The 71,581-nt window shown below is 37.6% G+C and overlaps 5 protein-coding genes across 13 annotated transcripts in view; 4 read left to right on the top strand and 1 right to left on the bottom strand.

Annotated features, from left to right (window-relative positions):
* Window positions 1–13,647, top strand: part of tmem19 (transmembrane protein 19) — an 18,307-nt gene extending 4,660 nt beyond the window's left edge. Inside the window, exons 5-7 of one of the 2 annotated variants that reach the window (XM_079398742.1) lie at window positions 4,571–4,825; window positions 11,596–11,805; window positions 12,259–13,647. In XM_079398742.1, coding sequence (XP_079254868.1) covers window positions 4,571–4,825; window positions 11,596–11,805; window positions 12,259–12,422 — 629 coding nt within the window. In that variant the 3' untranslated portion in view covers window positions 12,423–13,647. The remainder of the gene's footprint in view (window positions 1–4,570; window positions 4,826–11,595; window positions 11,806–12,258) is intronic. The other variant, XM_079398743.1, reaches the window with a different exon arrangement.
* Window positions 13,648–18,676: 5,029 nt separating this feature from the next.
* Window positions 18,677–32,459, top strand: LOC306858864 (uncharacterized protein). The gene is made up of 9 exons (XM_079399635.1): window positions 18,677–18,958; window positions 19,420–19,622; window positions 21,061–21,153; window positions 24,627–24,722; window positions 25,728–25,838; window positions 28,334–28,454; window positions 28,797–29,073; window positions 30,186–30,238; window positions 30,331–32,459. The coding sequence occupies exons 1-9, from the start codon at window positions 18,955–18,957 to the stop codon at window positions 31,551–31,553; spliced, it is 2,181 nt and encodes a 726-aa protein (XP_079255761.1). The 5' UTR covers window positions 18,677–18,954; the 3' UTR covers window positions 31,554–32,459.
* Window positions 32,460–32,985: 526 nt separating this feature from the next.
* On the top strand, window positions 32,986–50,515 carry LOC306858891 (sugar phosphate exchanger 3-like). 3 transcript variants are annotated; one of them, XM_079399672.1, is made up of 15 exons: window positions 32,986–33,103; window positions 33,213–33,338; window positions 34,079–34,199; window positions 35,226–35,318; window positions 38,870–38,953; window positions 40,453–40,598; window positions 40,819–40,915; window positions 44,421–44,505; window positions 45,068–45,258; window positions 45,355–45,496; window positions 47,189–47,290; window positions 47,450–47,497; window positions 47,605–47,756; window positions 48,101–48,166; window positions 48,677–50,515. In XM_079399672.1, exons 2-15 carry the CDS (start codon window positions 33,283–33,285, stop codon window positions 48,767–48,769), a joined length of 1,476 nt encoding a protein of 491 aa, XP_079255798.1. In that variant the 5' UTR covers window positions 32,986–33,103; window positions 33,213–33,282; the 3' UTR covers window positions 48,770–50,515. The 3 variants fall into 3 exon arrangements, with proteins under 3 accessions (XP_079255798.1, XP_079255799.1, XP_079255797.1); XM_079399673.1 differs by having other exon boundaries at window positions 32,990–33,103; window positions 33,274–33,338; XM_079399671.1 differs by having other exon boundaries at window positions 32,994–33,103; window positions 33,198–33,338.
* Window positions 50,516–54,165: 3,650 nt separating this feature from the next.
* On the bottom strand, window positions 54,166–59,369 carry LOC306858953 (cyclin-dependent kinase inhibitor 1-like). 5 transcript variants are annotated; one of them, XR_013783254.1, is made up of 4 exons: window positions 59,238–59,354; window positions 57,402–57,844; window positions 56,733–57,257; window positions 54,179–55,177 (listed from the first exon to the last, which is right to left on the bottom strand). XR_013783254.1 is itself a non-coding variant. In XM_079399769.1 (3 exons), exons 2-3 carry the CDS (start codon window positions 57,838–57,840, stop codon window positions 57,199–57,201), a joined length of 498 nt encoding a protein of 165 aa, XP_079255895.1. In that variant the 5' UTR covers window positions 57,841–57,844; window positions 59,238–59,360; the 3' UTR covers window positions 54,166–57,198. The 5 variants fall into 5 exon arrangements, 2 of the variants coding, with proteins under 2 accessions (XP_079255895.1, XP_079255896.1); XR_013783255.1 differs by having other exon boundaries at window positions 54,372–55,177; window positions 58,947–59,354; XR_013783256.1 differs by having other exon boundaries at window positions 54,372–55,250; window positions 56,646–57,257.
* Window positions 59,370–62,458: 3,089 nt separating this feature from the next.
* Window positions 62,459–69,080, top strand: LOC306858954 (suppressor APC domain-containing protein 1-like). Of its 2 annotated transcripts, XR_013783257.1 has the most exons (5): window positions 62,459–62,764; window positions 64,781–64,930; window positions 66,801–66,956; window positions 67,059–67,362; window positions 68,969–69,080. XR_013783257.1 is itself a non-coding variant. In XM_079399771.1 (4 exons), exons 1-4 carry the CDS (start codon window positions 62,660–62,662, stop codon window positions 67,149–67,151), a joined length of 504 nt encoding a protein of 167 aa, XP_079255897.1. In that variant the 5' UTR covers window positions 62,459–62,659; the 3' UTR covers window positions 67,152–69,080. The 2 variants fall into 2 exon arrangements, 1 of the variants encoding a protein (XP_079255897.1); XM_079399771.1 differs by having other exon boundaries at window positions 67,059–69,080.
* Window positions 69,081–71,581: the final 2,501 nt, after the last annotated feature.

Genomic DNA, 71,581 nt, shown 5'->3' with positions numbered 1-71,581 from the left:
GGTGGCTTGTATGACTGACTTCGAAGTCCTTAAGTCAAGTCAAGTCACCTTTATTTATATAGGGCTTTTAACAATACAGATTGTGTCAAAGCACTTAACAGTATCAAATTGGAGGATAGAGTGTCTTATAATGATATTATAATGATAAGATTAAACACTCAATTTTCAGTTAAAGGCATTTCATTATTGAAAATAGTATTTTAAATAGTATATGTGAAATCAAATTGACGATAATCACTAGAAATTAAGTGTCCCCAACTGAGCAAGCCAGAGGCGACAGCGGCAAGGAACCAAAACTCCCTCTGTGACAGAATGGAGAAAAAAAACCTTGGGAGAAACCAGGCTCAGTTGGGAGGCCAGTTCTCCTGTGGCCAGACGAAACCAGCAGTTCAATTCCAACTACAGCAATGTCAGACTGTGTAGAGGACTCATCTGGTTCCCGTGGTCTTGTCCCGATGGTCGTCTAGGTGAGGTCTTCACAGCGGATTTGACTTTGGCCGCTGACATTCAGGGCTGTAGAGGTCATCTCTAGGTGCTGATCCATCATCTTATCTGGATACGGACTGGATCAGGTGGCTACGGTGATCTTAAGTGTCTCAAGGACATACTCATAGGTGCATATGCATCAATTGTTTATGTATCGAAAATATTGTTTAAACCCTTTCCAATAAAGATCTGTATAGCTTATTTGGGTTTTACAAAGTTATCTTTAAATTATAGTGTCCTGAAAAAGGGACGTTTTTTTTTTTTTTTTTTGCTGATTTTAGAGATATATAATATCAAAATAAAACTGCCTGAGTCCATAGAGCAGCCACATTTAGCACTGTGATTTTCATTGCTTTCCACTTAGGTCTAAAGACAAATCGCATAAAAGTTTGATGCCATTCAAGGAGTTGTTCTGCTCTGTTTGGTTATTGTAATTCACTTCACCCTTTCTGAATTCTAAAAAAGATCTAAAATGGCGCCGCTGATGGCAGCTATTGTGCGTTACTCATCAGTGTTCGTATTGTTTTTGTTTGTTTTTCCTGTTTTTTGTTTTTCAAATAAGATCAGTTTTACCAGGGATGATCTGCTGAACATTCGGCAGATCACACCACAAAATCTTCTACCGGTTTTTGATTTTTCTGACGTTTTGCTGGACATTGTAGTTGGTGGAGCTGTAGCTCTGGTCAAACGCTACAGGAGGAGGCGCAGACGGGGAAAGCAAGCCGGCATGCTCGTGAAGCTTCGTCAGCGCGGATTTAGAATCGTTACCTAGCATCCATTTGGCGAATCTCCGCTCTCTACCCAACAAAACAGACAAACTCCTTCTGCTCTCCCGGACAAACAAGGACTTTTCTAACTCTGCTGCTCTGTGTTTCACGGAAACCTGGCTGAATGGCGACATACCAGCTGATCAGAGCAGATCGGGACACGGAATCAACGGGGAAATCGCGCGGCGGCGGGACGTGCTTTTACATCAATGAGAGGTGGTGTATAGATGTAACTGTGTTAAAGAAGATGTGCTGCTCAGATCTAGAAACGCTCTTCATTAACTGCAAGCCGTTCTATTCGCCGCGGGAGTTCTGCTCGTTCATTCTCGTGAGTGTTTACATTCCACCGCAAGCGCACGTGAGCACAGCTTTACAGAAACTCGCTGATCTGATCACAGAGAGTGAGCAACAACACCCGGACTCTGTTTTAATCATTCTCGGGGACTTTAATAAAGCAAATCTCTCCCGTGAACTGCCAAAATACAGACAGCACATCACATGTCCCACCAGAGACCGTAATATATTGGATCACTGTTATACAACAATAAAGGACACATATCACTCGGTTCCAAGAGCAGCTTTAGGACTCTCTGATCACTGTTTGGTTCATCTTATTCCATCCTACAGGCAGAAACTTAAGTCTGCAAAGCCTGTATTAAGATCTGTTAAAAGATGGACTAACGAAACCGAGCGGGATTTACAAGCCTGTTTCGACCTGACTGATTGGACTGTTTTTGAAGCTGCGGCAAATGATCTGGACGAGCTCACAGAGACTGTAACATCTTATATCAGTTTCTGTGAGGACATGTGCATTCCTACCAGGACTCATCTATTCTACAACAATGACAAACCATGGTTCACTGCCAAACTCAGACAGCTCCGTCGGGCCAAAGAAGATGCTCACAGAAAGGGGGATAAAGTCTTGTACAAACAGGCCAAATACACACTGGAAAAGGAGATCAGAGTGGCAAAGAGGAATTATTCTGACAAGCTCAGGAACAAATTCTCTTCCAGTGATCCTGCTTTAGTGCGGTTAGGATTGAAGGACATCACCAGCTACAAAACACCACCCCCCAGCACTCTGGAGAATCAACACCTGGCAGACAACTTAAACGAGTTCTTTTGTCGTTTTGAACGGTCACCCCACACCCGCCCAGAACACCCCTCCACACAACCATTCACACCTCCAGCAACCCCTCTCTCCCCCACACCTACAATTCAAATCAGTGAAGAAGATGTGTGGGGGAAGAACTTAAGGTCTTCAGGAAGAACAAAAGAAGGAAAGCACCTGGTCCAGATGGTGTGTCACCAGCCTGCCTAAAAATCTGTGCTGATCAGCTGGCCCCCATCTTTACACAGATCTTCAATAGATCACTGGAGCTGTGTGAAGTCCCCTCATGCTTCAAACGCTCCACCATCATCCCCGTCCCAAAGAAACCCCAAATTACTGGACTTAATTACTACAGACCTGTGGCCCTAACGTCTGTAGCCATGAAATCATTTGAAAGACTGGTTTTGGCTTATCTGAAGGACATCACTGGACCCTTACTGGACCCCCTGCAGTTTGCCTACAGAGCAAACAGGTCTGTGGATGATGCAGTCAACATGGGACTGCACTTCATCCTGCAGCATCTGGACAGACCAGGGACTTATGTGAGGATCCTGTTTGTGGACTTCAGCTCTGCTTTTAACACCATTATCACGGAAACCCTTCAAAATAAACTAACTCAGCTCTCCGTCCCCACCTCCGTCTGCCAGTGGATCAACAGCTTCCTGACAGACAGACAGCAGTTAGTAAAGCTTGGCAAATTCACATCCAGCACTCGAACCATCAGCACTGGAGCTCCTCAGGGCTGCGTTCTCTCCCCACTGCTCTTCTCCCTCTACACCAACGACTGCACCTCTAAAGACCCCTCTGTCAAGCTCCTGAAGTTTGCAGACGACACCACACCGATCGGCCTCATCCAGGACGGTGACGAGTCTGCTTACAGACAGGAGGTTAAGGAGCTGGCTGTCTCGTGCAGTCTCAACAACCTGGAGCTTAATACGCTCAAAACTGTGGAGATGATCGTGGACTTCAGGAGAAACCCCCCTGCTCTCCCCCCACTCACCATCATGAACAGCACTGTGACTGCAGTGGAGTCATTCAGATTCCTGGGCACCACCATCTCTCAGGACCTGAAGTGGGATATTCACATTGACTCCATTGTCAGGAAGGCCCAGCAGAGGTTGTACTTTCTTCGCCAGCTGAGGAAGTTCAACCTGCCACAGGACTTACTGAAACAGTTCTACTCCGCCATCATTGAATCCATCCTCTGCACCTCAATAACTGTCTGGTTCAGCTCAGCTATCAAATCTGACCTCAGAAGACTATGGAGGGTAGTCCGGACTGCTGAGCGAATCATTGGTACAACCCTCCCCACTCTCCAAGAACTGTACTCATCCAGAGTGAGCAAAAGGGCTGGCAAAATCACTCTGGACCCCTCACATCCAGCACACAACCTCTTTGAACTGTTACCGTCTGGTCGACGCTGAGCACCAGAACGACCAGACACAGGAACAGTTTCTTCTCTCAGTCAATACATCTCATGAACACTCAATAATAAACGTGGAACACACAACTAATTCATTATCCATTCACCACACTCACTTATTTTATTTTTATTTTTCTCATTTCTAATTTGCTCATACTTGACCTGTACATACATAGTCGCCTATATTATATATTGTGTATATGTTTTTTTTGCTGCTTTGTACATTGGTTATTGGCTATTTCTTGTTATTTTGTTTTTATTACCTGTGTCCTGTCCTGTTACTGTCTTTCTGTTGCACTGTGGAGCTTCTGTCACTACAACAAATTCCTTGTATGTGTAAACATACTTGGCTAATAAAGCTCATTCTGATTCTGATTCTGCAGAGGCTTAGATATTTGCTTGACATCAATGTTTTCTTGTGTGGAAATGGCAGAAAGCAGATGAGGCACTTGTTTCTTCAGCTCTGGTGGTATCCTAAGAAGCAGTTCATCAGATAGTTTGTTGTGTTCCCCAAATCAAATTTTTCTTTAATTTCCCCCTTTGATTTTTTGGGCGCATTTTGGATTTTTTTAATTCACTTTTTTTTCACAACTAAGTACAAATAACAGTATGTTAGTCTTGAATGAGTAAGCTTTGAGCTTAAGCTTTTTTTAATGCTCATTTGTTTGTTTATGCATCTGTCCAATGCATCCTCCAACCCAATCTTTCTCAAAGTGTTCTTTTTTATGTTGCTGTATAGAATTCTTGTTGATAACATTACTTATGTGTCTTTAATGTCTGCAGGAGGCCAGAGGAACTGGTTGCAAGTTTTCTGTAATGGTGGAGTTCCTACTGAATTGGCCCTGCTCTATATGATTGAAGTTGGTCCTGGAGAAATACCTGTGGATTTTGGGAAGCAATATTCTGCTTCATGGATGTGCTTATCACTCTTAGGAGCACTGGCTTGCAGCACAGGGGACACCTGGGCTTCTGAAGTTGGTCCTGTGCTTAGTAAGAGAATGCCCAGGCTCATCACCACCTGGAAAGAAGTCCCAGCAGGTACAGAGTCCAAAAATTAAATGGTTGAAATGAACAGAATATTCTTAGTTAAATACATTATGGACTGATTCCTGCCAGTCCTCTGTCGTGTGTGTCATGTGTTCCCGCCTCTTGTGTCCATATTTGGTTTGTTTCCTGTCCTAGTTTAGTGTGATCAGTAGTAGTGATCAGTAGTTAATTCTTGTCCAGCTGTGTTTGTCTCATTATCCTCTGTATTTATAGTCCTGTCTGTTCAGTTTGATTTCGTCTGGTCTACTTGTTATTCCCTGGTGTTCCTGTCTGTGTCAGCCTTGCCTTATCTTGCCTTGTTTGGAGTCATTAAAGACTGTTAATTTGAGTTTACCTCCTCGTCTGCATGTTCCTGTATCCAAAGCCGGCCCAAGGCATAAGCGAAGTAAGCGGCTGCTTAGGGCCCCGCGGCCACCAGAGGGCCCCCAAGAGTAGTCTAGATGAAATGACCATTTATTTTATCTTATATTCGTGATATGTCAATGGACAGTGGTAATTATACAAAAGTGAAATATTAAATAATTAAATATTCTATACATATAATTTTTATTATTTCCATAGCGACGTGTCATGCAGGCACAATAATGAGCATGTTGATGATAACCTATCACGCTGCCGTGTGGATCCGTCGGATTAACATCACGTAAATTCACTTATTTCTCCCGAAATACATGAAAGTAAGTGGTCAGTTAGCTGGGAGAAAAACAGAGTAAACTTTATGGTAACCTACACAATATGTAGACTATTTGATAGGAATAAAACATGTCGTAATAATTGAAAGGATTATTATTGCTTTCCACAGAAATCAGCGCGTAGCCTATTTAACAAATTAAATGTATTTTTATTTTCACTTAACTGAAGTGTATTTAAATGTCTTAAACCTAAAATAAACTGTATTTGGTTGAAAACACTGAACAGTTATGAAATATGAAAAGCACAGAGCGCGTCTTTCTTTTAATTTTTTTCTGAGCTCATCTTTCCGCGTTTTGGGGGGGGTAATTCAACATGGCACAAATTTGTGGCACAAATCAGAGGTACGTTTCTCAAAACCATTGTTAGCTAACTGTGGTCGTTATTTCCACTGAACTCTATTTGTAACGACAGAACTTGCGACCATAGTTGCTTTTGGAAAATGCACACCTGGTCAGATCAGTAAAAATTGCCGTAACTTTCCTGGGTATATATTTTTGTAATAACAATAAGCTTCTGTTTCATAAACTGATAACAGCTTAACATTATTTACCTCAGCCTACATTTTGCATCTTTGCTATTATATTCCAATATCATTATGCCTGAATTAGCTAGATATAAATTAAGAGTTGTTGTTTTATATAGATGCTCTCTGTTGTGTTTAATATTTATTATAAAAAGTATGACTTGTAATAAAAGTATAACTTCGATTAATATTTATGTTGTTAAAATAACATTCTGTTCTGTAAATGCATTGTCTGCTGGTTTATTTAGCTACTTTTCAGCACATTAAGTATGCCACTTAATACTTTACCCCCGGTTTCTTGTTTCACAGACAAGGCTTAAGCCTATTCCTAGACTAAAATGTAAATATGAACTATTTCAGCTGAAAGAAACTTGCACTGACTGATCTTAAAACATGTCAGTGCTTTTGTTTTGTCTTATGATGAACACCTGTAATGTTTTTTTTCTAATGCATGTTTATAAACATCACTTAAATGTCCTAATTGAACTATGGTTTAATCCTGGTTTAGTCTGTCTGTGAAACTTTGACCTAAGACTTTGAATGTTAAAGTGAAAATTAACACTTGACCACTGTTGTAAGTTTGCAACTATTACAATTATAAATCACAGAAGGGTAAAAACATGCAGTATGATGTAAAAGGAAAGGGAAGTGGTCTGTGGCCAAGTATGGGGACCCATACTCTGAATTTGTGCTCTGCATTTAACCCATTCAAGTGTACACACAGTAGTGAACATACACCCGGAGCAGTGGGCAGCCAATGCTGCAGCGCCCGTGGAGCAGTTGGGGGTCCGGTGCCTTGCTCAAGGGTCTCACCTCAGTCGTGGTATTGAAGGTGGAGAGAGTGTTGAGTATTCACTCTCACCCCCTACAATCCCTGCTGGACCCGAGACTCAAACCCACGACCTTCAGGTTATAAGGCCAACTCTCTATCCATTAGGCCACAACTGCCCCCTAAGCAACACAGCTACAACAAACACTGATAATGGGTGTGTTAGATTTATAGTGTTTGAATAATCAAGCTTTGACAATAACCAGTCATATTGGCGGCTCCAAGGGGCCCCCCAAATAAAATTCTGCTTAGGGCCCCATAAAGGCTTGGGCCGGCCCTGCCTGTATCCTCCTCGTGTGTACACCGTGACAATTCCACAGATGTTGTGAATAACCACAGACAATAATTGTGTCCAGGATTTGAATTTTTTTTTTTCTTCAGCGGTCAAGCTACTCAGTTGTTATAGCCAACACAAAAATATCAGCAATAATCCAGCAATCAGCAATTATCAAAATGACAGTTAAATCTATTTACAATAAAATCTAATTTTGAATTATTAAATCACTTTCGACTATTTTATGTCATTGTTTGTGGATGGTGTAAATATGAAAGAATAGTGCCACCAGTGAATCCTATCTGTTGCAAAATACTTGAGACTGGGACTTTTCTTATAAAACAGCATTTATTTCCCAAAATATAGCTGACCCCAATTATAAAACAATGTGGTAAGATTAGTGGGCAAGCTTTCAGCTGTTTCTTTTCATCAGCTGTTTCAAGTCAGCGTACTGAACTCAACGCATTAAAGTCTCTTTTCCACTTACATTCATAAAAAAAACATCCCATTATTCTCACTCTGACAGTGATGAAAATCATGCCCCATAATATGATGACATATGATGACAACATTATTCCCCAGCAATAGAATTTCACAAAATTCACATGCCATTCGCTACTTTGTGTCAGAATACACTGATCAGCCACAGCATTAAAACCGCGATGCCTTCGACCCCCTCAACATTGCATCACTAGCCGCATTTCCACTGTCAGGCCAAAGTGGCATGCTAGGGCATTTGTTGTAACAGTAGGCATACTTTAAAAATTGTTTTCGTTCTTCATATGGCTTCAAAAACGCGCAGGGTATTTACGTCCAAATCAGGTGAACAGTGTAGGAATTACAACAGTTTGCATATGTGCCTCCCACTTGTTAAGGGACGAAAAGTAATGGGACAGAATAATAATCATAAATCAAACTTTCACTTTTTGATACTTGGTTGCAAATCCTTTGCAGTCAATTACAGCCTGAAGTCTGAAACGCATAGACATCACCAGACGCTGGGTTTCATCCCTGGTGATGCTCTGCCAGGCCTCTACTGCAACCGTCTTCAGTTCCTGCTTGTTCTTGGGGCATTTTCCCTTCAGTTTTGTCTTCAGCAAGTGAAATGCATGCTCAATCGGATTCAGGTCAGGTGATTGACTTGACCATTGCATAACAGTCCACTTCTTTCCCTTCAAAAACTCTTTGGTTGCTTTTGCAGTATGCTTTGGGTCATTGTCCATCTGCACTGTGAAGCGCTATGTAGTGAGTTCTGAAGCATTTGGCTGAATATGAGCAGATAATATTGCCCGAAACACTTCAGAATTCATCCTGCTGCTTTTGTCAGCAGTCACATCATCAGTAAATACAAGAGAACCAGTTCCACTGGCAGCCATACATGCCCACGCCATGACACCATGCTTCACTGATGAGGTGGTATGCTTAGGATCATGAGCAGTTCCTTTTCTTCTCCATACTCTTCCCATCACTCTGGTACAAGTTGATCTTGGTCTCATCTGTCCATAGGATGTTGTTCCAGAACTGTGAAGGCTTTTGTAGATGTCGTTTGGCAAACTCTAATCTGGCCTTCCTGTTTTTGAGGCTCACCAATGGTTTACATCTTGTGGTGAACCCTCTGTCTTCTCTTGATTGTTGACTTTGACACACATACACCTACCTCCTGGAGAGTGTTCTTGATCTGGCCAACTGTTGTGAAGGGTGTTTTCTTCACCAGGGAAAGAATTCTTCGGTCATCCACCACAGTTGTTTTCCGTGGTCTTCCGGGTCTTTTGGTGTTGCTGAGCTCACCGGTGCGTTCCTTCTTTTTAAAAATGTTCCAAACAGTTGTTTTGGCCACGCCTAATGTTTTTGCTATCTCTCGGATGGGTTTGTTTTGTTTTTTCAGCCTAATGATGGCTTGATTCACTGAAAGTGACAGCTCTTTGGATCTCATCTTGACAGTTGACAGCAACAGATTCCAAATGCAAATAGCACACTTGAAATGAACTCTGGACCTTTTATCTGCTCATTGTAATTGGGATAATGAGGGAATAACACACAACTGGCCATGGAACAGCTGAGAAGCCAATTGTCCAATTACTTTTGGTCCCTTAACAAGTGGGAGGCACATATGCAAACTGTTGTAATTCCTACACTGTTCACCTGATTTAAACACCACACCTCAAATTAAAGCTGACAGTCTGCAGTTAAAGCACATCTTGTTCGTTTCATTTGAAATCCATTGTGGTGGTATATAGAGCCAAAAATGTTAGAATTGTGTCGATGTCCCAATATTTATGGACCTCACTGTATATATAAATAAATATAGAAATATATATTGAGTGGGGGAACTATGACATCACTTTGTAGGTGAATCGGCTGTTAGCATGAAACTGGTTCTCTCGACAAAAAGCCAATAGGAATTTTCCATAGGCTTTTGGATTATTGCAAAAAATAAGCTCTGTGTTCAATCATAGTTCATGAAACTTACACGTTTTGTCCATCAAAATAATCTTCACAAAATAATATAACTTTGACGAATTTTGAATCCTAAATAAAAGCGCCAGAACTAAAAAGCTAAATTTAAGCTATAAACAAATGTAATGAGCAGTCCACTGAAGGCGAGCGTTGATTGATTATTCAAATCCAAGTGCAGATTTATTTAAACAAAGTGCAATCCAAAATGCAAACAAACGAAGACTTGACTTGATTATGACTAAACACTCACCGACAGCAAGATAAATACATATAATACATGACAAGGAACAAGACAACGACATGGCTACTTATAACAAACAAGGACATGACATGAACAAACCAATGGGAAACAAGACGCATGACAAATACAACCAATCAGAACATGACACATTGAACAGAGGAACCAATAGCAAGGAGACAAGAGGGAAAGGGAAGCATGACACAAACAGGAACCATAACTAAACTTCAAAAATAAGACATGAAAACATGAAACAGAACCAAAAACAGACCTTAACGAACTACTGCACCACGGTCGCTCGCCTTCAGCGTCACGACCGCCACGCTTCCGATAACTTTTCCGATAACTTGTTGTTCATGTTCAGTGAAAAGTGTTTACTCTATATATTAATTTTAATCCACGCTACATTAACCTTTTCATATAAACTGGAATAAATACAAAACTAGAGCCAAACTAAAACTGAAATGAGACATTAGTAATAAATAGTATAGTGAATAAATGAAATGGTCATAACTGAAGGACATATGAAAGAACGTATTAATGTACATTTCGAAATAAGGTGCATTAAAAGTTCATAAATCCATGATTAACACGAATATTTTAATTAAAAACGTGTCTCCACATACTATTCAATACAATCGTAGTGCATTTTATCTATTAAATAACAGCAGAGTGAGCGAGTTTTGGATATGTTAAGATTAAACTTATTTTAGTGAACAAAGCACCACATTTCAGTTCTCATTTTGTTAGGGTGGCACAAAATGTTATTTTATCCTTGCTTCTACAATCTATATGCTTTCTAACAGCTTCATTTGGCCGTACACATTCAATTTTAGCATGACTTTAAACACCGACAGTGCCTGCAGTCCCATTTAGCAACTTGTTAGCAACCGTCATTTTAAGAAACATAACAGTTTAAAACAAAAATCACGAGTGGGGTGTAACTGGTGTGTTTTTTGTTGTAGAATAAAACGTGAAAGTATCTTGAGCCTGTGTGAACCACGCACCTCATTTAAGGGATATAACCAAAATCCCATTCAAAAAACCCATTGACTCTGGGACGATGGAACTGAAAGTGCTAAAATGCTTACTTGCTTCTGGGTTTTCACCTACAAAGTGACATCACAGTTCCACCACTCTATTAAATATAGCACAAATCTGCCATAAACAGCATTATAATGAGAACTTTATAGAAATCTATAGTAAATTCTTTTTTCTTTACTTGACCGTGTTTCAGCACGCTGTTTTGAAAGCGCATCATGGGAGCTCTCTCTCACTGGCATTTGCATATTTTTGTGCAGATAGAAGTTGTAATGTTATGTCTATGTTATGTATCTAAGTTATCTGATTAATTTTTAATAGGATGTGTCGTAGAACGGGATTCAGTTTTACTTTTCAGCTTCACCTCAGACAGCTTTTCCTTCTTAGATGCCCCTTTTTTAATAACACTGCATCATAATCACAATCTAACAGTGTTCTAATCACATTTTCATAGACAGGTTTTCATGTCATATTTTTACTTTTAACATTTATTTTCATAACAACCCCCCGCACCCCGAAAATATGACAGAACATGATCATAACCTCCATATTGGCTAGTGAGTTCATAGAGTAACGCGTCTCATTTAATTTTCATTCACATTTGAAGGGTTGGTGAGTGTTAATTTTAAACCCTGATTATAGTCAGTATGAAGTGATTTATTTAAGCAAAAGGTCTTTGTCTTAACTGCTATAAAATGGTTTATAGGTACCAATGGCGGAGTCACTCCTGTTGGATTAGTGGCCAGTGTTTTGGGTGGAGGCACAGTGGGAACAGCGTACTACTTCATGCAGCTCCTGTTGGTAAAAGATCTGCATTTAGCAGTTCCTCAATGGCCTATCATCTTGTATGGAGCAATAGCTGGTCTGTTTGGATCTCTGCTAGATTCATTCCTCGGTGCAACGATGCAGTATTCAGGTAATCTGACTGATTATTATTAAAGGTAAATAAAATCAAATAGATTAATTCATATATTTTCCCCCTGTGGTCCCACCACAATATTATTGCAAGTTTCTTGCAACAGTCATACTAATAGTGCTGATTTACTTTTATGCAATATAAATAATTTATCATCTTCTGTCAGTGTTCCTTTTTATTCTAATTGGACATGAAAAGTTAGCACTGAATGATAATTGATTCTTAAAATCCCAAGATCAAACTTTTAATCAGTGCCAATGAATGTTACGTTAATAGTGCAAAATAAAATGTAACTTAATGTTACTTTATTTATTTAACAATAATGATGAAGGATTCAAAACATGGTAATTTATCATACTTGACTAACTTATTTGTCTTTTTTCTTTGGTTTTCTTTCAACATTTGTTTAAAATATTCTAGGTGTTTGACAATTTTTTTTCCCTTTCCATCAAGGATACGATGAATCCATTGGGAAGGTTGTGAGTTATGAGTCACCGAGCGTTAAGCGAATATGTGGGAAACCCATCCTGGACAATAATGGAGTGAATCTGTTCTCTTCTGTACTCATAGCACTATTCCTGCCTGGGTTTGCTTGGATATTCTGGGCTAGGCACTGAATCATGTGATTTTAATTATGTATCATGTCCCTTTTAGGATAAAAAGCAGTTTATGCTCAAAACAATGCCATTACCATAACACCAAGGTTTTTTTTTGTGTTGTTGTTGTTGTTTTTTTTTTCAAAATCATTCAAGCACAATTCAAACTCCCAATGTCTTTGTTTCTACACATTGTATTGAGATTTTCGAAATTACTTTTTTGAGTTGAAATGTGTAATGTTAAAATACTTCACATATGAGAACAAATAAATTATATTAATCTTGAAAGGCTGTCAAAGGCACATACTGACTCTCCAAGTATTTCATCTTGTGTGCCTTTATGACTTTGGAAAGACTTGTGATGGCAAATAGGCCAATATTTATGCATTACAGCACAGTACACAGAGCTCAAAATACTGTAAAAACCCATCTGCTAGGTTCTTCAGCATTTAACCATCCATTTCTGTTTACTGTCTTGCATTTAAAATAATAAAGATTATGAGCCATTTGGTGATTCTGAATGATGTTTTTTTTAAGTATTTATATTTTGTTCCAGATACAGTATGTAAAAAAAATTAAATAAATTGTGTTCAAAACTAACACTCGCCAAGCAACAAATTTGGGGTAGAAATGACTACAAATAAAATGAGAACGAAGTAGAATTTCTAATTAAGAAAATAACATGCGTTACTGGTAAACATGGTAAAACCTGCTCCTGCTCCAGGTTACCTATGCAAACATATTTTACTTGTAGCCTAGATGATGTTTGGTTATTACAACAAAACGATATACTTGCAAATTGCATGTTTGTACACACCCATAATGACCCATTCTGCTATCACCTAAAAACACTGGAGCCACAACTGCATTTATGCACATTTCCTTTAGTTTGGAATCTGATTTAAGATAGGAAGTCATATGTGGTCAGTTGGAACATACCTATGGTGTGCTACATGGATGATGTTTTTGTGTAGGCCAAACCTATGGATCCTTCATAAAGCACAGCAATAATCACCAAAGTAAAAGCTAAAGTTGGGCTATATACAAACGACACCATAGTTGTGTAACTTAAACGACACCACCATTAAAGCTTCTGACAACTCTTTCAATCTTTAAAAACATGTTCATTGATCCACTGTGCACTTCTTATATTGTGGATGAGTCTGCCCCCAAACATTATTTTGGGAATGTGTTCAATGCTGTATTATTTTAAGAAAATGATTAAAAGTTTGTTTACATGCATTTCATTTAGATTGTTTTTCTTTGATGTTGAATAATGATGTTTTACTTGGCTTCTGCAGTTTAAATATATATATTTTTTATAAATGTACCAGCAACTGTAAAGCTTTCATCTGTAAAAAGAACTGTAAAATCCATCTAATTGTGTCACATATGTAATATTTACGTATTAGAAAACTCTGAATTATATTCCACACCAAATAATTTCACATTTCAGCACTGATGCTGCACAGCTAAGGAAGGGAAGCACTAAAGAATCTAGCACACACTTTAAGATAATTTATAGTATAATATTTATATAAAGACAAAATTATTTTGGGTTGTGGTATGAATACATAAACACATATGTGTTAAAACGTAAGAATATAAGTAATCATAAGGACAGCACATTGTAACCTGACACCAGCACCTGCAAAACATTGCACATTACAGATTAAACAACGGTTCACATAAATACAGTTTTAAAGACAACACATATAATTAAAATAAATGCCACTGGCCTGACAATATTTTAAACTTCACAATCATTTGATCTATTGACCTATGGCATCCTATAACTTGCAGTTCATTTAAATGTCAATGTTTGGCATGACTCATGAGTCACAACACATGACTTACTTTTTTACATCTCTTTCAGCCAGATAGTAACAAGGAATGATTTCTTTTGGACGTTGGTTGTTCATTTCATTTATTTTAATTATTTAAGTGTCAATACACAGACAGAAATTAATTGCCTCGCCTAACACTGTGTTGAAAAACCTTAGTGCTTTGCAAAGCTTCATTTTACCTTTACTAGTATGTACCTGTGGAAGATTTTTATTGGTCAAAATATGTACTGTTCAAGTATAATCACTGAATATAACCATCAAGTTATTCTACTATTATAATCTTGTATTTGCCTGTGTGTAGAGGCCTGCATGAGAATGGAATGTGCAGACATTACAAAACTGCAGTATATGGTGAAGCTGCACATCCTATTTTCTCATCTTTATTTATATAGCGCTATTAACAATACAGATTGTGTCAAAGCAACTTTACAGTATCAAATAGTGTGTCAGTAATGTAAAATGACAAGATTAAACACTCAATTTTCAGTTAAAGGCATTTCATTATTGAATTCAGTGATGTCATCGTCCAGCTCAGTTCAGTTTAAATAGTATCTGTGCAATCAAGTCGACGATATCGCTGGAAATTAAGAGTCCCCAACTAACTCCATCGGTGACAGAATGGAGAAAAAAACCTTGGGAGAAACCAGGCTTAGTCGGGGGGGAAGTTCTCCTCTGGCCAGACGAAACAAGCAGTTCAATTCCAACTACAGCAATATCAGAGTGTGTAGAGGACTCATCTGGTTCCCGTGGTCTTGTCCCGATGGCCTAGGTAATGAGGTCTTCATTGGGGATTTGTCTCTGGGCCGCTGACATTCAGGGCTGTAGAGGTCATCTCTAGGAGCTAATCCACCATCTCATCTGGGTACGGACTGGATCCAGGTGACTGCAGTGACCATCTGATATGGATACGCACTGGATCTGGGTGGCTACAGTGATCTCGGAATAAGAAAGAAACAGACTAATATTAGCGTAGATGCCATTCTTACGATGTAACAAGTACATCATGTGTTATGGGACGTGTTCCTTGTTCTGGTCGACCTAATTAATGCAGCCTAACAATCCTTTAACGGATTTGAATATTAGAAGCGTATTAGTGTGTTATGTGTAAGCCAGGTTAAAGAGATGGGTGTTTAATCTAGATTTAAACTGGCAGAGTGTGTCTGCCTCCCGAACAGTGTTAGGTAGATTGTTCCAGAGTTTGGGCGGTAAATAGGAAAAGGATCTGCCACCCGCAGTTGATTTTGATATTCTAGGTATTATCAAATGGCCGGAGTTTTGAGAACACAGCGAACGTGAAGGACTATAGTGCGATAAGAGCTTGCTCAAGTACTGAGGAGCTAAACCATTCAGGGCTTTATAAGAAATTAACAAGATTTTAAAATCTATACAATGTAGGGAGCCAGTGCAGTGTTGACAGAACCGGGCTAATGTGGTCACACTTCTTCGTTCTAGTAAGGACTCTAGCTGCTGAATTTTGGACCATCTGAAGTTTGTTTATTAAGCGTGCAGAACAATCACCCAATAAACCAGTACAACAATCTAACCTTGAGGTCATAAACACATGAATTAACATTTCTACATTTGACATTGAGAGCATAGGTCTCAATTTAGATGTATTTTTAAGATGGAAAAATGCAGGGGTTTGTTTGCAAATCCTAGAAGCGTGGCTTTTCAAAGGAGAGATTCCTATCAAATAGCACACCTATGTTCCTACATTTACATTTACATTTATGCATTTAGCAGACGCTTTTATCCAAAGCAACTTACATTGCATTCAAGTTACAGTTTTTACATTTTATCAGCTCCTAACTGATGACAAAGAATTGACAGAGCAGCCATTAAGTGTTAGACAGTGTTCTAGGTTATTACATATGGGGGTTTTAGGTCTGATTATTAACGCCTCTGTTTTTTCAGAATTTAGCAGTAAGAAATTAACCGTCATCCAGTTTTTTATATCGACTATGCATTCCGTTTCTCAATTTGGTGTATTTCACCAGGTCACTAAGAAATATAGAGCTGAGTATCATCAGCACAGTGAAAGCTAACATGGTATTTCCTGATGATATCTCCCAAGGGTAACATGTAAAGCGTGAGAAGTAACGGCCCTAGTACTGAGCCTTGAGGTACTCCATACTGCACTTGAGATCGATATGATACCTCTTCATTCACTGCTACAAATTGATGGCGGTCAGATAAGTACGATTTGAACCATGCTAATGCACATCCACTAATGCCAAAATAAATAAATAAATTGGACATTAGACAAAATATATGATGAGGCCTCCTCATCTCCCTTAACATATGTTGAGGCCTCCTGTCTACTTCCTAAAAGCAAACTGGAGGCACAGCCAAAAAAGTTTTTCTTGATTTTTATTGTCTCTGATAATAAAATTTAAATTCTGGCATTAAAACCCCATGACTTGGAAAGTGATGTCTCACAGCAGCGGCAGAAGCCATGACATATTCCTGTCCTCTTTGTAATTTTAATTTAACAGAACTAAGCATCTTCTACAAAAGTCTTTTCTCTTAGCGTGACCTGATCCATTATGGCATTGGCAATACCCAGTCTTGTGCTCTTTCTGGCATGATGACAGTTAAACTTCCAGTCCTTTTTAGCCACTTGTTAGCAACTGCCTTTTTCAAGACACAGATTAAAAGAATCATGAGTGGGGTATTACTGATGTATTTTATGTTATATGAAATGTGAAAATATCTTGAAATTGTGTTAACCACAGACCTTATTTCAGGCATTTAACCAAATGTCCGGACGATGGAACCAGAAGTCTAATTTTTAAGGTTTTAGGTTTATGTGTGTGTGTGTGTGTGTGTTGTGTTTTGAACGGTTGTTTATGAGTCCCTTGTTTGTCCTAGACAGTAAAACTGCCTGCTGTTCTTCAGAAAAATCCTTCAGGTCAGGTTCTTTGGTTTTCCAGCATCTTTTGCATATTTGAACCCTTTCCAGCAATGACTGTATGATTTTGAGATCCATCTTTTCACTCTGAGGACAACTGCGGGACTCATTACAACAAAAGGTTCAAATGCGTTAAGAGTCAGGGGTGTAAACTTTTGAACAGGATGAAGATGTACTAGGGTGACAATACGTCCTCTTTTCCCCAGACATGTCCTCTTTTTGGACCTACAAAAATGCGTCCGGCTGGGATTTCTTAATCACCCAAAATATCCGGGACATTACATTTGACTGAACTGTACGGTGGCTGAGAGAGCTCAATGCGCTGCAACTTAAGAAAACACATGCAAATCAAGAAAACATCTTCATCAAGTTGACAGCAGGTGCTACAAATGCTCACAACACAAACAAATAAAGAAACGCAGTGCAAATGCTCACAACACAACTAAATAAAGAATCTTATTTGCTTATTTTGCCTAAATATCTTTTATCATTATTATCATCATTATTATTATTTAGTACTGCCCTTCAGAAGCTACTTACATGTTTCCCAGAAGACAAAATAAGTTAAATTTACCCTGACCAAATTCAACATTTTTTCAGGCTCTTAATGCTTTGTGTTTTCTTCTGGAGCATCAGTGAGTGTTTGAACCTTTTGTAATAGTTGTGTATGAGTCCCCCAGTTGTCCTCAGTGTGAAAAGATGGATCTCAAAATCAAGATGCTGGAAAACCAAGGAATTTGTGGGATTTTTCTGAAGAACAGCAGGCAGTTTAACTGGTTAGGACAAACAAGGGACTCATGAACAACTATCACAAAAAAAAGACAGCTGTGGATCATCCAGTTAACACAGTATTAAGAATAAAGCATATGTAAGTTTTTGAACGGGGTCCTATTTATCTATAAATTCAATTATTATTTTCTCTTGTGGACTATATGTAGGCCTCAGCATATTTTTTGTTAAATGTCTTATTCAGGTCAGTAGGCCTACTAAATAAAAAAATAAGATCCATTTTGTATGATCCCTCTTATTTTGGTAAAATTGTTAACATTTTGCAGATATTGGCTGTGTAAAATTTTGTCCACAACTGTAGCCTATAAACTTATAGCCCTATTGAACGAAAGATGGCAGTACACTCTCGTTGTGTGCAGTACACTGAAATAAATGAGGGAGGCTTAAAGACACCTACGTGATGTTCAAATAAAACATAAAAGTATTTTTCCTCCAGGGGGTGCATGATGGCCTATAAAGGCAGGCTGTCCATTACACCGTATTAAAATCTCAACAGGGTTTTTTTATATCTCAAAAGAGATGTGTGTACACTAAAACTAACAATCTTTCAAATAAGATTCATGCACAAACTGCCACCTGACAATCACATGTATGCTTGCTCCATTTATCTGTATAAAATGGTTTAAAAAAAAAATCCTATTACAATAATCACAAATCACTGTGATTGGTCCACCTAGAGCTGTGCTGAGAAAAGTACCATATAGCACGTTTCCTCATATATCACCGCCACTTCAGCAGTGGTCTGGACAATAATTTATACCCGAGTAATGACACAGATTACCTCTATTAAAAACTGGAGAATTATTATTTACAATTATCGTTTCTGACCAACTACAGACAAGACTCAAACCGATGAGCCCCGCCCCTCTAAAAGTTAATCTTTTGCTGTTTGCCGTTCTATGCGCAGCTCACTTGTAGACGCATGCGCAGTGTGTAACGGAACGAGTCAACACGAAGTTGGGAACAAGACTGTTTGTGAATCCAAATATATTCAAACAAAGAAGCAATGGGTGTGTATAGTCATTTATATTATTTGTCGTTAGATATGTAATGCTCACACCTGCAGTATTTCTCATGACTGGTCTGTTGATGTAGAGTATCATAGCTCTGATGAACACAGCTAGAACCTCATGCTGGATGGTAGATTATTTACTGGCATGTAACGTTATTATTAGCTTTAATTTGCGCTTTTGTTGCATTGTTTTGCATATAAATTAATATACGTGTATGTGTGTATATGCAAAACACAGCATAAACACACATGTATATTAATTAATATGCGAAATATTTCATGTAATTTTTAATTGTTGATTTCAGTATTTACATTTTTCAATATCCTGAAACTTTTATTTACAGGTTTAAATTATTTGAATGTGGAATGTGAATGTTATTTAAATGTGGATTCCGATATGTCACTCCATATGAATAAATGCAAATATATAGATATACATATAAATGTTTGTCTTTTTAGAGTATGTCCCTCCTCTCTCCTCACTTCGCCTGCTGGTTTCTCCTCTGCGCCTCACATCCGCCTTCATGTGGCAAGTTGTCAAGGATCAGAATGTGGAGCAATTTGGAAAACTGGAAGAATTTGTTTCTGTCATGACAAACCTTGTGCCAGAGCTCTTAAATAGGAGGCAGAGGGCCACTTTGATAGTAGGGCTGCGGGCAAAGGTAAGAAGTGTTTATGTACTGTACTTGTTACTGTTTTCTTTTCTTTTTTTCATTTAATTTATTTACTTATAAAGCCCAAATAAACACAACAAGAGTTGACCGTGTGCTGTACAGAAGAAAAAGGTAAAATAGAAAGTAATAATAATAAAATTAATACACTAAATATAAATTAAAAAGAGACCAAGAATTGTAATGAATTAAATGCAAGGGTAAAAAGATGAAACTGTAACTTAGATTTAAAATCATATACAGAAGATGCAGATCTCTCAGATAAGAAAAGACTGTTCCATAGCCCAGGACCAGCCACTGCAAACACATGGTCACCTTTCAACTTCAGTCTTGATCTTGGATATGACAGAGTAATACTGTCTGAGGTTCACAAACATCTGGCTGACTTATTCACATTTACAAGATCTGACAAATAAGAAGGTGCCAGACTATTTAAGGTCTTAAAAACAAACAACAAAATTTAAAATTGAAATCTATATGAACTCTATGGCAACCAATTCAGAGGCATTAAAATCGGAGTATTGTGTTCTCGTTTACGAACCCCTGTTAAAAATCTGGCTGTGGCATTTTGAACCATTTGAAGCAGTGGCATGTAGGATTTGGGTAGTCCAATATACAAGGAGTTACAATAGTCCAAACGTCATAAAACAAAAGCATGTATGACTCTTTCAAGGTCTTTAAAGGATAAATAATATTTAACTTTTGATAGAAGTTTAAGATGGAAAAAGCATGACTTGACTACTAAGTTGATGTGTTGGTCAAACGTAAGGGAGGAATCACAAAGAACTCCCAAATTTTTCTCAGTTGTTGACCACAATTAAAATTTGGTATTCCTTTACCCACAGAGGGCCCAAAGACAATTGCTTTCGTCTTACCCTCATTTAAATGCAAAAAAAATTGGCATTTAAGATATTACATCAGCTAAGCATGCAAGCAAGGTTCCTAAACTTTTCTGTTCTAGTGACACAGTTACAGTGGTAAAATGTGGCAGGCCACCCATCCACTCCTATATTATAATTGTTGCTTTTCTGAAATGAGACCGCAATGGTGATTTATGCAGCCAGCAAAAGCGACCTCTGGAGTTGCGCAGCCTTTGAAATAAAAAAAACCTTCATATTTTCACAATAACTTGTGGAAACAATATTTAATAATTGCTTTATTGTTGAACATACTGCTAAAGTTACAAAGGAGTTTTAACTTTCTAAAAGTGAAATGTCGGTGAATTTTTTCACTATAGCTGCATGCTTAAACATTTCCTGTTTTCGTGAAGTATGTTTTCCTTAATAATTCATTGTTGCGTATAAATAATGTTGTCCTAGACCAGAGTTCATATATTGCAAAGAACACTTGCAGATGTAGTTAACATTAAAACTTAGATGCTGTCCATCATGTATTAATCGTTTTATGTTCACTATAATTTATCTTTTAGATGATTCTTGAGATGTGTCGAGGTGAGCTCCCAGCAGACCTTCATACTGTCAAATCACACATTCACCAAATTCAGACTGCTGATTTATTGAAGGTATGTCAAGTCTGGATTTTTTAAAATCTATCGCACATCTGTTTGTTTTTATATATATTAAATCCAAATAAAAATCGTTTTAATAAAGCTCAGATGAAGCACTCAGAATGTCTATTTGCACTGCGTGCACCTGCATTTACTTTTGCAAGATGATTCTGTTTAATATCAAAATAGTCTGATTATAGTCTATTATGATCAAATATTGTCATTTTTTGTTAAGCGCACAAATGGTAGAACTGATTTCCTGATTAAATGATATTAAATGATAAATCAAGGTGTCTGTGGACCCTTAAAAAAGTCCTAATGTAAAAATAGGGTGTTAAATAATATTGCCATTAAAATGTCTTAAATCCATGTTTCAGAGATCTTAAAAATGCAACTTGAACTGACTCTGCAGTAAAGATTTAGATTTTACTTTCGCTTGCTTTTTGTGTGTTTGGCACATCATATGATGTCTTGCTGTGCAACTCTGCAATTTCCAAGCCGGTTTCAAATCGTGCCAAGATGACACCAAAAAAATGACAACTGTGTTGCAAGCTTTTGACGCTACATTGCGTTGCTTGTTTTGCTACAAATGCTCTTGTTTTTCTTACTGGAAGTTTCAACACTTTTGGAAATTGGTTCTTCTGTTGCTCATCACAAACCAGACTTTGAGTTCCTCTACACCAGTGCTTTGTTTACAAATATTGCATTGGAGCCCTTATCTAGATTGTCCAGCTGCAAATTTAGAAATGCAAAAGGAGAGCCAACCCCATCATGTCAGTTCCCCCGGCCCTAGACTGGGACATGTTCTGGAAGTGTTTCAGTTATTTTCTCAGTAAATCTATCAGAGCAACCAAGCGTCAGCACATAGGCAACGTGGAGTCAAATCCACCAACACTAGAAGCTTGTAGCAGAGAATCGGCAATATAATGGACTGTGATCTTTGCTGTGAACACTGCTGTAACTCCTCTGGACAAGCTCAAGACCACTTTTGCTAATTTTGAGAGCAAAGCTGCCCTCAACGGTGCTCAGAACAATGCCACCCTCATGGAGAAAGCTTTTGCAGGCAAAAGTTAGTTCATTCTCTGTCTGATGTAATCTGAAACGGGTCAAAAATGCATTCCCGGCTCCGTCCTCAGAGCATTTGAGACCCAGATGGCTGGAGTTTTCAGACATATTCAACCCATCTCTTTCCTTTTCTGCAGTCATGCTTCAAAACTTTCACTCTTGTGCCTGCACCGAAGCAATCTAATATGTGACTACAAAAACACCACAAAACCACCTGCACCACAAAATTAGTCATAAGGGTAAATTTTTTTTAAAATTGGGATTTATACATCATCTGAAATCTGAATAAATAAGCTTTCCATTGATGTATGATTGGTTAGGAGATACAACTATTTGAAAATCTGGAATCTGAGGGTGCAAAAAAAAATCTAAATATTGAGATAATCGCCTTTAAAGTTCTTAGCAATGCATTTACTTATCAAAAATTAAGTTTTGATAAATTTACGGTCAGAAATTTCCAAAAATTTCTTCATGGAACATGATCTTTACTTAATCTCCTAGTGATTTTTGACATAAAAGAAAAATCAATAGTTTTGACCCATGCAATGTATTGTTGGCTATTGCTACAAATATACCTGTGCTACTTATGACTACTTATTCTCAGGTGATAAGAATGATAAATTGATTAAAGGTGCCATAGAATGCATTGATACAGTATTTTAAATTGTTCTCTGATATCTACACAGAAGGTATGTGGCTTAGGTAAGGGCAAAAAAACTCCAGAAACGATTTTACATGTCCATTTACAACCCTAGGATTTCTCCCTAAAATGAAACGGTCTGTTATTGGCTTATTTGGCAGGGTCATGAATAATAATGAGCTCTGCTCTGATTGGCTGTTTCACAGTGCTGCTCAATGTTGAGCTCTGCTCTGATTGGCTGTTTCACAGTACAGCTCATCAGCAAGAAGGAAGCACAGGGAGGAAAATATATATTTAAATACTTTCTCTCGCAGTTAGATCGTCGGGTAATTATACTGTATTATAAAACGCGGGCATCAGGGAGCCGTTATTAATATGCGAGGCATTGAAACTGCTTTTGAACGATCCATCGATCGCGTTATAGTTTCACTTTCAAGAGACGCGATCACACAAACTATGTTTACATTATGGAGCAACAGTACTTACCACACATTTCACAAGATCAGATGCTTGTCAGTGGTGCTCAGGATCTGTAAGTCATTCGCCATCATCCTCATCTCTCCTTACTGAGAGTGAAATCGTATGTACTGTAACAGGCTACCGCTAGCAAGGAGCTAACCATGTCCCTTTAGTGGCTCGCGTTATTTGTTTTCTGTGCCTTTCTGAATACAGACACCAACCCATCCCTGCACTTCACACCCCCTGCACGGCCTGGAACATAAAATTTATTTTGTTATTTTTGCTGTTGTCCGCGCTTGTTTATTTACAATACCTGCAGAGCTTCTGATGGTTCGGCCGGCTTAGAACAAGGGCAAGTTTATGCAAATGTTGGGGGCGTAGTGATCCCGACTGTTGCGTCACAGTCGGTGTTATGTTCTGAATCGCCTGTTTTTCAGTGGTCTTTTTTAATCACGAGATTTACATATGAAGGAGGAAACTATGGTGTTTGAGGCTCACTGTATGTCATTTCCATGTACAGAACTGTTATTATTTAAATATGCCAGGGTAAAGACAGTTTTTCATTCTATGGCACCTTTAAGAATTTCCTCACCACTGATCCTCAGCACTGGAGCTCACATGAAAGCGCAGGAAAAACCTCTCTCTCAATATCTGCAAGACGAAGGAACTAGTTGCGAGCTTTACGTGACCGAACAGATTGCAAATTCCTATAAACAAAAAACAATTGATGAGGGTCAGGAGCTTCAAGTTCCTCAGTGTACACATCATTGAGGATCTCACATTGTAAAAACAAACTTACCACCAGCATCTCTTCTTGCTATCAGGGGGCTGTTCAATCAGTTTTGGAATTAATGTAAACTGAGGGGAGTTGGTCAACAATTTATCTGAAAGATTGGTCAGATATTGTTAGCTTATAGAACTTGTTATTGTACAACACAAGGAAGAAACAAGTGTAATTATTAACAAAGGATAAGCAAGAGATATTAACAACTACTAAATGAACACCATGACTGACAAAGGAATAAAATGCATATGGCAGGGTTACTTTATCTTGTGGTAAGATAAACTGTTGAAGAACGTAAGTATGCATCAAACAAATAATGTATTTGTTTATTTATCTAAGCTTTTCCTACAGCATTTACTAGTAGATGTGCTTGTAAGTTGTCTTGAGTTGACTTTTTTGTGGCTTTAGTGAATTTTGAGTATATGTGTATTTATATCCATTAAAATTAGTTTTACGCAAATTAGTGTACATCCCATTTTCTACAATTAAACTTTATTTATGTTGCCATTAATGTTATTTATGAGATTTTCCTGTCCACAGGTGAGTGACACAGACATGGAGAGTTTACAAGACAGTGTACTTCAACTTGTCCTGAGCTTGCTAGAGGACTCCATGAAAAGAGAATACTTCTTTCAGGTCAGTGTCTTTAAGATCCATTAAAAAAATAAAGATGTATTGCAGATAAGTTGCAGAATAAATATGAAATCTTCTAATATGTAGACATGTATAGGTGCTGGTCATAAAATTAGAATATCATGAAAAAGTTGATTTATTTCAGTAATACCATTCAAAAAGTGAAACTTGTATATTAGATTCATTCATTACACACAGACTGATATATTTCAAACTTTCATTAGTTGTCAGTTATAATCATCAAAATTAAAGGAAATAAACATTTGAAATATATCAGTCTGTGTGTATTGAATGAATCTAATATGCAAGTTTCACTTTTTGAATGGCATTACTGAAATAAATCAACTTTTTCATGATATTCTAATTTTATGACCAGCACCTGTATGTAATGTATGTGTGCTATCAAGATCTATCAGAGGATGTTGTTATATTTAGAGTGAAAGGAAATGCATTGAATTATGACTCAACTTAAGGCTCTTTCTCACCAAACACAATGTTAGCTAATGTGTGCACAGTAAAATTTGGTTATCCAGGGTCAGCAGCCATACTAAATAAAGTTATATTAAATCCATAAAGTATTGCTTTATTGGTTATTGTATGTTATTCAATCTAAGTTTTAAACCTTTTTTTTTTTAGATAATATGGAGATAACATGGGAATTAAACCCACGACCTTGGCATTGCTAGAATATTATACATGTAACTTTGGTTTGTCTATGGGTGAATGTTTGTTCCCAGTATGAATAGGATTTTTTTGAGACTTCTCTTGCACTTTGAAGTGAAGTCTGCAGTCTTTATGTCAGAGACTTGAAAACATGTCTTGACTCTTGACTCTTGACATGCGCCAAAGGTTTTTGATGTCCAGCCTCGACCAGTAATTCTATATTTGATTTGAGAGTGTGTGAGAAGTTGCAAAAAAAAAAAATGAATGGCTGTTTTTTTTTTTGTGATAATTTTTTAGATTGGCTTGCATGAAAATTTCAGATGAAAGACAGTTTTTGTATTTCAGGAAGTATTTCCAGTCGAGTACGGTCCTGACTTTGACAAAGCACTGCAAGTCCTTGTTGGATTTTTTCTCTCCAGATTGGAGCAACTTCTGCCTGTACCAAACTTCAAACAGGTCTAATGATACATGCTTACTAAATACTTTAACCATATCTGAATGATTCAAGCCAGCTGCTAGTTATTAAAGGTATACTCCACCTCAAAATTAAAATTCCAAACGCATAAAAGCTTTGTTCGTCTTCGGAACACAATGACTGTCCCCTTGACAGTAAATTGCACTGTCAAGGTCCATAAAAGTATAAAAAGCATCGTCAGAATAGTCCATCTGCCATCAGTGGTTCAAATGTAGAAGAAGTATCCTTGTGGCGCGGCTGACACACAAGAGTGCACGCTGCTTGCGTCCAGCGGATATTCTCCAAAATTGTTATTTTGGGGTGGAGTATCCCTTTAAGCATTTTGTTTATAAAGCATAAATAATTCGACCACGGTGCTACATAAATACAGACATACAACAATGAAGTAAAAAACACTATAAACCTATACACAACTAACCTACTGACAGATTTAACTATAAGTATACTATATATACAGTTGTGGTCAGAATTATTGGAACCCTTGGTAAATATGATCAAAGAAGACTGTGAAAATTAACCTGCTTTGTTAATCCTTTTGATCTTTTATTTAAAAAATTCACAAAAAGCTAACCTTTCATTGGATAATAAGAATTTAAAATGGGGGGAAATATCATTATGAAATAAATGTTTTTCTCAAACACACGTTGGACACAATTATTGGCACCCCTAGAAATTCTTAAGAGTAAAATATCTCTGAAGTATACTCCCATTCATATTCACAATTTTGAGCACTCTAGGGTGATTATGAACATGAAATTATCCAGCCATGGCTTCCTGTTTCACAGAAATATAAATAGGAGGGAAAACAAAGCCCAAATTCCCTTAATCATCCATCACAATGAGAAAAAACAAAGAATATATTTCTGATGTGCAGCAAAAGATAATTGAGCTTCACAAATTAGTGAAGTGGCTTTAAGAAAAGAGCTAGAGCAGTGAAAATCCCCATTTCCACCATCAGGGCAATAATTAAGAATTTCCAATCAACAGAAAATGTAATGAAACTGCCTGGAAGAGGACGTGTGTCTATATCGTCCTAATGCACGGTGAGAAGGAGAGTTTGAGTGGCTAAAGACTCTTCAAGGATCACAGCTGGAGAATTGCAGAAAATAGTTGAGTCTCGGGGTCAGAAAACCTTTAAAAAAAATTGTCAAACAGCCCCTACATCACCACATGTTGTTTGGGAGGATTTCAAGAAAAATTCTCCTAGCTCATCCAAAAACAAACTCCAGCATATTCAGTTATCAGACAGGACTGGCACTTCAAATGGGACTGGCTTCTATGGTCAGATGAAACTAAAAAATTAGCTTTTTAGCAGCGAACACTCAAGATGGGTTTGGTGAACACAGGGATAAAAAGTACCCCATGTGTACAATGAAATATACTGCTGTATTTGTGATGTTGTGGGCCTATATTTCTACTGGAGGTCCTGGACATCTTGTTCAGACACATGGCATCATGGATTCTATCAAATACCAACAGATAAAAAATCAATAAGTGACTGATTTTATTAGAAATCTTATAATGGGCCATGTTTGGATCTTCCAACCGTACAATAATCCAAACACAAACCTCAAAAACAACACAAAAATGGGTCACTGAGCACAAAACCAAGCTTCTGCTGGCCATTCCAGTCCTCTGACCTGAACCCTGTAGAAAATGAGTGAGGTGAACTGAAGAGAAGAAGCACCGTCATGGAGCTGTGAATCTAAAGGATCTGGAGTGATTCTGGATGAAGGAATGGTCTCTGATCTCTTGTCAGGTGTTCTCTAACTTCATCAGGCATTATAGGAGAAGATTTAGAGCTGTTAAACTGACAAATGGAGGTTTCAAAAAGTATTGAATAAAAAGGTGCCAATAATTGTGTCCAACGTGTGTTTGAGAAAAACATTTATTTCATAATGATATTTCCCCCCATTTTAAATTCTTATTATCCAATGAAAGGTTAGCTTTTTGTGATTTTTTTTTTTTTTTTTTAAATAAAAGATCAAAAGGATTAACAAAGCAGGTTAATTTTCACAGTCTTCTTTGATCATATTTACCAAGGGTTCCAATAATTCTGACCACAACTGTAAGTATTTACCCTATACAAACTAAAAGAATAAAGGATAAAAAATACAACTATACGAATGCTTCACATAAATATTACCCTATACAAACTAAAAAATAGAAGAGAAAAAATACAGACTATACGAATGCTTCACAAATACTGTACATGTGCAAAGAGAGACATTTGAGTCAGCAGCTGGTTGGGGAACAGTGCAGGATGATTTGTAGTGCATGAGCATGTAAACATACATATATTGCTGAGTCTTTTGTGAGATTGTGCACACGCAGCAGTGTGTGTAAGTGTCCATAGTGCACATAGTGTAAAGAATGTCCATTTGTACAGGCCCACTCACCTGTGTGTAGCACACTTTGAATTGCACAAAAAAAAAAAAAATAATTGTTTCTGATTATTCATTTTCTTTAATTCCAGCTCTCATTGTTGCTCAACTGTCACCCTGGGGAGCTAGATGCATGTGTAAACTCGGTTTGTAAATCACACAACTTGCTATCCTTGTTGCAGATGGATGCTTGTGGGACTTTGGATAAAAATGGTAAAATTTAGTCCATTCCATGTGCTTCAGGTACCTTTAATCGAACATTGCTTACTTGGTTAATCAGATATTTTACAGGATAGCTGGCACAAACCTAAGACATATACTTTGCCAAGCATGTAGGTTTGAGAACTTTATATACTGCTCCTTTAACATCACTGGATACCCTTTCTTGGTGAAAAAGAGAAATGTTAAATTCATGCTAAGTCACACCAAAACTTATCTGGTTAGCCACATAAGCCTTGGTTGAAGAATAGGACCTACATTTGTTAATGTTAAAAAAATACAGTTGCTGAGCACAATTGGTCAATGGCAAAACATTTTTTTTTTTTTTTTTTGAAGTTCTTCCATCAATAGTGGAGGATCGAATAGTGTCATCATTGTCATTGCCGCCGGTTGGTGACTCAGTCATTATAAACCAGCACAACAATGATGGCACATTACTGCCAATTGATTCTGAAAACCTGCCAAACCAACAACATGGTGTCAACAAGGAGACTGTGATGGGTGATCCAAACATCCAGAATGTGGGATCCAGCTTCAGCAGTGAGTCCTCAGAGTCCTCTAGAGACAGTGATGGAGAAAAAGAAACAAACTCTAATGTCGATGAATTGCAACGGTAAGTTACCATATAGTAGGTCTTGGATGGTCAGCTAGTTGTACATCAACCAACTACTCAGTCACTAATATTGATTAGATTAGTTATTTGTTTATTCTTATTTTGAAATTTGTTTAGCATAAATGAATAGTCCAAAAATCATTTCTATCACCCTCATGTTTTTTTAAAGTTGTATAATTTATTTTTTTCCTGTGAAACACAAAGCAAGATATTTGTTTTTTAACATACAATGAAAGTTATTGGGGTCCCATTGGAGTCGTTGGTGGATGATCATTATCAAATGAAGTCATTTTGAGTGTTGATGCTTTTAAAGGGATAGTTCACCCAAAAATGAAAATTCTGTCATTTATCTGTCTCCTTCAACCCGCAAGACCTTCGTTCATCTTCAGAACGCAAATTAAGGTATTTTTGATTAAATCTGAGAGCTCTCTGACCCTCCATAGACAGCAACACAGCTGAAATGTTCCCAGACCCAGAAACATAGTAAGGACACTGATTAAACAGTCCATGTGTCATCAGTGGCTCAACTTCAATTTTGTGAAGCTATGAGAATACTTTGTGTGCAAAGAAAACAAGTGCTTTCCCCAGAACGTGTTCCTGAATGTAAACAACACTGATTACGTTGATTATGTTCTGGAGAAAGTGTGCGCATGTGTCTTGGTACTCTCCAAAATGGCGGAAGATGTTAACTTGGGGAGAAGAATTGTTGAATAAATTCTTATTCTTGTTTTCTGATTCTTTGTTATCGATGTCCTTGCTACGTTTCTTGGTCTGGGAACTCTCAGATTTCATTTAAAAATATCCTGATAATGTAGTAATGACAGAATTTTCATTTTTAGGTGAACTAACCCTTTAAAGGCAGTTTCTGTGATTCTATCTTGAGCAAGAACTTTACAACATTAAACAATACATTTCAAGGTGGTTACTGTCAGACTGTTGTCAAAATATCTGATGTGAGAAATATCCCCATAATTACTCCGTTTGTAATCTCAAAGTCTCTTTTTTTTTTTATGAAGGCTTTGAGCACTTCACTACAAAATTTGTACTGCAGTGTTCCTAAATTAAGATATAAATAGTTTTGTTGTAAAAGATCCTGTTAATTCTTTTTGTAGGTGTAACTCAGAAGAGCCAAGTGTACCACCATCCACCGATGATGCTCATAAAGGTACAGCCTCTCTGAATGGCTGTTGAGATTCTATTTATATCTTTTCAGGATCTTTAAAGTAAACCGTCTCTGTTTGTCATGTTTTCCTCTAGGTGATTTAATTTTTCAGACAGCTGTCCCTCTCCAACGGCCCTCTCTTGACACTTTCCCAAACACACCTTCTAAAGGCTTCCACTATGCTGGCAGGACTGTACATAAATGTCAGCAGTGTACAAAATACTTCATCTATCGCTCTGATCTTGTCAAGCATCAGGAAATTCACACCCAGGCGGGGACCCATGAGTGTCCACAGTGTGGGCAGGTTTTTGACGATTCAGCGCAACTGGTGTCACACAGGAGCACCAACTGCAATTCCAGAGTTTTTAAGTGCATCAAATGCACAGCCCACTTTAGATCCCTCAGGACCCTATATAAGCACAACCGAGTGCACAAAGAGAAAACCACACATAAGTGCCCTGAATGTGGACGGCTGTTCACTAGTCTGTCACGATTAGTCGGTCACCGGCGAACTCACCGAACTCCCACTGTTAAAAGGAACTACACCTGTAAACAATGCAATGAGACTTTCGGGTCGTACCGAGCCAGTTTAATCCACCAGAAGATTCACAAAGTTAAAGATGTCCGCCCGTCTAAACCGGAACGGCAGCCAGGAAAGTGTCGTTTTTGTGACTTGACATTCAACGTTGACAGCGAATTAAGAAGCCATCTGAAGACCCATGCAGAGTTCAGGCCATATATATGCGACCAGTGTGGGAAGTGCTTTTCGGCGAACAGCAGCCTGCTTGCCCACCTCTCAAACCACACAGGTGAGAAACCTCTCCTTTGTTCGCAATGTGGAAAGCGATTTTACAGCAAAATCCAGTTAAAATCCCACATGAGATGTCATTCTGGTGAGCGGCCACACGTCTGTCCGTACTGCGAGAAGCAGTTTTCACTGTCTGGGAATTTGAAGATCCACATCAGAATTCACACAGGGGAGAAGCCGTACGTTTGCCATCAGTGCGGAAAGGGTTTTGTCTCCGCCGGATGCCTGCAGGTGCATCTGCGCTCTCACACAGGAGAGAAGCCGTATCAGTGTAAAATCTGTGGCAAGAAATTTGTGGTTTCGAGTCACCTAACGGCACACATGTGCTTTCACACCGGAGAGCGTCCACACTGCTGCTTGCAGTGTGGGAAACGATTCATCCGACGTTATGACTTGAGCAAGCACATGTACACTCATATTGGAAAGAGGCCTTTCCCATGTCCTCTGTGCCCAAAGGCTTACACATGTCGTACACACCTAAATAGGCACATGAAGAGCCACAGTGTTTGACTTGAATCATTGAAGTCATCCTGAGTGCCTTGTGTGGAGTGAAATCAACCATGATCTTTAAAGCAATAGTTCACCCAAAAATTAATAAAAAAAAAAAAATTCTCAAAAATTACATGATTTACTCACCCTCATGACTCATGTCTAAACCCATATGCTGTTTTTTTTTTTGTTTTTTTTTCTGTGGAAAAGAAAGACATTTTATAAGAATCTTTAAGCAAGTGCTTTCCAATTGACAGTTCATTTCAAGCTCTAAAAATGACAAACAAAAAGACAGGATCATATTAATAAAATAGTCCATACAGTTTATGCACTATATTCCAAGTCTTACTCATTTGTGTGAGTAACAAATTGAAATTATTAATGCTCTTCTACTGAGCTGTTAACTGTGACCGGATTGAGTCGGTTAGTTGAGAACTTAACAGTCTGATTTGTTAACCATACCATCTGGTTTAAGTTTTTATCGGCTTACTGAAGGTGATTGCTCTATTTCCCACACAAAGCTGTTATACGGCTTCAGAATACTTGCAGACATAAGAGTGAGTAAATAACTACAACATTTTTTATTTGGGGTGAACTATCTCTTAATTAAAACCTGTTTCAACTTTGTGTCCTGCCAAGCTGATGTCCTTGAACTTGTGTGAGCTGCAGTTGTTTCATTACAAGTCATTTGAAGAACAGCTGCAACATTTTCTTGCATTACTGATGTGTGTAACAGTGTCGTGTTGTGGATATTGTCTCTAGAATATAGGTTTGGAGCCCACTTTTTTGTTTTAGATTTAGGTTTTTCTAAGATGATTTAAAGCCACAATGATTCTCATTTAGCAGCTAATAATGAAATATGCTGAATATTATAGCCTCATACTAAACAGAAACAATGTGTTGACATGAAGTGTTAATTAAAAATCATACAAAACAAAAGAGGTGCTGTGTTATTTTTAAATATCATTTGAACATCAAATCCACAGTGAAAAATAAAGGATTGAACCTCAGTTATGTGGTAAAATTGTGTAGAAAAATAAATCAAGAGAACGCCATTATGACATCTTTAAATACATGTTGAATTGATGTTCATAGTTATAAAAAATATATTATTAAAATAATTAACTGTTTTCTATTTAATTAACTACAACAAAAGATAATTGTAAAAACAACGGGAGGCACAGTAAGTTGCTCTGGCCCCCTCCATACACTTTTGTGCCTTTTTACTTCCTTTTTAATAGTTTTTTTTTTATTTTTTTTATGGTGTTTGCTATTGTTGAATGTTCGAGTATTGTTTTTAGTAAATGTTACATTTATGCTGTTACTACTTTTATGTTATAAAGCTGTAAGAGACCAATAAGGTTGGTATCTTTACAAAATATTAAGAACATCTCTGCTTTTTATTTTGCGTTTAAATCAGTAATAAAGTGACTATTATTTTGAAATTTGCAACATCCGGGTGACGTCCGTGTTTACGCTTTAGCGTGTGTTTACGTTGCGTCCAGCATCGGAAAATAAATAATTGCGATATTTTCCAACCAGAGATCAATTCACAGCAAATGATTTAAACGGTGAGTATTGATGTTTCCTATTAGCGTATCTGTGGACGAGTATTAAAGTGCCACAGTAAGAACGCTGATTCATTTACAGTGATTGGATGTGTAGTGTTTGTAACGTTAGATGGTGCAGTAGAGTGTCCTGAAGACTTCAGATCCTCCACTTCCTCCCCCTCTTGATCCAGACCCATATAATGTGGCCCCCCTATACCTATCATCACCTGCTAGCCTTCCTCCTCACTTTCCTCAGGTATGCTGTCTTGTTCCTAACGCCTTCCGTTCTTATCATGGTAATGGTCTGGCTATGTTACTGAGCATATCTAGCGTTTCTTTATTATTGTGGCCCCTATGTTGGCCAAGAGTGTTTTTGTAGGTCCTTGGATTTTGAAAAAATTAGTCACATGCTTTGCATTCATGGTTTACTGACATATGTCAGCCAGTGTTTTATTGTACATAATAATATTGAACTTTGTCTTGTTTGCCATCTTAGATGACATGTAGCACAAAGTTCTGTGTGTCATTTAAACAGCTGACTTGAAATGTTATATGATTAATCTAGCTGTTATACAGGAACCTAGAAGGTTATAATTGATTGTAATGTAACATCAGAATAAAAAAAAAATGTTTGTAGTCTTCCCAATATCTGTTTCTGAGCTCTGCAGGTGGTTCGTTTGACCTCATGATTTGATTTGGTGTTGATTTGTGGTGTGGCGTGTAAATAATTCATGTGGAGAAAAAAATAAAAATTAAAGCATTTTAGCATAAGGTTGCAATATGTAAAAAAAAAAAAAAAAATATGGGGAAAAAGTGAAGGGGTGTGAAAACTTTCGCTAGGCAGCATTTAAGAGCATGAAGAAATGCTTTAAAAATAAAATAAAATGTAGTTTAAAATACATGTGCCAAGTTTGCTTTGTATTCCTGTTGCGTGCCATATGGTTTTGAAGTTTAAATGGAATGACTTGTAATTAAAAACATCCACTCTCTATCCAGCTATGTCCTGCTTCACTCATCACGTAAGACTTTCAGTAATGTGAAAGTGAGCATCTCAGCACAGTGGACACCGTCAGCATTCCAGCAGAACAGCAGCAATTCATCTTTGTCTCCTGGGGAGGTAAGGATATAATACAGACTGCCCATTCTCTGTATAACTTTTATTTATATATATATATATATATATATATATATATTTATTTTTTTTTAATTTCTATGAGTTTTTATAATCTAAATGAGTACCATTTTCCATAGGCTCATAGATATGATAGTAGGAATGAGATTATTATTAATATTATTATCATTATTGTTATTATTCACCAGTAATACATTTTTAATCTATGTATTTTTCATAAGAATTTTTTTTTTTTTACAGACTTTAAAGTCTGATCTCAGATCTTAAAACCCAGAACAGAAACAGACTAACTCTTTTAGTGTAACAAATGTACTCTGTCTATATAAAGGTTTTCAATTTTTTTTTTATGGTTTACATTTTTGGAATATGGATCATAGTCCTTAACTACTATGATCTTACATTTAAATTAATAATTTGATACAATGCATTTATTATGTACATGCATGTTTTTACATTGTACTTGTATTTAAAAAAAATGTTACCTGTAATTACCCCTTAAACCTAACCACACCACAAAACCCTCCCCACATAGTATTTAAAGACACCTAATATAAAGTGCAACCGGAATATGATCTTATTAAAAACCAAGCAATGCATGTATTATTCTTATTATGTCACTGCATGCTACAGAGAAAATTAGTTCAGCTAGGTAGAGGTGAGAGAAACATTGATTCGAAGTATTGTAATATTTTATCCTCAAAATACTGTACTGATACTCATCTTATGAATAATACCTCACAAAACTGTATCAATATTAGATTTCAAATTAATATTTTCGTTCAGATTAATATTTTTGTGGTCACCATTTGGAAATCTGTGAGAGGGCATCTCAAGCATTAAATCAGTATTTCAAACACTATATTCTTTCCGTTTGGAAAAAATACAAACTAACGTTCTCACAATTAGCAATATAGTTGTACAAAGCACTTAGACTAAGTCCAATGTACACCTTTCAATTTAAAATATAATCTAAAAATGTTGCTACACACTTATTTTTGTTTATATTTTTAGACATGGGAGGAAAACAAACTTTTTGCTGATGTGGGAGAGGCCACGCTGTTCCTGGGTGCTCTGGACTCAATTTTTCTCTTCTCATATGCTGTGGTAAGTTAAAAACAGGAATAGGTGTAGCAGGCTTTGGGGGTTGTGGGTGAACCGTGATGGTCTGTTATGAACACATAATGCTGCTGCTGCACCATATTGAACCATAAAATATTACTGTGACAGTAGGTAGGGGTGGGAGAAAAAATTGATCCATCGATGCGTCGCGATTCTGGATCGATTCGGAGAATTTCTGAATCGATTCTGAGCTTAGTTTTTAACCAGATGTGCGATGATGCTGAGTTTGCTTTAGAAACACCCATATTCTGCTTGCTTCCAATTCCTCACACACATACACCACTTGAACCTTCCATAAAATAATCTTTCAGAAAGTTTGAAGCGAATTACAACGACATTCACGGGCTTCATTGCACAGGATGCGCACTTCGTCCGGTCCGGTGTGTGCGGTCTCGTCCATTGGTATTTTCCTTACAAATGCTCTACAAAGTCATAATTTATGTGGTTTGGAATGCAGTGGATTTATATATTTAAAATATGAACCTCACTAACAGAAGGCTGCTTTCAATTTCAAATGCTTACGCGCGCTTTGTGCTGTCTGCGACTCTGTATAAGTGGTTTAATGTACTTGCGTCTCAAAATGGCTTTATGACACAAAATTCATGTAAACACAGCCAGTTATGTTTTAAGGGATTAAACGGCAAGGACAAACCACATTACTTCTGTTGGGGAATAACAGTTAAAACCCATGGACCAGGTATGATGAACAAAGACCAGGAGTCAGAGTTGCAATTTAATTAAAGAAAAATTCACTGAAGAAAATAGATTGCAGTTTCATCTGCAGAAGTCCGCTTCAACACTCGCGTTGGAGTTCGTAGGCCGACCTGCTTTACAAAAATCACCACAATTATACCCTGACAGAGGTTGTTAGTTACGTCAATGCATAAGTCAGCAAAATCCTAATTGGTTCCAAAACCTAGATAAACTTAGACAATTTCCACATATGGACGCAAGCTTGAAGCATATCTTCTGATGACTATTTTGGTGACAAGTGATGTGAGGTCAGACGCAATACATCTTTTTTTTTTTTTTTACAAGTTTACAGCCTTTCAGAGAATGGCTCGTCACCCCATGGTAGAGAGGGGTGGGGTGAGCAGAGATCATTAGCATTTAAAGGGACATCCACTGAAACGGATCGCTGTGAACAATGCTTTTTTGACAGGGTAAAAAGGGAGTTGTTTTACACTACCTTTGAGAAATTTTAGCCAAGGTATGTTAAAGACTTTTCATTAAGACCCAAGAGAATCATATCAACTGGTGAAAAAATGGGCATCCGATGTCCCCTTTAAAAAGTAACAATTACAATCCAAAATAAAAAATAAATGACAGTAATGTATACCGGCTCACACAGAATAACAGTATGTTTTATAATGGTTACTTTTCTGAACTCATCAATCTTTTATGTGACTGACAAATGTGATCTCTGGAAAGTGCAGCCTTTCAAGTGTGTGCTACATGAGGCCAGCATTAGCCGTGTTTCCACTGTCGGACCAAAAGCGGGCGTGCCAAGGCCAGTCGCGTTTCCACTGTCACTTCCGGGGCTTGATCGTGCCTTGTCGGTTTTTCGTTGTGGCCAACGTCCAGGGTTTTTTGGGCCGACGAAATCCTTGGGCCAACTGGGGCTAGACGCCTGGAAAGCGTTAGCACTGTGGATCAGTTCATATATTTAACAGCTATAATACCAGCATTAAAGACTTTTAAAATAACTTTAGCTCAAAACTCACTTTCAGACAGCAGCGAGTGTTTGAATTAACTTCTGTTTGAGATCAGATGTGGATTATGATCACCTTTACAAGGAAGAATAAGCAATGCAAAAGACGCTAGCCCATTACCACCTGCTTGAAGAAATCGGCATCACAATCGTGTATTTATTTAGTAACATTCTATCTGTCTCGAGACTTTAGTTCCACATATGTCATAAAAATATAATGTTTTTTTGTTCGGGAGCTCCCTCTGCTACTCGGTTTGTATTTTAGATGGAAAAAATATAGAAATGATCATTCTTTCTAAATGTGATGTATACTGTGACTACAAATAAACAGAAACACACTCGACTGAATATGCAGGTCCTCTTTCTTTTGTGACATAACGGTTCATACCGCTTTATTTCTGTGTGCCTAATTTTCAATCCTGATAAATTAATTCATTATGATCAATGTATCACTTATTATAGTAAAACATTGATGCTTTTGGATTTAAATCTTTAACAAAACATGCAAACAAACAGCCTCTCTTATCATGTTCGTTTTGTGATCGTGCTAGTTCCAGTGACTTATTTCTGATTAGTTTTCTGATAACTTCTTTGTTAGTGAAATCATGGGGTTGCGTGAAGGGCGGGTTTTAGTTAAGCGCTGCGGAGCTTCTGGCCCGACGGTGGAAACGCATCGTGATTTTGGGCTCGGTGCTACAGGTCCGAGGCTATTAGCCCTGCCCGGCCCTTTTAAAGCGCTGACTCACACTGGCCCAACAGTGGAAAATCAGCTATTGTCATGCACCAGGGCACACTGCACCAACATAAGGTCTTATAGTGGCTCTGAGGATTTCAGAATGATTTCATCCCTGTACCTAACAGCAGTGTGTATACCTTTGGCTAGCATGTGGAGGTCTGTGTGTCCCTCCAAGGATGTTCCTCCTCAGACCATCACTGACCTACTGCCAAAACGGTCATGCTGGATGATGTTGTAGGCAGCAAAATATTCCCCATGGCATCTCCAGACTCTGGTACAGTGCTGGGCTATGAGCAGAATGTTGGGCCATTATGCCACTCTCATGGAGTCTTTCTGACAGTTTGGTCAGAAACATGAACACCAGTAGCCTAATTTTTGAGGGCTTTGGCAGTGCTCCTCCTGTTCCAACTTGCACAAAGGACCAGATACCAGTCCTGCTGATGGGTTGTTGCACCTCTACGGCCCTGTCTCCCAGTATCTCCTCCATGTTCTTGAGACTGTGCTGGGAGACACCAAACCTCCTGGCAATGGCACATATGGAAGTGCCATTGTGGAGGAGCTAGACTACCTGTGCAACCGGATTGAGTTGCAGATACTGCCTTTTGCAACTATGGTGACCCATACTCAACTATGGTGACCCATACACGGCGCCCGGGGAGCAGTTGGGGGTTAGGTGCCTTGCTCAAGGGTCTCACCTCAGTCGTGGTATTGAGGGTGGAGTGTTGGTTATTCACTCCCCCACCTACAATCCCTGCTGGACCTGAAACTCGAACCCACAACCTTAAGGTTACAAGTCCAACTCTCTGTCCATTAGGCCACGACTGCCCCTAGCAGTCTAATAATTCTCATAAGTTTTGAGAAGGACCCTAACAAAAAAACTAAAACTAGGGACAAATCAGTCTGGAAGTATAATGAGAGAGCAATTGTCTGTGACCATGAAACTGATTCACAATCGCTTATGCTTCCTAACCGGACAAATTGATATCCCTGAAGTTTAATTCACTTTGTGTTATACTGTGAAGAAGTATTCCCTTCAAAAAAATGAAAAATACTCTAGTCTATTTTGTGTTTTGTTTGTTTTTCTTTCAGGGTTTGTATATCAGTGGAGTAATTGGCGATCGATTCAACCTTCGCTATGTTCTGTCCTTTGGTTTATGTGGATCTGCTATCACGGTTGGTATTCTACTGAAATGTGTAACTAGGGCTGTGAATTGATTCAACTTAATTTAATCTCATGTTTTTTTAAGTGGAGCTGAATGCATTAAAGTATAACATAAAGAAAACATCTTATGTACTGTATGTTAACACTGGTTCCCTGAGTAGGGAACTAGATGCTGCATTAGTAGCTAGGTACTATGGGAAGACCCTCCAGGTGTGAAGATTGACTGAAACCCATCTAGAGTGAATAAGAACAGTGCAACAGTTGGTGGAAGCAAAATATTACTTTGATATTACTGATTGAGAACTGGTTTGTAACGATAACTTACAGTATAAATGATAACGAAAGCTGTAGTTAATCAGTGGTAAATGTTTTTGTTGAGGCCATTAGTCCACATTATTTTATTTATTATTTATTATTTTATTTAAACTTATTTTTTAAATAATCATGTGAATTCCTGGTAAAAACTACACTCTAAAAAAAATGCTGGGTTAAATACAACCCTGTGCTGGGTCAATATTGGACAGAACACATGCTGGGTTGTTTTCAACCACCAGTTGGGTTAAATGTTTAACCCAACCACTGGGTCTAAAGAACCCAATCGCTGGGTTTGTCCATATTTTACCCAGTGCTTGGGTTGTATTTAATTGTATTTGTATTGTTTCACCTCATAGCTGATTAGTTTGGTTCATGGTTTGCAACTTGCAAATGAAGACTGCCTATGGTAAAATACTTCCAGAACCAAGGGCCAGATTTACTAAACTGGGCAAATTAGCGTTAAAGCGCAATTCTACCAAAAGCAGCACAAATGACTGCCTTGCGTTAAGACATGCTTTTTTCGGACAATAAATAATGGTGCAAATACCAGTAATTTGACGAACGCAAAAGTTAGTAAATCGCATTGCATGATTTATTTTAATGCTCTCCTCCCATAAATTTTGCATCTGAAAGGGAAACTCCTACAAATGCATATTCAATAAGGTCAGGCACAAAAATGGTGTCCATGCTTTTTCAGCGCTAATTCTTCACTGTGCGTCTTTAGTAAATCCTGACAGTCCTATTTTAACACCAAAAGATGGTTTATGCTTATGAAACTGTTAGTAAATCTGGCCCAATGCCGCTGAAAAAGTGGACAGCCACTGTTCCACACTATTTATTTTCTGATGGCGCTAACACTGCCTTTTGAGGCACCACGTAATCAGTTCCTTAAAAGGACTTGCCCATGCCATTACTACTCAGAAACAAATCATAGAATTAACAAATCAAATTGACACAGTTTTCAAATTTAGTCTGTCCCAAACTGTGAGACTGCATGATATGAGGGGCCCAAATGATGCACCATCAGCCAATAAATGGTCGTCATTATGTACAGGCTTTAGGCAATCGTCACATCTGGGTGGTGTTCCAGTAGCTTCAGATACTGACACAGCATTGAGTGAACCTATGAAAGTGATCAAAAATAATAATCAGTGAATTCATGTCTTTATTTACATTCACCCTCTCTTTTCTTTAGGAATTTGTGTTTGGCACTTTGACAGAGTGGCTTCACTTCTACAACGTGTACTTTTACTGTACCTTGTGGGTGATAAATGGACTGCTCCAGTCTACAGTATGGCCTTGTGTTGTGTCCATCATGGGCAACTGGTTTGGAAAATCTGGGTAGGTGTCAGTATGTAGTGTGGGATTATTAATATTATTTGTTATTGTTATTAGTTTTTTGCATACAGTACTTTAGCGCAAAAGTATCCCAGATCCAGTATAATCAGGTGCTAAATGTACTGATGTGACACTGTGCTAAATGTTTTTTCGCCTGCACAAATCGGCCTCATTTCTATTCTTCCTTTCTTTCTGATTCCCGCATATATCTTCTGTCTGCCAGGCGAGGGTTTATTTTTGGCCTTTGGAGTGCATGTGCATCCGTGGGGAACATTCTGGGTGCATTTCTTGCCTCCAGTGTCCTGAAGTATGGCTATGAGGTGAGGGGGACATCATTCTTACTGAAACGCATCATTTAACGGTCCTGTGTGAAAACCAGCTTAATAAACATTCTAAACAATGTAATGGAAAAACAAAACAAAAAATATATACTGTATATATACACACACACAGTGGGGGAAATTTTTTTTTGATCTCCTGATGATTTTGTACGTTTGCCCACTGACAAAGAAATGTTCAGTCTATAATTTTAATGGTAGGTTTATTTGAACAGTGAGAGATAGAATAACAAAAAAATGCATTTCAAAAAAGTTTACATTTATTTGCATTTTAATAATTCAAATAAATATTTGACCCCTTCACAAAACATGACTTGGTACTTGGTGGCAAAACCCTTGTTGGCAATCACAGAGGCAATTGGCAATTCCGTTTCTTGTAGTTGGCCACCAGGTTTGCACACATCTCAGGAGGGATTTTGTCTCACTCCTCTTTGCAGAACCTCTCCAAGTAATTAAGGTATCGAGGCTGATTTTCTATGACAGATTTTCTATGGATTAAGGTCTGGAGACTGGCTAGGCCACTCCAGGACCTTAAGGTGCTTCTTCTTGAGCCATTCGTTTGTTGCCTTGACCGTGTGTTTTTGGTCATTGTCATGCTGGAATACCCATCCACGTCCCATTTTCAATGCCCTGGCCCTGACGGTACATCATCGTCCCTTTGATGCGATGCAGTTGTCCTGTTCCCTTAGCAGAAAAACACCCCCAAAGCATAATGCAGGGTTCTCACGGGTCATGGAAATTCTGGAATATCTTGGAATTTTAAAAGGTCTATTCCAGACATCGAAAGTCATGAAAGTCCAAGTCATGGAATATCAGGGATTTTTGTTTGTCAACTCCATTCAGTACTCGCGCGCTGTGTTCTGCATAAACAGCGTGTACAGACAGCCGTGACTCTGACACGCGCGAGCCCTGAATTGAGTTTCTTTCCGTGTCTTCCTTTCCCTGAATGGGCAAATACATACAAAAGTATAAAAAACCCATCTTGGCAAGTGACTTTGTAGCTTTAACAATGATTAATCTATATTTAATTTTTACAGTGGATTACATGCACCCGTTCGACCAGCCATTTTTTTGTTTTATTTTAAAGCATCTTCTGTTCCGTGCACACAAACTGCACTGCAATCATTTTCCCAAATGCCATTTGTGTGGAAATATTACGTTATTATTATAATTAGTCTGTAAACGGCCATTAACAGACCAGAGATGCTGAGGACGGATGCTAAGAGGAGAAAATACCATAACAGGCAGAACAAGATGCGCAAAATATAGGAATCCTAAATATTGAATTTTAGATGAATGTTTCCGAGGGGAACTGGTTGTTTTCAGAAAAGTTTACATGGTGTTTTCTTTTCATCTTGCCTCTGTATAATGCATTTAAATGTTAACGCGCACAGGGTTTACAGCGGCAACTAAGGAAACGCTGTATGGCTGTACCATAAGTGCCATCTGCTGTCAGAGAGTGAAATTGCGTCTCATTCAGCCCGGCTGCTGTTTCACATAGCATAATTTCACAAAGTTCACACCATTCTGTTTTTGCTTCAGATTTTGAAATTATGCAGTCTAAAATAAATCGAGCTTTGCACGTGTATTTTTCTTTTTTTTTTTTGGATTGATTCATGATTAAAATGCAGTGGTTACCTTGCCACTAATTTCAAATGGCAATGAAAAATCAAGGTGCAACGCAGAGTGAAGAATATGCAAATGTTATTTTGTAAGTAATTGTTAAATTTCTGTACCTGAACACCTACAAACATAAAAACTTAAGCAAAATTTCATTTCTGTCTTTGTGCTATATATTTAATTTTGCTATTACTTGCAATTTGTTCATTTGTTCTTATTTACTTGCTGTCACTTATCTTTAATAATGTTTGAACTTTATATTAGTTAGGCTAGTGTTTTTTTTTTGTTTTGTTTTTTTGCTGTGATATTAACATTGAAATTGTAAAATTGTATTGGTATCTAAAATATTGATGTAAAGTTTATTTATTAGAATACAAAAATCTAAATTGATAAAAGCAACTTTTATTTATTTTTTGTGGCAAGGCTAGTGAAAATATTAACAGGGCAAGTAATAATTTTAACCACTGAAAAAATACTTTTTTTAATTTCTTTTTTTTTTTACTTTTAATTTTTTCAGCTCCATTTTATTCCCTTCCCACTCGTCAACTGGCAATCACTAAGTCAAATGCAGTCACCAGGCTGTACCGGTTAACTAAGGCAAATATGCCAGAAAATTTACATTTTTAGGAGCTTTGGCTGCAAAATGACCTCTTCAAAGACAGAGTTTAAAAATAAAAAGTATAAAAAATATCAGAGCATTTAACGGTAAAAAGCGAAAAAAGTGCTCCGCACAACATCGGACTGTTTTTACGTTCATTATAGGTCATGGAAATTCAGCTTTTTAGTCAGTGAAAGTCAGGGAATTTGACATTTGACTTAGAGTTGGAACCCTGATAATGTTTCCACCTCCATGGTTGACGGTGGGGATGGTGTTCTTGGAGTCATAGGCAGCATTCCTCCTCCTCCAAACACAGCGAGTTGAGTTGATGCCAAAAAGCTCGATTTTGGTCTCATCTGACCACAACACTTTCACCAAGTTCTCCTCTGAATCACTGGCAAACTTCAGACGGGCCTGTACATGTGCTTTCTTGAGCAGGGGAACCTTGCAGGCACTGCAGGATCTCAGACCTTCACAGTGTAGTGTGTTAGCCAATTGTTTTCTTGTTGAGTATGGTCCCAGCTGCCTTGAGATCATTGACAAGATCCTCCTGTGTAGTTCTGGGCTGATTCCTCACCGTTCTCATGACCATTGAAACTCCATGAGGTGAGATCTTGCATGGAGCCCCAGACTGAGAGAGATTGACAGTTATTTTGTGTTTCTTCCATTTGCGAATATTCGCACCAACTGTTGTCACCTTCACACCAAGCTGCTTGGCGATGGTCTTGTAGCCCATTCCGGCCTTGTGTAAGTCTTCAATCTTGTCCCTGACATCTTTGGATAGCTCTTTGGTCTTGGCCATGGTAGAGAGTTTGGAATCTGATTGATTGATTGCTTCTGTGGACAGGGTGTCTTTTATACAGGTAACAAGCTGAGATTAGGAGCACTCCCTTTAAGAAAGTGCTCCGAATCTCAGCTCCTTACCTGTATAAAAGACACCTGGGAGCCAGAAATCTTGCTGATTGATAGGGGATCAAATACTTATTTTACTCATTAAAATGCAAATCAATTTATAACTTTTTTTTAAATGCGTTTCTGAATTTTTTGTTGTTGTTCTGTCTCTCACTGTTCAAATAAACCTACCATTAAAATTATAGACCGATCATTTCTTTGTCAGCGGGCAAACGCACAAAATCAGCAGGGGATCAAATAATTGTTTTACCCACTGTATGCAAAACTCTGGGTCTGAGGGTTTTTCTTAGGGGAGGGGATTGCTAGCTAGTTTGCATACAAACAATGTTGATAAGTGTTTGTGTGTTTTTGTTTCAGTATGCTTTTCTCGTGACATCAGTGGTGCAGTTTGCAGGTGGTGTAGTGGTGTTTTTTGGCCTGCTTACATCCCCAAAAGAAATTGGTAAGTTTATCTTTGTACAGTTTTTGTATTTGCAGTAGTGTTTCTTAAACAACAGCAAATACAAAAGTACAGATAAAAGAGAGCTGGTTTTGGGTACTTCCTCTGCTGTTCACTGTCATATAGCGAAATAGTGTGATTGTGAACTCCTAGAGCAAGTCATAGTTTTAAGTAACCAAATGCACAAATCTTATTGGTTAGCCATTATTCTTGCAGTGCAATAGAAATGGGATTAGAACACCTCTCTGTAAAATATCTGTCACAGTGACGGCATGTGAATGTCTGTGTCAATCAAAACAGCCATTCATTCAAATTAAAATGTTCATTCTGAATTAATGCACCAAACATTTGTCTTAATGTGAACAGGCCTATAGTCTGCAATGATTCATTTTGGCATTTTAGTTTAATTTCTAATCTCTTATAAACATATATATATATATATATATATATATATATATATATATATATATATATATATATATATATATATATATATAGCAAAGTGTATAATAGTGATTACACTAAGTGTTCAAGATTGTTTTCATCTGTTGGTCTTTTTTTTAAGGACTAAGTGACTACTCTGAGACAGGTCTGAGATCAGTGACCAGAGACTCGGACAGTCAGCGTCCTCTCATAAGTGATGATGAAGATGAGTTATGTGATGAATACTCCATACAGCAGCAGGATGAGGAGCCTGAACCACAGCCCAAAGCCATAGGCTTTCTCCAGGCCTTCAGCCTGCCAGGAGTCATTCCTGTCAGTGTCCATTTAAACGCTTCCTTACTTGCATACTAGTGATGGACCACTATTGTCGACTAGATTTTAGATTGATTTATTGTCTTTCTCCTGCAGTATTCTCTGGCTTATGCATGTCTGAAGCTGGTCAACTACTCTTTCTTCTTCTGGCTGCCATTTTATCTCAGCAACAACTTCGGCTGGAAGGAGGTTCAGGCCGACCGGCTGTCTGTGTGGTATGATGTGGGAGGCATTATTGGTCAGTACCCAGTTTGGTTCTAACCAGACGTTACCAATTAAGTTTTTTTTCTCAGTTCACTCTAAAAGAAACAAGCCAATCAAAAGATCAACAACACAATTACTAGTGAAAGTGGTCATTAACAAAGGGATTTTGATTTCTGTCAGTGATCATAAAGATGAAACAACAAATGAACATCATGACTATAATCAGACAATTTTAATGGAAACATACAGATGACAAAAAAACAGGTTAGATATTAACAATACAAGAAATGATTTTAAAATAAATGCTCATATTGTAAATGTAGTTTCAAATAATCCAATCATAGGCAGTAATATCAGGGACTTAATTAACTTATTAATAATTTATTAATCTCACCAAGCCTGCATTTCTTTGATCCAAAATACAGCAAAAGCAGTAATATTGTGAAATATATTTACTATTTATAATAACTGCTTTCTATTTGAATTTAATTTAAAATTTAATTTATTCCATTGATTTCAAAGCTGAATTTTAGCATCATTATTCCAGTCCTTCAGAAATCATTCTAATATTCTGATTTGCTCAAAAAAACAACAACAACAACAAAAAAAAACATTTATTATTATTATGTTGAAAACAGCTGAGTAGAATTTTGTTTAGGTTTCTTTGAGTAGAAAGTTCAGAAGAACAGCATTTATCTGAAATAGAAATATTTTGTAACATTATAAATGTCTTAATAGATCTTGAAGATCTGTCTATCTTTCTTCATCAAAGAATCCTGAAAAATGTACTTAACTGTTCCTTAAACAGCAAATCAGCATATTAGAATGATTTCTGAAGGATCATGTGACACTGAAGACTGCAGTAATGATGCTGAAAATTTAGCCTTGTCGTCACAAGAATAAATTACATTTTAAAATGTATTCAAATAGAAAGCAGTTATTTTAAATAGTAAAAATATTTCACAGTATTATTGCTTTTGTTGTATTTTTGGATCAAAAAATGCAGGCTTGGTGAGCAGAAGATGATTATTTAAAAAAAAAAACATAAAAAATCTTACTGTCCAAAAAGAAATATTCAACTTTTTCAATATTCAATTTAGCTATTCTACAGAAAATGACACACAAGTCAACCTGAATGCATTGCTTGCTAGGATGTTGTGAATGATATTGGTTGCTCTTTATCTCCTATTCAATTTACATTCATTTCTATAGTTATATGAAGTCTTTATATCAGCTTATGTGAGATTTTGTTGAAAAACAGAAATGCATTCTTGAACCATACAATTTGAATACTTTGATTGAACCCTTCAATTGATTAAACTCTTTAATATTACACTTTTTTTAATACATTACAATATTTAGAACTTAATAAAATATTTTTTTCCTAAAACAGACATTTTGCCTTTGCCTTGTTTAGGAAAGGAAAGAACAAAAATTAGTTGTTTTGGAGTTTTAATGGTATGAAATGGCTCTGAACTTGCCATTGGTCCAGTGTTTTGTATAACAGACAGGAGTTACTTTTTCTCCTCTTTTTTGTTTTCCTCATTTCACATTTAAATGCTTCTCTAAAACACCGCCTGCAAATATGTGGGCAGCTTCTGACCAATTGTTAGCAGTAGAAAAAAAATATTTTTGCTGAGACCTTTAGAAACTACATTTCTTCCTGAGGTAGTTTGCAATCACAGTGTAAAGATTTTGCTCATGTGCAGAATGCAATCTCTTCCAGGAGGAACAGTACAAGGCTTGATCTCAGATCTTTTGGGAAAGCGAGCTCCTGTGTTAGCGATCAGTTTGCTGCTGGCCATGGGAGCGTTAGTGGGATACAGCCGTGAGTTTACAGACTAAATCATGTTGTCTAGAAATTCTGAGTACCCTTTCTGACTTTTCTTTTTTTATATCATAATTTGAAACATGAAAGCAGCATAAATGTCTGTTTTCAACTTTTTAATAAATTTCTGTCAAAGACTTTTTTTAAATCTTTCCTCAGACTCTCCAAATAACCAGCTGATAAATGGAGCTCTTCTAGCAACAACAGGTGACACATTATAATTTGAACAACAAAAATTCTAACTATGAACTAGTTATTCCTCATTCCTGTTTAGGAAACCACTAACATTTGAATATTTTTATCATTTGATTCAGGTTTCCTTATCGGGGGCCCATCAAACATGATCAGTTCAGCGATCTCTGCAGATTTGGGTCGACAGGATGCACTGCAGAATAGTCAGGCGGCTTTGGCCACCGTCACGGGAATAGTGGACGGCACAGGAAGCATTGGCGCTGCGGGGGGACAGGTAATGCTTTCTTCCAAAAGTTAGTTTTCTTTGGTTTTAAACCATTTAACGACATACAAGATTTATTTGTGTCTGTGGGGCTAATAAAGTCCACAGTAATCTTTATGCCGCTTTAATAATTTATATAAAATATACTAATCAGTAATGTCATAGCCCAATTTTCCTGATCTAGTCAAATGCAGAAGGAATAAAATCAAGTCCCTACTTCACTCTATTATCTATTTCACTCTGAAATATGCTCTATGGAAGTTGAATGCAAATCATGTTCATTGTGTATGTTTTTTTTTTTAATGACATGTTATTTCATGTGTAAGTACTAATTTAAAAATGTCTCTGTTTTGTAGTATCTGGTATCGCTTATCGAGAGCAAATTAGGATGGATGTGTGTCTTCTATTTCTTCATAATTATGGTAGGTGAATTGTGATGCAACAGCACAAATTCAGCCAGTGAAATATTAAACGCACATATTTTCAGTGGACAAAGTATTCAGTGAACAGTGACTGTGCTTTAGCCCCATTTTCCTTCGTCAAATTCAATGCAAAGTGCATAATTTTGTGCAATTAGCATCACCAAACTAAATCGTTAAAACAGGAAACAGACCTAAAATATTAATGACTTATCCTGCTCTACAGTCAAATGGTCTCTAGAATAAGAATGTCCCTCCCTTCATTACAAATCACATAATGTAATATAACTGAAATAAAGGGCACAATATTTCAACAGAAAATACATCAACACAAGAAAGAAAAGTGTGCCAAATCTTGGTATACTATATTTAAAATAAAACGTATATAATAAAAGAACATTAAAAAATATTGCTCTTCACCTTCAAATGTAGCATCTACTCTAAAGTCTAAGTCCATGTTCTGAAAGTTGAGCTGAGCAAACACTTTAAAATTTGTCTTTCTCTCATCCACAGACAGGGTGCAGTATACTCTTCATCATTCCACTCATTTATCGTGAAATCCGCTCCATGTGCCGGAACAGTCAAGCTCGAACGCATCAGCTCTGAGATGGACTTCCTTTGGCTGAATGTGAATAGACAAATAGGGGCATTTTGAAAGAACAGACATCCTATTTGTGAATTTACTTTCTGTTTTTGAATGTAATTTCAAACAACAGAAACCTCACATTTGTGACCCTGGACCACAAAACCTTAATAGATATAAGTGTAAATTTATCGAAATTGAGATTTATACATTATCTGAAAGCTGAATAAATAAGCTTCCCATTGATGTATGGTTTGTTAGGATAGGACAATATTTGACTGAGATGCAACTATTTGAAAATCTGGAATCTGGGGTGCAAAAAAAAATCTAAATACTGAGAGAATTGCCTATAAAGTTGTCCAAATGAAGTTCTTAGCAATGCATATTACTGATCAAAAATTAAGTTTTAATATATTTACGGTAGGAAATTTACAAAATATCTTCATGGAACATGATCTTTACTTAATATCCTAATGATTTTTGGCACAAAAGAAAAATTGATAATTTTGACCCATACAATGTATTTTTGGCTATTGCTACAAATATAGCCCAGCGACTTAAGACCGCTTTTATGGTCCAGGGTCAGGTTTAGTCTGGCAACTCCATATCAAGGCATTGTTCAGGCAGAAAATATGTGGTTTTTATATTTTGGAAGACTCTTGGCAATCTGATGACTTGTACCTCATTACTCTGGTAACCACTATCTGAACAAAAGGGTCATGAAATGGCAGTGTGGTCATTTCTAAAGGTTGGATATTGAAACCAAATCAAATTTGTTTTAGATTTGTCACAGATCTCTCCCTCAGATCATCCCATTTATGAATACCATCCTGGAATGCTGCTTAAAATTAGTTTCTGTTTTATTTCTGTGTATTGCCATTAGCACACTTTTTTTTTAAAGAGTTTTTAAATTCTAGTTTTATAATTATTGTTAGAGGGCAGGACCCTCTTGAGCTTAATTCATGGTTATTGTAGCTTGATTAAATAGAATGATTACTTGAACCGAGGACATAGGCATCATGTAGGTTTTTTGGGGGGTGGTAATTTCGGTGTTAGATGTGCACTTTTTTTTTTTTTAATTCATACTAAGTGTATAATGGTATATTTAAATGTAACACTATAATTCAGCAAATGTATGTTTTGTATTTAAACTATTGGAACCTGTACAGTTATTGCTTGAATGTTTGAAATGTGTGGTATATTGTTCCTACATATGTAGTTGTCAGAATAAATACAGGTGAATAATGTCTTTACTGAACAGCTTAGAGTCAATCACCCAACCATCCATGCATCTGTCTGTTCACTCATTCTCAGCCTCTACTGTCACCTCTATGTTCATAACAATTGAGGAAAAATTAACTAGTTTCATTTACAATCTTGATTGCTTTTCTTCATCACATTAAACACACTCAAAAAAAATGCTGGGTTGAATATGGACAAACCCAGCGATTGGGTTGTTTTCAACAGTTGGGTTAAATGTTTAATTTGTTGTTGAATTTAACCCAGCATTTTTTTTTTTTTTTTTGAGTGCAGGAACAACAAACATTCTTTTTCTTGTAATCATTCTTAAGGTTAAAATGCATGTTAACCTTTGGCTTTTACTGTGGCAGCATTTATTTTCTAAGAAGCAAAGCAAGCAGCAACTTTAAGGTGTGTTTATACAACCAAACCGTTTATGAACTAAATGACTGAATCCTAAATATCAAAGAATCCTAAAAATGTTTCAGTGTGCATAATAAAAATAAGCAGGGCAACTGTTTTCAACATTGATAACGCTTAGAATTGTTTCTTGAGCACCAAATTACCACACTAAAGATTGGAATAATGAGGTGGAAAAGCTTTGACGTTCATCAAAATTTCCATGTTCATTTTAGTTCACAGTGCCCTAACTAATATTAAATACTGAGATTAAATAAGATTAATAAATGCTTTAGGAGCACTGTTCATTGTTAGCTTGTCAACTGTTAACAAATGAAACCGTTCATAAAGAACCATAGGACCTTAATAGTGTTATAAAGAATATTTTTAGTATGGGTTATTTTTATTACATTTACAACGGTAAAAGGAAAAGTGTGATAAAAAGCCATGGGATAGCGTTAATGTGTGTGTGTGTGTCCCATAAATTCAATATCCTTGTTTCCCTGTTACTTATTGAAGAAGAGTAGAGAAGTATCCTCAAAAAATATATGATTGATCGGAAACCAGTTCCAATTCGAAGTTGAATTGTAACTGGTAGTTGGATGGTTGAGCTCCAGTAAATCAAAAATGTGTCAATGCAAGAAATATTTAATAAAATCACCTAACTGATTAATCACAGTAATCACATATATTAATATTTGTTGAGAGAACTAAAGAAAATTCAAAGACATTGCACTGTATAGCAAACAGATGACATTGACTAAATGGAATGCTAAAATGATCTCCCAGAAGTTATTCTACAATTGTATTGCACTGTATTTTAAACTCGTCACTGCTAGGAGCTCACTGGGCCGTCCTACGACCATCCTGGCACATCCCTAATTCTAACATGTTTGATTCAGCACCACAACAGGCAATTTGAATTGCCATTGAAATCACTGATCACTTGAAAAACTGAAATTTTTTTAGTTAAATTTACTGGCTTTCTTACGCTACCTTTATTTTGATAGGACAGTATAGACAAAAATCAATGGGAGGGACTCCCATTCTCTTGGTCAATGGGAATCTTGGGTCACCTGAGGTGCAATGTGAACAATGAAAGATAGTTCTGTTGTGTTTAGGTAATTAAACTGATTGAAAAGTGATTATATGTAAGGAAATATCAAAATAGTACCAACAAGTTAAAAAAAAAACCCTGAAAGCTGTTAATTTATATTCTGACATATACTAAAATCAAAGATATACTTCCATATATTTTATGGGTGATTTTTGCATACTATGTTACAATTCAAAAGTCAGCTAGTATTAAGATGTTTTAACATAAGTAACATTCAATGATATAGGAGTACACATAGCTACTAATTCGCAAGATACCATTAAAAAAAAATTGAATATTGTTGACAAATCTGCAACAGAAGCTGTAGGGTAATGTCAACATTATGACAACGTAGAGCATAATACAATATTTAATTGCTCATATAAAGAGGCACTTGAAATACTTCCCCCAAAAAAGAATGGCATAGAATAAGGCAACTGTGGCAAAGGTTGTTCTAAAAAAACATGCCAGTACACACACAACCTCATGTAAATCTTACGTGAAGCACAAGCTACTTCCTTGCTATTCTGCTGTACTTCTCATGAAAGAAAAAACAAAACAGTGTATCCATGATAAAAACAAATGTTACATTTTACATATTTGTTTTCTTATACATAATGTGTGTGTAAAAAATTAAAGTCCTTGTCACTTGATGAGGTAGAGCACTAATACAGTCAGGTCCATAAATATTGGGACATCGACACAATTCTAACATTTTTGGCTCTATACACCACCACAATGGATTTCAAATGAAACGAACAAGATGTGCTTTAACTGCAGACTGTCAGCTTTAATTTGAGGGTATTTGCATCCAAATCAGGTGAACGGTGTAGGAATTACAACAGTTTGCATATGTGCCTCCCACTTGTTAAGGGACCAAAACTAATGGGACAGAATAATAATCATAAATCAAACTTTAACTTTTTAATACTTGGTTGCAAATCCTTTGCAGTCAATTACAGCCTGAAGTCTGGAACGCATAGACATCACCAGACGCTGGGTTTCATCCCTGGTGATGCTCTGCCAGGCCTCTACTGCAACCGTCTTCAGTTCCTGCTTGTTCTTGGGGCATTTTCCCTTCAGTTTTGTCTTCAGCAAGTGAAATGCATGCTCAATCGGATTCAGGTCAGGTGATTGACTTGACCATTGCATAACAGTCCACTTCGTTCCCTTCAATAACTCTTTGGTTGCTTTTTCAGTATGCTTTGGGATACTGAATCTGAATTCTGAATCTGAGAAGTTTAAATCTGCACTGTGAAGCGCCGTCCAGTGAGTTCTGAAGCATTTGGCTGAATATGAGCAGATAATATTGCCCGAAACACTTCAGAATTCATCCTGCTGCTTTTGTCAGCAGTCACATCATCAATAAATACAAGAGGACCAGTTCCACTGGCAGCCATACATGCCCACGCCATGACACTACCACCACCATGCTTCACTGATGAGGTGGTATGCTTAGGATCATGAGCAGTTCCTTTCCTTCTCCATACTCTTCTCTTCCCATCACTCTGGTACAAGTTGATCTTGGTCTCATCTGTCCATAGGATGTTGTTCCAGAACTGTGAAGGCTTTTTTAGATGTCGTTTGGCAAACTCTAATCTGGCCTTCCTGTTTTTGAGGCTCACCAATGGTTTACATTTTGTGGTGAACCCTCTGTATTCACTCTGGTGAAGTCTTGATTGTTGACTTTGACACACATACACCTACCTCCTGGAGAGTGTTCTTGATCTGGCCAACTGTTGTGAAGGGTGTTTTCTTCACCAGGGAAAGAATTCTTCGGTCATCCACCACAGTTGTTTTCCGTGGTCTTCCGGGTCTTTTGGTGTTGCTGAGCTCACCGGTGCGTTCCTTCTTTTTAAAAATGTTTCAAACAGTTGTTTTGGCCACGCCTAATGTTTTTGCTATCTCTCTAATGGGTTTGTTTTGTTTTTTCAGCCTAATAATGGCTTGCTTCACTGATAGTGACAGCTCTTTGGATCTTATCTTGACAGTTGACAGCAACAGATTCCAAATGCAAATAGCACACTTGAAATGAACTCTGTACCTTTTATCTGCTCATTGTAATTGGGATAATGAGGGAATAACACACAACCGGCCATAACACACAACCGGCCATGGAACAGCTGAGAAGCCAATTGTCCCATAACTTTTGGTCCCTTAACAAGTGGGAGGCACATATGCAAACTGTTGTAATTCCTACACCGTTCACCTGATTTGGATGTAAATACCCTCAAATTAAAGCTGACAGTCTGCAGTTAAAGCACATCTTGTTCGTTTCATTTGAAATCCATTGTGGTGGTGTATAGAGCCAAAAATGTTAGAATTGTGTCGATGTCCCAATATTTATGGACCTGACTGTATATTTCTATGAATACATTTTTAAAAGATTACAATTAATGGACTGCTTTAAGAGGAAGTCACTGAGTGAACTGTCTAGCATGTCTTTGTGATGAATGCAAGAAAACAAATCTCATGTATATCTTAAAGAAGCTGAAACTGAATTTGGAAATCTATAAAGCAAATTCTGCAGTTTAACGATGTGGGTTTGGTTTATTGGCTAATTTAACAACTATTCAAAGGACATTAAAGCAACTGTGTGTAGTTTTGTGTATTTCTGCAGCTTTGTGAGTGGATTTCACTGTCCTAAATATATCACTAAATATATACAGTGAGTAGCTGTATATGTGCCCTTGTTATTGCCGTAAATCAATAAGCCTTTTATTTGGAATTTTGTACCTGCTCACCACAATTACATAGCTTACTCCAAAACTGATTTCTAACAAAGCGACTGTCTTCTGTTTCTTTCACATATTCCCCTTAAAATCAGTGTACCATTAGAATGATTCTAAAACAGACTTCAATGTAAAAGAAAATTACATATAGTTACTTTTAAGCATCCTATTTATTGTGGATCAATTACTTTGGTTAATTGCAACAGATGCCTCTTTAATATCAAAAAATGTCAAATGTATGGCTAATTCAGCACATAATCATACATTATATCTCACATGCACAAAGCAAAAATACAGTATTAAAAAATTATTGTACAAATGATTGGTGAAAATGTCCTTGCAATTGATATGCTGATACTAAAAGTAAGATTCAAACTTAAGATACATACAAAAGTAGCTTGTCAACATATTACATTTTCCCCGCATTTTAATATGCTTCATGAAAAACATTAATGGCTCAGGTTACATACTTTTTTGGGTCACACTTGAGTTTGGGGACCACCTATGACTATTGCCTCTAACTTCTAATTTGCTGCTTGTTAATAGTTAGTAAGGTAGTTGTTAGGTTTAGATATGCGGTAGGATTAAGGAACCTAAAATATGGTAATGCAGAATAAGGCATTAATATGTGCTTTATAAGTACTAATAAGCATGTATACAATATGCTAGTAATATGCATGCTAACAAGCAACTAGTTAATAGTGAGAATTGGTCCCCAAACTAAAGTGTTACCCTTTTGTACTATATAAAAACTAAAAAAATAAATAAATAAAAGTGGAACAGAATAATGGTATGACACTGTTAGCTTAGAGATTGTGTGCACTGATGCCACTTAAGAGGATCAATGCATTTTGAATTTTGAATCTGAGAAGTTTAAAGTTTATAGTCTTTTTATAGTGCATTTCTGTAAACGTTCACAGTAATTGTTTGTGTATATACAATGGGGCAAATAAGTATTTGATACACTGCCGATTTTTCAAGTTTTCCCACTTACAAAGAATGGAGAGATCTGTAATATTCATCGTAGGTACACCTCAACTGTGAGACACAGAATATTAAAAAATAAAATCCAGAAAATCACATTGTTTGATTTTTGAATAATTAATTTCCATTTTATGGCATGGAATAAGTATTTGATCACCTACCAACCAGCAAGAATTCTGGCTCTCACAGACCTGTTAGTTTGTCTTGAAGAAGCCCTCCTATCCTCCACTCATTACCTGTATTAATTGCACCTATTTGAACTTGTTGCCTGTATAAAAGACACCTGTTCACACACTCAATCAATCAGACTCCAACCTCTCCACTATGGGCAAGACCAAAGAGCTGTCTAAGGGCACTAGGGACAAAATTGTAGACCTGCACAAGGCTGGGATGGGCTACAGGACAATAGGCAAACAGCTTGGTGAGAAGGCAACAACTGTTGGCGCAATTATTAGAATATGGAAGAAATTCAAGATGACTGTCAATCTCCCTCGGACTAGGGCTCCATGCAAGATCTCGCCTCGTGGAGTATCAATTGATCCTGAGAAAGGTGAGGGATCAGCCTAGAACTACACGGGAGGACCTGAAGAGAGCTGGGACCACAGTCTCAACGGTAACCATTAGTAACACACTACACCATCATGGATTAAAATCCTGCAGCACGCGCAAGATCCCCCTGCTCATGTCCAGGCCCTTCTGAAGTTTGCCAAAGACCATCTGGATGATCCAGAGGAAGCATGGGAGAAGGTCATGTGGTCAGATGAGACCAAAATAGAACTTTTTGGTATAAACTCCACTCGCTGTGCTTGGAGGAAGGAGGATGAGTACAATCCCAAGAACACCATCCCAACCGTGAAGCATGGGGGTGGAAACATCATGCTTTGGGGGTGCTTTTCTGCAAAGGGGACAGGACGACTGCACCAAAATTAATGGGGAGGATGGATGGGGCCATGTATCGTGAGATTTTGGGCAACAACCTCCTTCCCTCAGTAAGAACATTGAAGATGGGTCGTGGCTTGGTCTTCCAGCATGACAATGACCCCAAACACACAGCAAGGGTAACTAAGGAGTGGCTCCGTAAGAAGCATTTCAAGGTCCTGGAGTGGCCTAGCCAGTCTCCAGACCTGAACCCAATAGAAAATCTATGGAGGGAGCTGAAACTCCGTGTTGCCCAGCGACAGCCCCAAAACCTGAAAGATCTGGAGAAGACCCGTATGGAGGAGTGGGCCAAAATCCCTGCTGCAGGTGTGCAAACCTGGTCAAGAACTACAGGAAACGTCTGACCTCTGTAATTGTAAACAAATGTTTCTGTACCAAATATTAAGTTCTATTTTTCTATTGTATTAAATACTTATTTCATGCAATAAAATTGAAATTAATTATGCAAAAATCATACAATTTGAATTTCTGGATTTTTTTTTAATTCTGTCTCTCACAATTGAGGTGTACCTACGATGAAAATTACAGATCTCTCCATTGTTTGTAAGTGGGAAAACTTGAAAAATCGGCAGTGTATCAAATACTTATTTGCCCCACTGTATATTCAGTGCATAACAAAAAATAAGAAACACACTATAACATTTTTTTTTAATGGAACAACATGGAACAATAAAATATAAAAAAATTATTTCTTTTTCATTTACTCATGCATTTAAAATGTATTAGTTGATTTTGCAAGAGTGAATTATCATTCAATTACTGGAATTAATTGCTTTAAATTAATCAAATGCACTATAAAATCGGAATATTTGACTTTTTCGTATTTATTTAAATCTCATGATTCCATGTTGTAACAATAAAATAGGTACCTTTAATAGGTACTGCGTTTAGTAAAAAAATATACATACACATTTGTGTATATAATATGTATCTGTGTGTGTGTGTGTGTGTATTTGTGTATATGTACAGTATATACATCCTATTAAGCCTTTGCTGGTCAGTTAGAATAGCTACATGTGCAGATAATGTATGTACATTTATACAAAAAAGGTCCAATGTCGGTTTACTGTCCTGATGAAGCTTTGTGATCAGGAAATCTTCTTTTTGTCACTCTGAAAAAGTCTGAAAGAGAAAAATTTTTTTTTTAGAATTGTAATATCACAGTGCCTATAACTAATATTTTTTAACAAATTCCCGATCACATTAGTCTGGTCATTACCGAGTGACCCTGACAATGAAATGTGACAACTATATCTACTATCTTACCTGTGATGCTTGCTTGTCTGCGTTTGACCCCTAGCAATGCAGCCATTCTCTTCTCTGGCTTGGTTCCCCTCAGACTTCCTCTGGTCCGCAGCTCCAGATATTTCTCTGTGGCCATAGCTGGAGACGAACAAGCTTCCACCGTTTGCTTTGCCATACCGGGCCTGAGCACACAGCTATGGTAAAACACTGGCACATCCTGGCACCGCAGCTCCTCCCACTCAATGCAACCGGGGACTGGTTGGTCCATCTGAAAGTCAAAGTTCCAGCGCTGTTTGGCGATCTCCACGTTCATGCAGAATAGCCTCTGGAAGTCCTGCTGCAACTGCTGGTGGTCCACTGGACCAAACAGGTTCCGCCGAACCACTGCTGCCTGAGGCTTAATGTCCTCCTCCTGCCCTTCCAGCAGCCCAAAATAACACGCATCTGGTGTCATGGACATGTTCCTGGAACAAAGAATAGAAATTCCCCAAAAGTATTGGTATTAGAGCACATTAGAGTACAGTAGATAACAAAATCATGTCTTTCAATCAACTGGTATTTTGGTGATGATGACTTTGATTCGGTAAAATAAAATAAACTGCTATTTTTATTCAAGAAATATTAAGATTTTGCCACATTACCTACTCTTTTTAAAAGAATCCTTTCATTGACGTTTCCCGTCATGATAAAGATTTCTTTAGTTTAGTATACCCCAAAAATATAATTTCAGAAATTAAATTAAAAGCTGTACATATAAATTGCACTTTTAATGTATATTTAACAAATGAAAATGTCCCTGGACCACAAAACCACTCATAAGTAGCATGGGTAGCAATAGCCAACAATACATTTTATGGGTCAAAATGACCGATTATTCTTTTATGCCAAAAATCATTAGGATATTAAGTAAAGATCATGTTCCATGAAGACATTTGGTAAATGTCCTACCGTAAATGTATCAAAATTAAAATTTTGATTAGTAATATGCATTGCTAATGACTTCATTTGGATAACTTTAAAGGAAATTTTCTCAATATTTGGATTTTTTTGCACCCTCAGATTCCAGATTTTTTTATTTATAGTTCCTAACAAACCATACATCAACGGAAAGCTTACTTATTGAGCTCTCGGATGATGTACAAATCTCAATTAAAAAAAAAATTGACAATAATGACTGGTTTTATGGTCCAGGGTCACATATGAGACATGAAAAATTTAATTAATTTTGTACGGTCACACTCTTACCACTGAAGAGAGAAATATGTGAGTGAGGCTTGTTTACGTCGAGAAAGTAGGCGCGGCACGCCTCTCAAATTACTAGTACACACTACTACACGCTAAACTACACACTTCCCCAATACAAACGCCCACGAGAGAATACAATACATGAGGAATGATTGACACCTCCCGTTACTCACTGCCAATTACCTTTATAAAGCAGAAGACATGCATCTCAAATCATCTCTGTAATATTGACAGACAGAGAGATAGGCTAGATAGACAGACAGAACCCTAGTCATGCAGAAACGGTCCATGTCAACAACAACCGAAAAATATTAAACTCACCATTCGAGTAAAAGCAGAGCTCTAGATGAGGGAGATTAAGTCCACTAACGTTACTAATAGACTTTCTAATCAATAAGAGAAGCGAAACGACCTGAGCTACAAACACAACACGAGCAGCGAAGTAATAATAAACTCATCTGCAGTAACGTTGTTTGTTTTGATGGCAGGACTGCCCCTTGTCACGTGACCCGCGCAGCACAACTCCACTCAATATTTAAATTGTAACATGTCAAATAACAATGATTTTTTAAAATCTCACTACTGCTAAAAACACAATGCGCGTAATATTACCTTTTCCACGTCTTAACGCCGCAGCGAGGTTTCTGTGGAAAGTAGGTCAAATCCCCCTGAACCCCCGCGCGTGACACACATTCAGTGTTTTGCTCTCGTCACGAACAGCTCGGGCGCGCGCCCGAGAGCTCCAGTCACGTTGATGTGCAACGTGACAGGGAGGAGCCACACGCTGCATTTGATTTTCTCCCGCGCTCTATGATGAAGGAATGATGGGAGAAATGAATCATTTTAATGCTTTTGTTTAGGAAACATGCATACAGAGAAAACACAGAACAGGCGTGGTGCATTTTAAGTTGTAAACCTTTAATGTTTATTTTTCTAGATCACAAATCTGACAGCTTTTCTATTCCTATTTTTCCCTATCCGCCAATGAATAAAAAATAAAAAAGGTAATTGCCACTGTTTATCTCACCATTCTGACTTTTTTCTCGACTTTTGCGTGATATAAACTCGCAATTGCGAGTTATAACGTCCGGTTTTGAGGAGAAAAAAAAAATGTTCTCAACTCGCAATTCTGACTTTCTTCTCAGAATTATGGGATATAAACTCGCAATTGCGAGTTATAAAGTCCGTTTCTGAGGAGAAAAAAAAATGTTCTCAACTCGCAATTCTGAGAAGAAGAAAAATAAATTCTCAGTTTATATTTGGGAGGTAATATATATACAGATAAACATTTTGAGATCATGCACTCCAGACAAACATATTTTCAGGAAAAGTGGGTCATCTGATTTATCAGAAATTATGCTTTATCTGTATTAGAAAGTATAAAGACATTCATTCATTCATCATCTATCTATCACACAAATATTTTCAGCAACATATTTAACAAAATATATAGGCTATGAGTAAAATTAGGTTCACCCAATCAATGCAGAAAATTCAAAACAAGAAAACACATAGGGTACCTGAATAAATTCTGAATATGTATTTTTACTTGTCATGTGTAAACACGGCATTCGTGGAAGCCAACACTAAGTTACTCTCCTTGTGTCTAACTACGAGCAGTGGCGTTACTAACCTACAAACATTTTTCTTGTTGCTTGACAATAATCATTTTTGAAATCAAGCAGCTTTTGCAGAAGCATTATAAATGCAATTAATCTACTTTTTAAGAATTGCTTGACTGTAGATAAACAACTTTTTAATACTACTTTGTGAGTACTTTTTAACTTGAAAAAATACAGTTTCTAAGCCAAGTCACATTTATTCATGCATGCTTTATACAATACAGGCAGTTCTCCTCTAGCCAAGTGAACGAATACAGTGGGATTCATAATTCCAGTAAATGAACATTGATATTACTCAAAACTTTGCAACCAGCTCCTTCTGCTTGAGCACTGGGATATAAACAATAGACAACAAAAAAAAAAGACAATGGACAAAATATGTATGTACAGATACATATATGTATATAACATATATAACATAGCCTTGTATATAATATGTATGTTACATACAAGGGAATATGAGTATACAAATAAATGTAAATATAAATAATGTTGGGCATTTGCAGGGACAGTATATTGCACATTGGGGGCTTTTAACTGCTCATGAGGTGGATGGCCTGAGGAAAGAAACTTTTCTTGTGCCTGGCTGTTCTGGTGCTCAGTACTCTGTACTAGCGACCAGGCAACAACAGTTCATGGAAGTAACCTGGATGTGAGGGGTCCAAAGTGATTTTCCCAGCCCTTTTCCTTACTCTGGATGAGTATCTGTGTGATTGTTGCTGATTTAAGTCTTCCCATAGCATGTGTGACCAGCAGATGTCCTAAGTGTGCTGTGTTTAATTGCATTCGAACAGTGAATTATTCTGCAAAACAATTGGCCATCTGAAAATTGTAATTTCTCCTATTATCCTAAAAGTTTCTTGCTCAGCTAACAGCAAAAGTGGTTGAATTCTCATCTCTAGAGCCTCAGGTAAATGATGTAAAAGTAAAAGTAAGGTAAAAGTAAATGTTGGCAAAAATTTCATTTTTGGGTGAACTGTAAAATTGTTCTTATGGTACAAACCATTTAGATACTATTTGCATGGCACGCATTGAGGTGACCTTTGACCAAATGAAGATATGTGATGTTGTCATTTGCTCTATATATTACACAACATCACTGTCATTAGAAAAGAGAAGGCCCATGTGGTGGAGGTGCAGTCTAATCATGATCCTGAGCACTTCGTTAAACAATCATTATTCATTATCAATCATTAAAGATTTGGCTTGGAATGTAAAGCTTTATTTTTACCTTTAATAATGTAAATGAAAGGTTTTTTGGTTCTGGCTATAGTGATTTTCTTCCTGTTAAAGGGACATAAACAAAAAGTGTAAGCTGGTTTGCTGATCTCCCTGCCTAGTTTACTGGTTTTAGAGGCGCTTTGGGCACAATCTTAAAGGGTGGTTGTAACTATGTTGAACAGGGTTGAACAGAAGTAGAGACAAAGCCATAATATACACAAAGCTTTCGGATCTTTATTTAAGTACAATATAGTTGAAGACACCTAATGCCACGTTCACACAGCAGCAGAATATGGTTGTCAGTCCTGTATTTGAGTCGTCAATATGGTTGCATTCATGTACAATTCAGTTATTTACAGAATTGACAACTGCATTCTATAACCAAACTCACACCCATAAACTTTCAGGACTCACAACCATATTTTCGGCAAAGCCCTTCTATGTGAAGGGAACTGTACTGAACAAGTTGTCTGTCACGTCACACAGCAGCCTCAAATGTGTCAAGACTTAAAAAGAGGTCTGTTTTGTGTTGACATTTAAAGCTGCATGAGGAGTAATGCTCCTATAATAATATAGTATATTTTGAAATAACTGAACATAACTTGAGTCACGTTTTTCTGTATCAAGTCCTATACAACCATTTTGAAATGAACAGCATTTTCAGCTGTTGGATTTCTTAATAAATTTGGCTTTTTTATAAATGTGGCCCCAAATGCTCAGGTTCTGTAAACACCCCTGCTTCAACATCTGAAATATTATTGGTTTATTTTCAAATAGTTGTGTTAACACACCTCTTATTATTTCAGTCACATTCCCTAACATGTTGGAACAGAAAACTCAAAATGATGGCAGAGACGAAATCAGGTGTTTCCAGTTTCAACTGACAGCTCAGGAGTTCTTAATGACAGCTTGCTTAAGGGAATAATGTCTTACAATCACAAAATCTTATCTCTTTATCATCTTTAGGTGCATGTTTAAAGTTCTGGTTTTGCAGTGTAAGTAATTCAGCCAACTACAGATGCTGTTCATCATCAGCTTTTATAGAAATTTCATTGAGTATTTATATACATTCCTTCTGTCCGTCCTTCCCTCCGTCCCTCCCTCTCTTGCTCATTCTCACAAGGCTTCATATTTCTTTGTTTCTTGCCTTCTCTGTCCTGATTATTCATTTTGTGTTATTTCTTGCGTTTGATGCCAGCGTTTGTACACATGGCATGTGATGGCCATTACACTGTCCTCATCATCCCTCTCCAGAACAGCCTCTACAGCCCTGACGCACTGCACTGCTTCCACTGGGTAAGAGATTGTCTACTCTGTGTGTAATTTTGGAGGATTTGGAAACAAGACAGTTTTGTCTATAGTGATGAAATTTAAAGGTAGTATTTGTGAGGACATGCCTCAAAAAAAAAAAAAAAAGAATCTTAAAGTATGGTTTAATATTTATCTAGTTGAGCATACTTTGGCTTGATGGTTAGATGGCTTAGACAGAACGAGGAGAAAATGTTTTAGTATGTAGGCCTTATGTAGTTTAAATGCTTGCCAAGGCATTTGTGAGTTGTTGCTATAGGCAAGTGCTAGATGGTTGCTGAGGTTTTCTGGCTGCTAGGGCATTGCTAAAAATCAAATCACGTCCCAAATCACGTACTTGTGCACTATTCAGTGCCGTTTTGTAGTATAAATAGTACAAGTAGTAATGCACTGAAAATAAAAAAAAATGAAGTGTGGACATTTTGACTCTCTATGCACCCAGTTGTCGCGGCCATTAATTACATAGTGGAGGGAGAGCTATCAGACTCCAATTATGAATGACAAAATAATCTTATATAATGTGCAAAAAAGTCTTAGGCATTATTATTTTCACCCAAAAATAAAAAAGGGTTAGTTATTTACTATGGGTAAAAATATAGGGTCAGTTATTTCTATCTTTTGCTGTAGTGTGTCAGTAGGAAAAATCATTCCTTTTGCCATTAATTGTAATAATCCAGTGAGATTTTGTTTGCACAAGGTGTCTGACAACAGCTAGTCTGCTCCACACTGATCTCACGGACATTATCAAGTCCATATGGAATGACATGAAGAAACAGAAGAAACTAAGCAGATTATATCCAGAAAAACTGTGGCAACATCTCCAAGACACTTTAAGAAAATTACCTGCAAAGCTGCAGTACTGTGAAAAGTTTTAGATGCTTGTGTAAAAATTCTATAAAATAAGTGTGCTTTCAAAAATAATGTCATAAATGTTATTTATCAATTAATTTCTATAAACTAAATCAACGCTACATTTGGTGTGACCACCCTTTGCATGTAAAACAAGCTTTTGTCCTATAGGTACACTTGTGCATCATTTTTCAGGTAGCTTTGCAGGTAGGTTTCTTTAAGTGTCTTGGAGTCTTTGCCACAGTTCTTCTGGATTTAGTCTGTCTCAGTTTCTTCATGCCATTCCAGGTGGACTCAATGATGGGGAGATCACATCTCTGTGTGGAGCACTGGCTGTTGTCAGACTCCTTGTGCATACAAAAAATCTCACTGGATTATTACAATTATGGCAAAAGGAATGTTTGGAAATGTAAACTGATATTTCCTACTGACACACTAAAGCAAAAGATAGAAGTACCTGGCTTCAAACCATTTTTGTTGTTGGTGGTGGTGAAAATAATAATGGCCTAAGACTTTTGCACAGTAGTGTAATTCATATACTGCATGCTGAGTACATAGTGTGTAAATGCATTGTGTGTAGTGCATAATTTGGCATGCAATGATTGCCAAGACATTTTGGGTGGCTGATCTCCAATAGCATAGTAAATGAGACACAAATAAGATTTCTTGCTTATCAAAACTTTTGTTTTACATAATAGTTACTTGCATATTTTCTGTAGAGGGAGCAACACTTCTGTTAATCGGCCAAGCAGGTTATCGACCAATGCCAGTAATCTCAAAATGGCCAAATATCATTTGATTAATCTGTATATCACTATATGCTCCAGTCGTAATTCTTAATTCTGACATTTGTAATGTGCCAAAACACTTAAAGTTCAAATCAATCAGACAACTCTATTAAAATGTTCAAAAAACATGTTTTTTTATTATGTTAGCATGTTTTTATTGTGTTTTATTGTGTTAGTTAGCTGTTTTTCTTAGTTATTTTTTAACATAGTCAAAATAACCCAACTGCAGTTTGATTGAGATTAATTGGAATTCACAATGAAAAAACATGATTTCTGAAAATTGTTAAAAACGGAGTTATCTGTTTTTGCAAATGAACTTTTCATATGTAATGTTTCAATGTTTATGATAAATTAATGCTTCTTTTAGCTAAAGAGACATAGAGATCTGGAAAGACAAAAAGATGTCCTGTGGGCTGGACTGCAGGTTGTGGAACAAACACAGCTGTGGTACCAGAATCGCCTGAAGCTGAATTTAAAAAAGCAAGTTAGCTTCAGCACAGGAGACTTGGATGGAGAGGTATGTACCTTCACAAAACACACCTGAGTAATGCTGCTGTCACATAAAAACAAGAGTATCCAATTGAATTGTTCCTGCAGACTTCAATTCAATACCTGTACATTTGAACTTAATTCAAAACATTTATTCTCCCAATGAGCTGATGATCTAAATCAGGTTTGTTAAATAAGGTACACATACAAAATGTACAGTGCTGTAGGTGCCTAAACCAGGAATGAAAACCACTGGCCTACAACCAATGTTAAGACAGGCTACTGTACTAACCCCTAACCTAAACCAGAGCCCTCCAAATATATAACCAGTAACTGATATCTACTAAGAAATAAGGATTTTTTGTGCAATTTTGCTTGAGAAACTTCATTTATACTAACATTGGCTATCAATGAAGAAAAGTGTATTTTTGCCAAAATAGTGGTGTCAGAAGATCATCTCAACTTGGTAGCACAGGTATCAAAAGTATTTCTGAAATTCCTTGTTGTACGCATGTGAAACCAAGTTATATATGAGCCAAAAATGGTAAAGTTCTAATATAATTTTCTCACCATCAAGTTGTTCCAAACCTGTATGAATTTCTTTCATCTGCTGAACACAAAGGAAGTTATTCTGAAGAATGTTGGTAACCTAACAGATGCTGGTCCCTATTGACTTCCATCGTATGAAAAAATGAAAGTCGGTGCATACCAACATTCTTCAAAATATCTTCTTTTGTGTTCACGAGAAGAAAGAAACTTGGAACAACTTGAGGGTGAGTAAATGATAACAGAATTTTAGATTTGTGTCAAACCTAGAACCTTTGGCATTAAATGCCAAACCTAAAAAGGATAGTTCACCCAAAAATGAAAATTCAGCTTTCAGAAATCAGCATTCTTACCCTGCATAGACAGCAACAGAACTGAAGGCCCAGAAACATAGTAAGGACATTGATAAAATAGTCCATGTTATGAAGCTACGAGAATATTTTTGTGCATAAAGAAAACAAAAATCATGACTTTATTCAACAATTTCTTCTCTTCCATGTCACTGTGCATGCGTGTGCTTTCCTCTAATTGAAAACAAGGCACTTCCTGGTTCTACATCAGAACCTGCATCGGCAGCACCATGCACCTGCGTCGTGGTATTCTCGTAGCTTCATAACATTACGGTTGAATCACTGATATCACATGGACTATTTTAATGATGTCCTTACTACCTTTCTAGGCCTTGAACGTTTCAGTTCTGTTGCTGTCTATGCAGGGTCAGAAAGCTCTTGGATTTTTGTTACGAAGTTAAAGAAGATTTTAGGTTTGGAATGACATGAGGGTGAGTAATTAATGACAGAATTTAAATTTTTGAGTGAACTATGCCTTTTGATCCTTAAGTCCTTAGTAAGCTTGGACACGTGTGTTTGATTAAGGTTATACTGTAGCTAAAGTCTGAAGAAAGGTTGGTCTACAAGAGCAGGATTAAGTAAACTTAATCCTTAAAAAAATCCTTAATCCTTAAAAAAAAAAAAAATCTTTCCCTCTATCTTTCTCTTCGCTTACTAGCTTGTACTTATTTGAACAATGACTGGGACTTGGTGTTACGAGCACTTCCTCTGTCTGATTGCCTCTTCGAGATTAATCGCTTTTTGTATTCCCCAATTGTAAGTTGCTTTGGATAAAAGCGTCTGCCAAATGACTAAATGTAAATGTAAATGTAAATGTAAACTTGGTGTACTTTTCAAAGTGAGGATATGAGGAATGGAGGTACAGTTTGTTCAATATGTTGTACTGTTATTTACATGTGTGGTTCAGCTGGTGAGACATTGGCTTTCCTATCTGTACTTTATTTTATTTATTTATTTTACATTTTTGTCCTAAGAAATTTGTAAATTACCTGTACCTTACAGGGCAGGTGGTCCAGTGCTATGCGGTCTTGTATGCAGCGTGTGAATGGCAGTCTGGGTAATCTGATGAGTGACTCCTGTGTCTGGAACAATCTGGCCCCAGAAGAGAGTGGAGGATCGGACTGGGACCTCCGGTGGAGCAATGCCACATTGGTCAAGGTGATGATCAGTACTAATAATAGTATTCTTATTGTTTTTGTTTCTGTTGTGCAGTCCTATTTATTATCAACATAACAAGCACTGTGTGGATTTCATATACAGGAAGTGAATCAGAAGAATCAACAGATTGCCATGTTGGAGCTTGAGAAGGCACAACTTCTTCAGCAGCTGGTGTCTTACAGCACACCTGATTGATGACATCTGCGCATTTTCAACTTTAATTACAAAAGGGTTTCATTCAATCGTGCAGTGAAACGTAAATAGTTAAACCTGCTTTGAAAAGCTGAATGTTAAAATGAATTTAAGCTCTGGTATACACCCAGTCCACCCTGTCTTCCATTATTTAACTGAAAGAGAACGGGTTACGCATGTAAACATGGTTCCCCGAGAGAGAACGAGACGCTGCGCCCCCTAGGGGGCACTATGAGGAATGCAGTCTGCATGACTGGTGTCTGAAGCACGTGTGAAACAACAGTAATCTATTGGCCCACATGGCCCATGACGTCATAGGCTCGGTGCCCGGAAGTATAAGAGGGCACCTGCTAAATACGTCATCTACTTAGCTGTCTGAAGGAAACGTAGACAGGCAGGCCGAAGGCATGGCAAGGAACCATGGTTACATGCGTAACCCGAGACGTTCCCCTTCTAGGGAAATCCAATCATGCCGTGCCAAGGCGCATGCCTGTCCTGGTGGGAGAGCACCAAGGAAGTGACATACACACACGTAAGCCTTAGAAAGGTGCCATGCCACTGACCACGGGCCGCTCATACAACTTGGCCAGAAACGGGGGAAACTTAAAAGATCAAATGGAACATCCCACCCAAGTTAAGAGCTAAGATAGCTATACTATGTGAGCAGAACTAGCCTGGATACACAAGACCACTGAAGAAGCTAACTAGAAAGCCTCTAGAGGAGCTCAAGAGATCGCTACTTAAATCCCAGCTAAAGAGAGTAGCTGCTGAGCTAGAACACAGCTATCCTCAGATCAGATCAGGTCTTATGAAGGCTCGTGGACCAGAATAACATAGCTGAGATAGCCTTCCTACAGAGCTGCCTAGACCACAGAGAGTGGGCCATCTACTTACGACACAAGAGGTGAGACAGCTTTGTGTAGGTAAGGGCTCAAGAGAATGCTACTTAAAACCCTAAGCAGGGGAACGATCACTGCTAGCACATAGCTGTCCTCAGATAGCTAGGCTCTAGGAAAGGGGACCTAAGAGGGCTCACCGCAACTGCAGTAGAAGACAGCTAACCACAAATAGCTGTATTCAGGTAAGCCCGACCTGCCATAACAATGGCTGGAATATGATCACCTACAGATGGCTAACTAAGGAGGACCCCAATCCTTGTCAGTCCTAGTGTAGATAGTCTTCCTGCAAAGCTGGCAAAACCATAGAGAGTGGGCTATCTACTTACAACCCTAGAAGGGGAGATGGCATTGTGTAGGCAAGGATTCAAGGACACCTCTACTTAAAGACCCTAAAAAGGGGAGCAGTCACTGAGCTAGCACATAGATATCCTCAGATAGCTAGGCTCTAGAACACAAGAAACAGGAGGGAAACTCCATAAGAGGGCTCACTGTAACTGCAGTAGAAGCCAGCTAGCCTCAGATAGCTGTATTCAAGTAAGCTCGACCTACCATAAATATAACCACCCTCGGATGGTTATACTGAGGAGATCTCCAGTCCATGTCAGTCCCACATTAGGCTAGCTAAGCACAGTGTTATTGACCAGGAGCTCACAAAAGGGAGATCCGGACCCTCCGTAAATGATTCGCTAAAGAGTGAACACAAACATCATAGTCAGCGATCAAAGCCTGATGTAAGCTGAGGCATAACACTAGAGGGCTGGACACAGCTATCCTCAGATATCAGTTCACTCAGATAAGGCTGAAAATAGCCCAGACCACGGAAGTGGACCATCTACATAAACCCCGAAGCATTATTTCACATGTGCTTCAGACACCGGTCATGCAGACTGCATTCCCCATAGTGCCCCCTAGGGGACGCAGCCCCTAGAAGGGGAATTACAGATATGCTTAATAGATATTGTTTTTTTCTTAAAATATTTGTTGATACTGTACATAAAAATCTGACTTGTTAGCAGTGATTCAAGTACTTACCAAAAAAAAAAACAGGTTTTGAAGTATAAATCAACTATAATTCAAAACATGCCCACATATTTTGAAACAATGAAGACTAATATATTATGGCTAAAATTAGTATTGCAGAATCACTTGTATTAGTTTTGATTTAATACAGTCATGATCTTGTAAAGTGTTTCTTAAACATATAAAGAAGGGGTACATGTTTTTATTGCTTGTCATATTATTATGTATTTGGAAAATATAAATTTAAACTTTAAAAAAAAAATGTTTAAACTTTAACCAGCTGTACTGAAAATGTCACAATCAGATTTAGTTTCGGTTTCGATTTTTATTCCTTGTTTTCTTGTGTTTCCCTCCTATTTTTTGTGTTCCGATCACTACTTTCTTTTCAACTGTTATAGTTTAATATTGATTATGTTGCGCACCTGTTTTTTGTTGAGTGCCTCATTATCTTGTGTATATATGCCCTTAGTTTAGTCTTTGTGTGGCATTGTCTTTACATACGTGAAGCTGTACTGAACCTGAATCCATAGGTGTTTGTGCTGGGATGTCCTCTGGATGGACAGGCCCTGGAACATGGGGAATAGGCATTTTCACAGTCAGGGGATCTGACCAGACACAGAGATCTGGTCTTCTGGGTGGATCAGATCTTGCAGATACTCCAAACTGGATGAAAATTTAACATAACAGCTTCACATATGTAAAGACACCACCAAATAAAGAGGAAAGTTAGGGTATATATACACAGGATAATGAAGAACCCAACAAGAAATAGGTACACAACATAATCAACAACTATGGAAACAAATGAATGTTTCCTTCCTGCTTCTTGTGTTCTGATGACATGAAAATAAGGAATACAAACTAACAGTCTATGAAAACGAAACCGAAACTAACTCTGATTGTGACAATTTCAGTGCAATGCATTTGAATTTTTATACATGTATATTATTATATATGAAAATATACATGTATATTTTCCAAATACATAGTATAATGACAAGCACTATAAACATTTACCCCCTCATATAATATGTCAGAATCAGAATCAGAATCAGAATGAGCTTTATTGGCCAAGTATGTTTACACATACAAGGAATTTGTTGTAGTGACAGAAGCTCCACAGTGCAACAGAAAGACAGTAACAGGACAGGACACAGGTAATGAAACAAAATAACAGGAAATAGCCAATAACCAATGTACAAAGCAGCAAAAAAAATTAAAAATACACAATATATAATATATAATATAGGCGACTATGTATGTACAGGTGAAGTATGTGCAAATTAGAAATGAGAAAATAAAATAAGTGAGTGTGGTGAATGGATAATGTATTAGTTGTGTGTTCTACGTTTATTTATTGAGTGTTCATGAGATGTATTGACTGAGGGAAGAAACTGTTCCTGTGTCTGGTCGTTCTGGTGCTCAGAGCTCTGTAGCGTCGACCAGATGGTAACAGTTCAAAGAGGTTGTGTGCTGGATGTGAGGGGTCCAGAGTGATTTTACCAGCCCTTTTGCTCACTCTGGATAAGTACAGTTCTTGGAGAGTGGGGAGGGTTGTACCAATGATTCTCTCAGCAGTCCGGACTACCCTCCGTAGTCTTCTGAGGTCAGATTTGGTAGCTGAGCTGAACCAGACAGTTATTGAGGTGCAGAGGATGGATTCAATGATGGCAGAGTAGAACTGTTTCAGTAAGTCCTGTGGCAGGTTGAACTTCCTCAGCTGGCGAAGAAAGTACAGCCTCTGCTGGGCCTTCCTGACAATGGAGTCAATGTGAATATCCCACTTTAGGTCCTGAGAGATGGTGGTGCCCAAGAATCTGAATGACTCCACTGCAGTCACGGTGCTGTTCATGATGGTAAGTGGGGGGAGAGCAGGGGGGTTTCTCCTGAAGTCCACGATCATCTCCACAGTTTTGAGCGTGTTAAGCTCCAGGTTGTTGAGACTGCACCAGACAGCCAGCTCCTTAACCTCCTGTCTGTAAGCAGACTCGTCACCGTCCTGGATGAGGCCGATCAGTGTGGTGTCGTCTGCAAACTTCAGGAGCTTGACAGAGGGGTCTTTAGATGTGCAGTCGTTGGTGTAGAGGGAGAAGAGCAGTGGGGAGAGTACGCAGCCCTGAGGAGCTCCAGTGCTGATGGTTCGAGTGCTGGATGAGAATTTGCCAAGCTTTACTAACTGCTGTCTGTCTGTCAGGAAGCTGTTGATCCACTGGCAGACGGAGGTGGGGACGGAGAGCTGAGTTAGTTTATTTTGAAGGGTTTCCGGGATAATGGTGTTAAAAGCAGAGCTGAAGTCCACAAACAGGATCCTCACATAAGTCCCTGGTCTGTCCAGATGCTGCAGGATGAAGTGCAGTCCCATGTTGACTGCATCATCCACAGACCTGTTTGCTCTGTAGGCAAACTGCAGGGGGTCCAGTAAGGGTCCAGTGATGTCCTTCAGATGAGCCAGAACCAGTCTTTCGAATGATTTCATGGCTACAGACGTTAGTGCCACAGGTCTGTAGTCATTTA

The sequence above is a fragment of the Barbus barbus genome (genome assembly GCF_936440315.1).
Source record: "Barbus barbus genome assembly, chromosome: 39".
Lineage (NCBI taxonomy): Eukaryota > Metazoa > Chordata > Actinopteri > Cypriniformes > Cyprinidae > Barbus > Barbus barbus.
The sequence above is the reverse complement of the archived record's forward strand: the minus strand, read 5'-3'. Positions and strand labels throughout refer to the sequence as shown.

Excerpts from the sequence above, each read along its gene's own strand:
- LOC306858864 (XM_079399635.1), top strand. Across the intron at positions 29,074-30,185 it reads AATGTCGATGAATTGCAACG|GTGTAACTCAGAAGAGCCAA; the intron begins GTAAGTTACCAT and ends TTCTTTTTGTAG. Across the intron at positions 30,239-30,330 it reads CACCGATGATGCTCATAAAG|GTGATTTAATTTTTCAGACA; the intron begins GTACAGCCTCTC and ends GTTTTCCTCTAG.
- LOC306858891 (XM_079399672.1), top strand. The coding sequence starts at position 33,283 with ATGTGGCCCCCCTATACCTATCATCACCTGCTAGCCTTCCTCCTCACT. Across the intron at positions 33,339-34,078 it reads TTCCTCCTCACTTTCCTCAG|CTATGTCCTGCTTCACTCAT; the intron begins GTATGCTGTCTT and ends CTCTCTATCCAG. Across the intron at positions 45,259-45,354 it reads GCCTGCCAGGAGTCATTCCT|TATTCTCTGGCTTATGCATG; the intron begins GTCAGTGTCCAT and ends TTTCTCCTGCAG.
- LOC306858954 (XM_079399771.1), top strand. The coding sequence starts at position 62,660 with ATGCCAGCGTTTGTACACATGGCATGTGATGGCCATTACACTGTCCTC. Across the intron at positions 64,931-66,800 it reads CAGGAGACTTGGATGGAGAG|GGCAGGTGGTCCAGTGCTAT; the intron begins GTATGTACCTTC and ends TGTACCTTACAG. Across the intron at positions 66,957-67,058 it reads GCAATGCCACATTGGTCAAG|GAAGTGAATCAGAAGAATCA; the intron begins GTGATGATCAGT and ends TTTCATATACAG.
- LOC306858953 (XM_079399770.1), bottom strand. The coding sequence starts at position 57,840 with ATGTCCATGACACCAGATGCGTGTTATTTTGGGCTGCTGGAAGGGCAG. Across the intron at positions 57,258-57,401 it reads CAGACAAGCAAGCATCACAG|ACTTTTTCAGAGTGACAAAA; the intron begins GTAAGATAGTAG and ends TTTCTCTTTCAG.